This window comes from Hyla sarda, chromosome 11 (assembly GCF_029499605.1).
Source record: "Hyla sarda isolate aHylSar1 chromosome 11, aHylSar1.hap1, whole genome shotgun sequence".
NCBI lineage: Eukaryota > Metazoa > Chordata > Amphibia > Anura > Hylidae > Hyla > Hyla sarda.
In genome coordinates this window covers 5002357-5064927 of record NC_079199.1, presented here as the reverse complement: position 1 = coordinate 5064927, position 62571 = coordinate 5002357, and the positions used below count along the sequence as shown (strand labels likewise).

General features: G+C 45.7%; 1 protein-coding gene across 1 annotated transcript; it reads left to right on the top strand.

Annotated features, from left to right (window-relative positions):
• The first annotated feature begins 18292 nt into the window (after nucleotides 1-18292).
• Nucleotides 18293-58979, top strand: RPS6KA5 (ribosomal protein S6 kinase A5). The gene is made up of 16 exons (XM_056546130.1): nucleotides 18293-18376; nucleotides 28456-28674; nucleotides 30588-30703; nucleotides 35061-35168; nucleotides 37315-37398; nucleotides 38476-38579; nucleotides 41705-41855; nucleotides 43020-43181; nucleotides 45816-45941; nucleotides 48071-48204; nucleotides 50664-50757; nucleotides 51430-51600; nucleotides 52540-52731; nucleotides 53011-53170; nucleotides 54135-54298; nucleotides 57578-58979. The coding sequence occupies exons 2-16, from the start codon at nucleotides 28518-28520 to the stop codon at nucleotides 57809-57811; spliced, it is 2157 nt and encodes a 718-aa protein (XP_056402105.1). The 5' UTR covers nucleotides 18293-18376; nucleotides 28456-28517; the 3' UTR covers nucleotides 57812-58979.
• The last annotated feature ends 3592 nt before the right edge of the window (nucleotides 58980-62571 follow it).

Sequence of the window (62571 nt, the reverse complement as noted above, 5' to 3'; positions counted from 1 at the left end):
TACTCCTGACCCCCCTGCACAGTACTCCTGACCCCCCCTGCCACAGTACTCCTGACACCTCCTTAATGCACAGTACTCTGACACCTCTCTGACCTTCCTCATGCATAGTACTCCTGACATTCCCCAGACATCACTCCTGCACAATACTTGCTCAGTATAAGGGCCTCATTCTGTTCTCTCTGCTGCTGATCTCTTTCTGACATTTTTCATCGCTGGCCAAGAACATGTCGCGGTGACCTGTACTGTGCACAGTATTACTCCACATCTGCTCTGAGCCTGGGAGTTACCTGCTCCACCATGCACAGTACTACTGCCTTGTGCTCCCTCGTGTCGCCGTGCACAGTACGGCTGCTCCCTCGTGTCGCCGTGCACAGTACGGCTGCTCCCTCGTGTCGCCCGTGCACAGTACGGCCTGCTCCCTCGAGTCGCCGTGCACAGTACGGCTGCTCCCTCGTGTCGCCGTGCACAGTACGGCTGCTCCCTCGTGTCGCCGTGCACAGTACGGCTGCTCCCTCGCTGTCGCCGTGCACAGTACGGCTGCCTCCCCATTCGTGTCGCCGTGCACAGTACGGCTGCTCCCTCGTGTCGCCGTGCACAGTACGGCTGCTCCCTCGTGTCGCCGTGCACAGTACGGCTGCTCCCTCGTGTCGCCGTGCACAGTACGGCTGCTCCCTCGTGTCGCCGTGCACAGTACGGCTGCTCCCTCGTGTCGCCGTGCACAGTACGGCTGCTCCCTCGTGTCGCCGTGCACAGTACGGCTGCTCCCTCGTGTCGCCGTGCACAGTACGGCTGCTCCCTCGTGTCGCCGTGCACAGTACGGCTGCTCCCTCGTGTCGCCGTGCACAGTACGGCTGCTCCCTCGTGTCGCCGTGCACAGTACGGCTGCTCCCTCGTGTCGCCGTGCACAGTACGGCTGCTCCCTCGTGTCGCCCGTGCACAGTACGGCTGCTCCCTCGTGTCGCCGTGCACAGTACGGCTGCTCCCTCGTGTCGCCGTGCACAGTACGGCTGCTCCCCTCGTGTCGCCGTGCACAGTACGGCTGCTCCCTCGTGTCGCCGTGCACAGTACGGCTGCTCCCTCGTGTCGCCGTGCACAGTACGGCTGCTCCCTCGTGTCGCCGTGCACAGTACGGCTGCTCCCTCGTGTCGCCGTGCACAGTACGGCTGCTCCCTCGTGTCGCCGTGCACAGTACGGCTGCTCCCTCGTGTCGCCGTGCACAGTACGGCTGCTCCCTCGTGTCGCCGTGCACAGTACGGCTGCTCCCTCGTGTCGCCGTGCACAGTACGGCTGCTCCCTCGTGTCGCCGTGCACAGTACGGCTGCTCCCTCGTGTCGCCGTGCACAGTACGGCTGCTCCCTCGTGTCGCCGTGCACAGTACGGCTGCTCCCTCGTGTCGCCGTGCACAGTACGGCTGCTCCCTCGTGTCGCCGTGCACAGTACGGCTGCTCCCTCGTGTCGCCGTGCACAGTACGGCTGCTCCCTCGTGTCGCCGTGCACAGTACGGCTGCTCCCTCGTGTCGCCGTGCACAGTACGGCTGCTCCCTCGTGTCGCCGTGCACAGTACGGCTGCTCCCTCGTGTCGCCGTGCACAGTACGGCTGCTCCCTCGTGTCGCCGTGCACAGTACGGCTGCTCCCTCGTGTCGCCGTGCACAGTACGGCTGCTCCCTCCCTACAGTTCTGCTCTTTATGAATAAAGCTGGAGTTCGGGTATTGTTCATTGTATTTTTGGAGCATTACAGCCTGATTGGTTGAGAGGTGTCATGTGGTCACATCTGTGTACCTACATGGATCCTCTAGGTCAGTTGTCTCCTAACTGTGGACATAAAACTACATGTGATAAAAACTACAACTCCCAGCATGCCTTTATAGCCAAAAGTTGGAAGTTGTAGTTTTGCAACAGCTGGAGGCACCCTGGTTGGAAAAAACTTGAACCAAAACAGTTATACTGTGCATGAGGGAGTACTGTGTGCAAGATACCGGTCATACTGTGCATGAGGGAGTACTGTGTACAAGATACCAGCCATACTGTGCATGAGGGAGTACTGTGTACAAGATACCAGCCATACTGTGCATGAGGGAGTACTGTGTACAAGATACCAGCCATACTGTGCATGAGGGAGTACTGTGTACAAGATACCAGCCATACTGTGCATGAGGGAGTACTGTGTACAAGATACCAGCCATACTGTGCATGAGGGAGTACTGTGTACAATATACCAGCCATACTGTGCATGAGGGAGTACTGTGTACAAGATACCAGCCATACTGTGCATGAGGGAGTACTGTGTACAAGATACCAGCCATACTGTGCATGAGGGAGTACTGTGTACAAGATACCAGCCATACAGTGCATGAGGGAGTACTGTGTACAAGATACCGGCCATACTGTGCATGAGGGAGTACTGTGTACAAGATACCGGCCATACTGTGCATGAGGGAGTACTGTGTGCAAGATACCGGTCATACTGTGCATGAGGGAGTACTGTGTACAAGATACCGGCCATACTGTGCATGAGGGAGTACAGTGTACAAGATACCGGCCATACTGTGCGTGAGGGAGTACTGTGTACAAGATACCAGCCATACTGTGCATGAGGGAGTACTGTGTACAAGATACCAGCCATACTGTGCATGAGGGAGTACTGTGTACAAGATACCAGCCATACTGTGCATGAGGGAGTACAGTGTACAAGATACCAGCCATACTGTGCATGAGGGAGTACTGTGTACAAGATACCGGCCATACTGTGCATGAGGGAGTACTGTGTACAAGATACCGGCCATACTGTGCATGAGGGAGTACAGTGTACAAGATACCGGCCATACTGTGCATGAGGGAGTACTGTGTACAATATACCGGCCATACTGTGCATGAGGGAGTACTGTGTACAATATACCAGCCATACTGTGCATGAGGGAGTACTGTGTACAAGATACCAGCCATAATGTGCGTGAGGGAGTACTGTGTACAAGATACCCGCCATAATGTGCGTGAGGGAGTACTGTGTACAAGATACCAGCCATACTGTGCGTGAGGGAGTACTGTGTACAAGATACCAGCCATACAGTGCATGAGGGAGTACTGTGTACAAGATACCAGCCATACTGTGCTTGAGGGAGTACTGTGTACAAGATACCGGCCATACTGTGCATGAGGGAGTACTGTGTACAAGATACCAGCCATACAGTGCATGAGGGAGTACTGTGTACAAGATACCAGCCATACTGTGCTTGAGGGAGTAACTGTGTACAAGATACCGGCCATACTGTGCATGAGGGAGTACTGTGTACAAGATACCAGCCATACTGTGCGTGCGTGAGGGAGTACTGTGTACAAGATACCAGCCATACTGTGCGTGCGTGAGGGAGTACTGTGTACAAGATACCGGCCATACTGTGCATAAGGGAGTACTGTGTACAAGATACCAGCCATACTGTGCATGAGGGAGTACTGTGTACAAGATACCAGCCATACTGTGCGTGCGTGAGGGAGTACTGTGTACAAGATACCGGCCATAATGTGCGTGAGGGAGTACTGTGCACAAGATACCAGCCATACTGTGCGTGAGGGAGTACTGTGTACAAGACACCAGCCATACTGTGCATGAGGGAGTACTGTGTACAAGATACCAGCCATACTGTGCATGAGGGAGTACTGTGTACAAGATACCAGCCATACTGTGCGTGAGGGAGTACTGTGCACAAGATACCAGCCATACTGTGTGTGAGGGAGTACTGTGTACAAGATACCGGCCATACTGTGCATGAGGGAGTACTGTGTACAAGATACCAGCCGTACTGTGCACAAGATACCAGCCATACAGTGCATGAGGGAGCACTGTGTACAAGATACCAGCCATACTGTGCGTGAGGGAGTACTGTGTACAAGATACCAGCCATACTGTGCATGAGGGAGTACTGTGTACAAGATACCAGCCATACTGTGCATGAGGGAGTACTGTGTACAAGATACCAGCCATACTGTGCATGAGGGAGTACTGTGTACAAGATACCAGCCATACTGTGCATGAGGGAGTACTGTGTACAAGATACCAGCCATACTGTGCGTGAGGGAGTACTGTGTACAAGATACCAGCCATACTGTGCATGAGGGAGTACTGTGTACAAGATACCAGCCATACTGTGCATGAGGAAGTACTGTGTACAATATACCAGCCATACAGTGCATGAGGGAGTACTGTGTACAATATACCAGCCATACAGTGCATGAGGGAGTACTGTGTACAAGATACCAGCCATACTGTGCATGAGGGAGTACTGTGTACAAGATACCAGCCATACAGTGCATGAGGGAGTACTGTGTACAAGATACCAGCCATACTGTGCATGAGGGAGTACTGTGTACAAGATACCAGCCATACTGTGCATGAGGGAGTACTGTGTACAAGATACCAGCCATACTGTGCATGAAGGGAGTACTGTGTACAAGACACCGGCCATACTGTGCATGAGGGAGTACTGTGTACAAGATACCAGCCATACTGTGCATGAGGGAGTACTGTGTACAAGATACCAGCCATACTGTGCATGAGGGAGTACTGTGTACAAGATACCAGCCATACTGTGCATGAGGGAGTACTTGAGGTATTTAAGAGCCTGATGGGTTAGTAGTGTTGCAACTGCTGGAGAACCATTGGTTGAGGGAACCCCGCTTTGAGGTGTTTCAGTTCATGATGGGAGTTGTAGTAATGCAACAGATGGAGAACCACAGTTTGGGGAACCCCACGCAGAGCATGATGGGAGTTGTCCTTATTAAACACATAGATCAGAGTGTCTCTCAAAGGTGTCTCGTGGTATGATGGGAGTTGTAGTTTTGCAACAGCTGTGGACCCCGCAGTCTTGGAAACATTGCTGTAAGGTATCTCAGGACGTAATAGGAGATGTAGTTCTGCAACAGCTGGAGAGACTCAGGAAGGGGAACACTGCATCATAGGATCAGAAAACCAGATCTATGAATGTCAGTGTGAACAGATCCTTACCTTCACCGAAACATTGTTACAGATTTATCCAAAGCAGAGGTTTACAAACAATAAAGCAATAAAGAGTAACAAATATATATTCAGAGCTATCTATATACCCTTCAGGTACTTCTACAGTTGATCAACCCCCCCAATTGCGCTGCGGGGGCCCGATCAACCCCACTAGACCACCAGGGAGCATTTACATGTCTTTTTAGGCACCGCTGTCAGCGTCGATTTAAAGGGTTAGTAGCCGGCCGCGGCAATCGTCACATGCCGGCTATTAGTGGCTGGGGGCGGCCAGGTATGGAGCGGGCTCGGGTCACAAGACCCCTCCATACACCCTGAGCACCACTGGGTTGCCTTTCCAGCCCTGCTTGCCCGAAGCAAGACTAAATGTAATAGAAATTCACCTGCCCGGCGCCCGGATCTGCACATCCACATCCCTGATAGAGAGAGAGATTTTATTTTTTAATGTAACGTTGCAATCCCCCGGTGTGTTCTGCCGTCGTGTTGCATGGAGTCTGCGGAGGTCCTCGCTGCTCCAATGTCCATATGTGTTTCGCCGCGGAGTTAACGGAAGATGAAAGCGCCATTTGTTGTCTAAACAGGATCTGTTTTCCTTTTCGAGTGTGCGAGCGTCTCTGTGACTGTCTGTTCTTCTGGAGCGTTTCCAGCGCCTCACTCGGTACTGTACAGCGAACACATTGACGGCAGGCGCGCCAGTGTGTGTGCCTATACGTCCCATCTCCCCATCTGTTCATTGTTTTATCCTCGCACCTAGATTAGTCTTCCTCCAACCTGAGGCTCTCAAACTGATGCAAAAAAAAAACTACAACTCCCAGCAGGCCCTGACAGCCGAAGGCTGTCAGGGCATGCTGGGAGTTGTAGTTTTGCAACAGCTAAGAAGGCACAGGTTGAGTTACACTGATCTATGTCGATGGTTTCTACCTCTTTACCCTATTGTTGTATCAGTGAACATTGTGGACCCCCCCCCCCCCCCTGTACCCCCAATATCATTGCCTGCACTGCCAGGATCCATGGTGTGGATGATGAATATGTATGGTGCTTATAAATAGGGCTCGTCTGAAGAGGCTTTATATTTAGCCGCCTTTGTTCCGTCTCCTCACAGAAAGTGTTGTTGTTTTTTTTTCGGCACACAATGTTTTGGGAAGGATTAGGAACTTGGAACACTTAGGATTGACATCTGGTGGTCCGAAGCTGAGCGGGGACTGCAGAACTATGAGCGCTGCTCTGCAACATTGATGAATGGCCCAGAGCCTGCCGCTCGTGTCGAGACTTAAAGGGCTATTCCAGGAGACCCTATAGATTGTTGTTGTTTCCTGGGTCCATCGTAGCAAATGCACTGACTTTTCTTTGCAGTCTGTAACATAGAAAAATGGAATGTGTTGGCAGATGAGAACCATTCGGCCCATCTAGTCTGCCCAATATTTTGAATAAAAATGAATGGTCCTTGGTCCAAACTTATATGAAGAATAGCCTTATGCCTATCCCTATCCTATATAAAGGCTAGCCTTATGCCTATCCCTATCCTATATGAAGGCTAGCCTTATGCCTATCCCTATCCTATATGAAGGCTAGCCTTATGCCTATCCCTATCCTCTATGAAGGCTAGCCTTATGCCTGCCCCTAGCCTATATGAAGGCTAGCCTTATGCCTGCCCCTATCCTATATGAAGGCTAGCCTTATGCCTGCCCCTAGCCTATATGAAGGCTAGCCTTATGCCTGTCCTTAGCCTATATGAAGGCTAGCCTTTATGCCTGCCCCTAGCCTATATGAAGGCTAGCCTTATGCCTGCCCCTAGCCTATTTGAAGGCTAGCCTTATGCCTGCCCCTAGCCTATATGAAGGCTAGCCTTATGCCTGCCCCTAGCCTATATGAAGGCTAGCCTTATGCCTGCCCCTAGCCTATTTGAAGGCTAGCCTTATGCCTGTCCTTAGCCTATATGAAGGCTAGACTTATGCCTGTCCCTAGCCTATATGAAGGCTAGCCTTATGCCTGTCCCTAGCCTATATGAAGGCTAGCCTTATGCCTGTCCCTAGCCTATATGAAGGCTAGCCTTATGCCTGTCCTTAGCCTATATGAAGGCTAGCCTTATGCCTGCCCCTAGCCTATATGAAGGCTAGCCTTATGCCTGCCCCTAGCCTATATGAAGGCTAGCCTTATGCCTGCCCCTAGCCTATATGAAGGCTAGCCTTATGCCTGCCCCTAGCCTATATGAAGGCTAGCCTTATGCCTGCCCCTAGCCTATATGAAGGCTAGCCTTATGCCTGCCCCTAGCCTATATGAAGGATAGCCTTATGCCTGCCCCTAGCCTATATGAAGGATAGCCTTATGCCTATCTCTATTTTTTAATGAAGGTTAGGCTAATATTCCTGTAGATAACTGTCAGGCCCAAGGCCTGATTATTAAAATCCTGTATGTTTATTATAATTATAACTGTGTAATGTATTATCCAAGCCATGGGTGAGAGGTCATTCAGACTGTGGGCTTGTGTATTGCATTTTATTGGAGGTCTGGCTGTTTGTTTACATCTCCTTTGAAGTCAAAGGCTTTTTTGAAGTTATGCACTCTGGTCCCATCCTATAATCAAACAGATAAGGGGCCAGGAAGAGAGAAGACCCCCCCCCCCCCCCCCCCTGGTGGGATCAGAGGGGAGGGGGGAATGGAGTCTCCCTTCCAAAAAGGCAGATATATAATATTTAACAATGCTAGACTCGGGGTGTTCAATGCTGTGCAACAAGCTGACAAGACCATCCTAAGAACAGCTGGAACTCACTCTCATGGACTGATACCATCATGCTGTAAGAACTTCATCTTTTGTTTTCTGAACTTGTCTTGCTAAACTCTTTTATATATTTGTGTACCTGTATGTCATTTGTTTCTGTATTTTTATATAATCAGCACTGTGATACCTTTTATCAGATTAAATGTTTAATTAATCAGCTCTGGTCTTTGATCTCTAAATATATGAGCTCACCTTTCTGAAGGCAGCTCTGGTAAAACACGTTTATCTAAGGGTTAATTTGGTGACTTGCTCGGACTAGTATTGGATACCCAGAGGTCTGGCGGCTTTAACCCTTGCCCCATCACACTCTCTCTAATGTCTTGGCTGGACCGATAGGGTGTGATCGTGACAATAACAAAAATAAATAATCTTATATTGGGAGCACATTGTGAGGGGGCTTTGCCAACTGTTTACACTGGTGTGGTGTTGTGCCGCGGTCGTTGCGCCGTGTCTGTCGGGTGGTGCCGCCCAGAGCCTGGGACTGATTGGGCAGCATTGGGGCTGCTCTGCCGCCGGGCCGTTTTCTTTATGGGTACTGATGTTGCGATGATGGTGGTCGCCACTCTGCGCTATGCTATTTTATGTTTTGAGACCTGGTACACACAGGTGGCTGTGAAATCTTGTCCTGTAGAAATGTTCTTCTTTCCAGGGGGAAGACTTGTACAGACCTGATGTGTAGCCATTGTTCACATCTGCATTGTGGTTTATAATGGAAACCACGTCGTAGTGCCTGGTCCATTGTGCCAGTTGAACCTTCTTATCGTGGGGTCTGTCAGATACCGTCTCGGTTTCTTTCTCTCGCATATTGACATTTTATGTTCTAGGATCTGCAGTGGGGGCTGCAGTTGTGGATACAGCGTTAGTTACATTTTATCGGCACCGATACATCTTATCAGGCTGAGGATTGTCTAGACTGGATACATTTGTAACCAACCCAAAGATGTAAGAAGTATTAGATTTCTATACTGGGGTTTAAAGAGGTTTTCTTGGCATTAACATTTATTCTTTATTAGTAGCTAGGGCAGTGTTACCCAACCAGTGTGCCTCCAGCTGTTGCAAAACTACAACTCCCAGCAGCAATCTACTGCAATACATTCTCATAGAGTAAATGGAGTGTGACAACTTTATTCACAAAGGAGAGTTCGGGACCCCCATTCTTATTATCATGGGGGACCCTGTCTACTTATTCCTGATCCTGTAGATAGGGAATTAATGCTCATTTTGAACTAACTCGGTGTTTACCAACAGGTGTTCCTCCCTCTGTTGCAAAACTACAACTCCCAGCATGCCCAGACAACATCTATATAACCTATATAACAATGTTTTCCAACCAGTGTGCCTACACCTGTGGCAAAACTACAACTCCCAGCATGCCCTGACAGCCTTTATATAAGTATTGCCCAAATACTGTTCCTGCAAAACGACAACTTTGGCATGTTGGGAGTTGCACCAATGTGCTGCCAGCTGCTGCAATACTACAACTCCCACGGCTGTCCGGGCATGCTGGGTGTTGTAGTTTTGCAACAGCTGGGGGCACCCTGATTGGAAAACACTGGACTTAACTATTCAATGACCGTAAGCAGTGATCTTGAGCTTTTATTGTAAATAAAACATGTGGTTATTCAGGAATGACACTTATTGTTTTCTCCCTCCAATACTATTCTGGGACAAGTCCCAACACATTGCAATAGAAGCGCCTAAAAACCATAATGTACTTGCTGTTCCAATAGGAATGGCGGCCTGTTCTTACCCCCCTGACCATACATTTCCCTGTGTTGTTGCTTTTCATGTCTGTGTGTGCTCATCTGTCATTCCCTTAAAGGGGTAGTCCAGTGGTGAAAAACGTATCCTAAGGAAAAGGGATAAGTTTCAGATCGTGGGGGTTCCAACCGCTGAAGCCCCCCGCAATTTCCTGTACGGGGCCCCGGCTCGCTGGCCAGATAGCATGTGTTGACCACCGCACGAAGTGGCGGCCGACGCGCCCCCTCAATACATCGCTATGGCAGAGCCGGAGATTGCTGAACGCAGCGCTCTGGCTCTGCCATAGACTTGTATTGAGGGGGCTTGTCAGCCGCCGCTTCGTGCGGTGGTCAACACATGCTATCTGGCCAGCGAGCCGGGGCCCCATACAGAGAGTTTGCGGGGGAAGTTGGAACCCCCGCGATCTGAAACTTATCCCCTATCCTTAGGTTAAGGGATAAGTTTTCCACCATGGAATATCTCCTTTTAAAGGAGTACTCTGGTGCAGACTACTGCTCTGTCCTGCCTGGGCTGCAAAAAAATGAAAATAAACCATCACTCACCTTCCTGGGTTCCCGCGGAGCGCCACTACAGCTGATCGGTCCTCCGGACCATCTTCTTCATACTTCCATGTGAACGAAGTGTCACATGGCGCTCAGCCTATTATGGGCAGAGGCAGAACATCGCGGCGGACGGCGATAGGCTGAGCACCATGTGACGCTTCGTTCACACGGAAGTATGAAGAACATGGACCGGAGGACCGATCAGCTGTAGTGGCGCTCCGCGGGAACCCAGGAAGGTGAGTGATGGTTTATTTTCTTTTCATTTTTTTTTTTTTTTTTTTTTTTTTTGTGCAGGACGGAGCAGGAGTAGTCTGCACCAGAGTACCCCTTTAACCTGGCACCTGATAGTCTGGAAGTTTTACTAATCCAACAAGAGTAATCCGATTCTATAGCAGCATTAATGTGATCACCATCTTTGCTGCCCAGTGCAGATGCTCAGGTCGAGATGGTGAATGAACAGGAAAATTCTGAGCTCATGTATAACCTAGATTTCATCTTTCCTGATTTTAGAGACTGATAATGAAACCTGTTATTTATTTCCTTATCTATTTGATTTAATTATTTGTTGTACCTTGTTATGGGGGCATCCATCCTGCCTGAACAGTTTTTAACAGCATTTAGTGATATGCTTTACAGCATGACCCATGGACCTGTCCCATTCAAATGAATTGGAAACATTACTGGGCATACTCTGTGACCTTTTCAGAGGTCATTCTATAAGGTGGGGGGTGCTGATCAGAAGGGTATTACCACCGTATAAAGTGATAACACGTCACTTGGATAAGGTTGAGGGTCCACCCCCCACCCCAACAGAGTTATAGTTTTGCAACACCTGGAGGTCCACAGTTTGGAGACCACTGCTCTATAGTTACACCCCAATGTGCATTATTATATCTGCCACATAAAGGAGCAGTTGTATTTGCAAAACTACAATTCCCAGCATTATGACTGACTGGGCATGATGGGAGTTGTAGTTTTACAACATCTGAAGAGCCGCAATGTGGAGACCACTGTTCTAATTCAACCAAAAATGCAAAGTCCAAAAAATTTAAAATATAGACTTGCTACATCTGGCAAGGCGCAGGTTGGGGATACCTGATACACTGTATATACACAGAGCATCGCCCTTGCAGGAGGCTTTCAGGGTATGCTGGGTGTTGTAGTTTTGCAGAACCTCATGAGCCACAGGTTACCCTTCATATTGGCTATATACAGTACATGGAAAGTCAGAAGGATGTCAGAGCATGCTGGGAGTTGTAGTCTTGCAACATCTGGAGACCACTGCTCTAAATCAATGCAAAACCAAAATGTGCAAAAGTAAAAAAAAAAATTTATGTAGTTTTGCAAAACCTGGCGAGCCACAGGTTGGGGACCCCTAATACAGAGTACTGTATATACAGAGAGTAGCCCTTGCAGAAGGTTGTCAGGACATGCTGGGAGTTGTAGTTTTGCATCGTCCTTGCAGGCTGTCCGAACATGAGTGTATCCATTTTGCATCAGCAGGTGATCTCCAGGTTAGTGACCCCTAATACAGAGTATATACGCAGTGTGTTGCCCTTGCCGAAGGCTTTCATGATATGCTGGGAGTTGTAGTTTAGCATTATTTGGAAAGTTGCAGGTTGTAGATCTAGACCAGCGTTTCTCAACCAGGGTGCCTCCTGCTGTTGCAAAACTACAACTCCCAGCATGCCCAGACAGCCTTCGGCTGTCTGGGCATGCTGGAAGTTGTAGTTTTGCAACAGCTGGAGGCACCCTGGTTGAGAAACGCTGATCTAGACTAAGTAAAAAGTCTCTCTTGCAGAAAACAGTCAGCGCTTGAATTGATTTGTAACTTAGCATCAGCGGCCGAGCCACAGGTTGTGGACCCCTCGTATAGACTATACATAGAGGGTCTCTCATGCAGATGGCTGTCAGGACATGATGGGTGTAGTAGTTTTGCATCAGCGGCCGAGCCACAGGTTGTGGACCCCTCATATAGACGATATAGATAGATATAGATATAGATATATATAGAATCTCCCATGCAGAAGGCTGTCAGGACATGATGGGAGTTGTGGTTTTCCAGCACTTGGATAGCCGCAGGTTGTTGGCCCCTCATATAGATTTTATACATAAAGGGTCTTTCTTGCAGATCGCTGTCAGGACATGATGGGAGTAGTCAGGACATGATGGGAGTAGCGGCTTTGCATCAGCTGGAGATGTACAGGTTGTGGACCCCTTGTATACAGTATATACTCCCGGCCTCTCTTGCAGCAGATACAGATCTGTTCTATGGACTGAAGCTTCTTTTTTTTAAAATCTAATCTGCTGTTTATCTGCCGGCAAAGCCCCGAGCCAAGATTGAGCATATACAGGAATTAATCCAGCAGATGTCCCCGGAAAACCGAAGCGACAATTCTCATCATCGCCTGTAAACCTCAGTCCTGAGGGGTGGGGGGCATCGTGAATAGGAGGAGGTGGGCAACGCAGGTAATCTGTGCCATGCTGGGACCTGCAGTTCCTCCCCCGTAGATCTTTTTCTTGAATTGCACCAAGGTTTATGTCGGCACTTAGCTCAGCAGGAAGGCACAGAGTGATGTTTTACCAGATGGAGAGGAAGTTTTTATTCAAAAAGGATTTTGATTGAGAACAAATAAAAAAAGGCAAGAAGAGGAAACATAAGCGGGTGGCAGGAGCCCCGGGATCGTCTTCAATGTACAACAGTGAAAGCTTCTCATCCTCCTCCGTCACTTCGGAGGCCGTGTAGGCGACGGAGTAAATTATCGAGATGTTTTGAGGCTCTCGGCATAAGGAAATATTCAGCGCAATGCACAAGAGAGGAGACGTCCGCACCAATGGTCTTCATGGCAAATCTGTCATTATGAAGTGATGTTTAATCATATAAAACCGCAGAGACAGGAGGAGCGGAGTCACTGGGGGTAGAGGAGCCCCACAGGTGTCAGGGACCCCCGCAGCCCTCTGTGTGTGTGTGCGCACACACACATACTACACACTACACACACTACACACACACTACACATACAGAATAGCTCTGGTGTATAACACCAGCAGAATAGTGAGAACAGCTCTGGGGTATAATACAGGATATAACTCAGGATCAGTACAGGATAAGTAATGTATGTACACAGTGACCTCACCAGCAGAATAGTGAGTACAGCTCTGGAGTATAATACAGGATATAACTCAGGATCAGTACAGGATAAGTAATGTAATGTATGTACACAGTGATCTCACCAGCAGAATAGTGAGTACAGCTCTGGGATATAATACAGGATATAACTCAGGATCAGTACAGGATAAGTAATGTAATGTATGTACACAGTGACCTCACCAGCAGAATAGTGAGTACAGCTCTGGAGTATAATACAGGATATAACTCAGGATCAGTACAGGATAAGTAATGTAAAGTATGTACACAGTGATCTCACCAGCAGAATAGTGAGTACAGCTCTGCAGTATAATACAGGATATAACTCAGGATCAGTACAGGATAAGTAATGTAATGTAAGTACACAGTGACCTCACCAGCAGAATAGTGAGTACAGCTCTGGAGTATAATACAGGATATAACTCAGGATCAGTACAGGATAAGTAATGTATGTACACAGTGACCTCACCAGCAGAATAGTGAGTACAGCTCTGGAGTATAATACAGGATATAACTCAGGATCAGTACTGGATAAGTAATGTATGTACACAGTGACCCCACCAGCAGAATAGTGAGTGCAGCTCTGGCGTTTAACACTGGATATAACTGTATATAAAATGACTGATGTGAATGGTCCTTACCTGGGCTCGGAGGTCCCGTCGCTCTTAGCACACACAATGTTTCTCTGCCGCCTCTACTCATAGCTTGGACATCATCTTTTATATTAATAGGATTGTTGATCATTTTCTGTTATGGCTTTTTTTCCCCTGAATGCTTCACAACTAAGGTGTGGGAAGCCTTTGTGGTAATCCTGATAATTTCTAATGATAGCAGATGGGAAATGGTCAAATGGAGTAAAATACAGCGTATCCCTAACAGAACTGGACGATGGAAGAACGTTGTCTGGTCGGAGGAGTCTCCATCCAGCTGTGACACCAGATGGGTCCGAATTTGGTGTAAACAACATAAAGCCTGGATCCCTCCGGCCTTGTATCAGCGCGTCAGGCTGTGGGGGTATAATGGTTTTGGGAGGGGGGGGGGGGGGGGACAGGACATTTTCTGGGCACTTTGGGCTTCTTAATAAAAATTGATCCTGGTATAAACCCCACAGCCTTAATATTGTTACTGACCATGTCCGTCCCTTAATGACCACAGTGGATCCATCTTCTGATGATACTTCCAGCAGGATAATGCCCCAGGTCACATGACATCATCTCATACAGGACAATGAGGTCACATGACTCCAATGGCCTCCTCAGTCACCAGATCTCATCCAATAGATCACCTCCACAGTCACCAGATCACATCCTGTAGATCACCTCCACAGTCACCAGATCTCATCCAATAGATCACCTCCACAGTCACCAGATCTCATCCAATAGATCACCTCCACAGTCACCAGATCTCATCCTATTGATCACCTCCACAGTCACCACATCTCACCAAATAGATCACCTCCACAGTCACCAGATCTCATCCAATAGATCACCTCCACAGTCACCAGATCTCATCCTATAGATCACCTCCACAGTCACCAGATCTCATCCAATAGATCACCTCCACAGTCACCAGATCTCATCCAAGAGATCAATTCCAGTCACCAGATCTCATCCAATAGATCACCTCCACAGTCACCAGATCTCACCCTATAGATCACCTCCACAGTCACCAGATCTCACCAAATAGATCACCTCCACAGTCACCAGATCTCATCCAATAGATCACCTCCACAGTCACCAGATCTCACCCTATAGATCACCTCTGGTTGGGAAACCCTGCCAATTATACTAGAAATACAGGGCCCATACCAATACTGTACTCCATATATAGAGATGCTTGGTACGTAGTAGTTCTATTTACCATATATACTGTATATAGTGGTTAGTACTTGTATGTAGCATATATCTTTAGTATTAGTAATCTGTGGCGGGTTGACGTTCCTCTGACATATTTAGGACAATGCCCTTATGGTCAGTAAGGTGCCCAAGCCTCTTAAGCTGCAGCTTTGGCATCATTCTTCTCGCCCGTCTGTATCTTGTAACCAGTTCACACAAGTTTCCTGTAAATAATTCGGCCAATGTGATTTCTGCCTCCAAAATGAAGTAAAATCCAATGCAGCCAGGAAGATCTGCTCACATAGCTGAAGGATTGTTACAATGTATCAGTGCAGACAATCCTCTGTGAGCTATAAACAGCAGCGCTTATCGCTCTCTGGTCCTGGACCTTAGGGGGATCGCAGTCACCTACTGTAGGGGGCGGGTGTGCGCCGGTCAGCCAATGGAGCTGTCATGTAACACATTCCAAGCCAAAACACAAAATACGGCACTACACCGCCATCATGGAGTCCGGGGACATCGGTGAAAGATTGGTGCAACTGGTCTACACTGATACATTGTAACAGACTTCAGCTGTAGAAATCTTAACAATGGAAGAAAAACAAGGCTGTAAAACAGAAGGGGCTGGGAGTTATTAGGTGACTATTGGGGTACACGTTCAGGTCATATGTGACTATTGGGGTACACGTTCAGAGCATAGGTGACTATATGGGTACACGTTCAGGTCATAGGTGACTATTGGGGTACACGTTCAGGTCATAGGTGACTATTGGGGTACACGTTCAGGTTATAGGTGACTATTGGGGTACACGTTCAGGTCATAGGTGACTATTGGGGTACACGTTCAGGTCATAGGTGACTATTGGGGTACACGTTCAGGTCATAGGTGACTATTGGGGTACACGTTCAGGTCATAGGTGACTATTGAAGTACGCGTTCAGGTCATAGGTGACTATTGGGGTACGCGTTCAGGTTATAGGTGACTATTGGGGTACGCGTTCAGGTCATAGGTGACTATTGGGGTACGCGTTCAGGTTATAGGTGACTATTGGGGTACAGGTTCAGGTCATAGGTGACTATTGGGGTACACGTTCAGGTCATAGGTGACTATTGGGGTACACGTTCTGGTTATAGGTGACTAGTGGGGTACAGGTTCAGGTTATAGGTGACTATTGGGGTACACGTTCTGGTTATAGGTGACTATTGGGGTACAGGTTCAGGTTATAGGTGACTATTGGGGTACACGTTCAGGTTATAGGTGACTGTTGGGGTACACGTTCAGGTCATAGGTGACTATTGGGGTACACGTTCAGGTTATAGGTGACTATTGGGGTACACGTTCAGGTTATAGGTGACTATTGGGGTACATGATCAGGTCATAGGTGACTATTGGGGTACGCGTTCAGGTCATAGGTGACTATTGGGGTACGCGTTCAGGTTATAGGTGACTATTGGGGTACAGGTTCAGGTCATAGGTGACTATTGGGGTACACGTTCAGGTTATAGGTGACTATTGGGGTACACGTTCTGGTTATAGGTGACTAGTGGGGTACAGGTTCAGGTTATAGGTGACTATTGGGGTACACGTTCTGGTTATAGGTGACTGTTGGGGTACACGTTCATGGCATGCTGGGAGTTGTAGTTTTGCAACAGCTGGGGGCCCCCTGGTTGAGAAGCACTGATATAGGGAATTGTGCTGCCGGTGGATATTGTAAGTGTAGGGGAAGCTTCAGTGCTCGGCCTCCATTTTTAGAGTGTTAGGGTACGTTCACACGCAAGGATTTTTTTAGCGGGTTTTCCGCTGCGTATTTGAAAGTGGGCGGGCTGTTCTCAGCTGTCCGCAGCAGATTTTCCGCGGCGGAATTTACTCTGTTGAAAATCCGCCACAGTTCCTACTGACTTCAATGGGGCTTGCAGCGGATTTTCCGCAGTGTACATTCCGTCGCGGAAAATCGGCTGTGGACAGCTGAGAACAGCCCGCCCACTTTCAAATACGCAGCGGAAAACCCGCTAAAAAATCTGCGCGTGTGAACATACCCTTAGGGTGCGTTCACACGTGCGTATTTTCTGCTGAAGATCTGCTGCAGGTTTGCTTCAGCAGATTTTGTTGCCCATTGGAGTCAATGGGCAGCAAAATCTGCATCAGCTCTGCAGTAAAAATAATAATTTCTACTACACTTATTGTTTTTTGCTTGTTCTAAAAGTCAGAGGAAAACAAAACAACACAAAAACACAAACCTTTTAACCCTTGAGTTGCTGAGGTTTTGTGATGCACACATTTTTTACCTTTTACCTGTGTTGGTGTGGTCAATAACTGAATTAAAAAACTGCTATGATTTTCTTTAAAGGGGTACTCCCCCGGAATTTTTTTTTTTTTTAAATCAACTGGTGCCAGAAAGTTAAACAAACTTCTAACTTACTTCTATTTAAAAATCTTAATCCTTCCAGTACTTATCAGCTGCTGTATGCTCCACAGGAAGTTCTTTTCTTTTTGAATTTCCTTTCTCTCTAACCACAGTGCTCTCTGCTGACACCTCTGTCCATATCAGGAACTGTCCAGAGCAGGATAGGTTTGCTCTGGGAATTTGCTCCTACTCTGGACAGTTCCTAAAATGGACAGAGGTGTCAGCAGAGAGCACTGTGGTCAGACAGAAAATAAATTCAAAAAGGAAAGAACTTTTTCCGGAACATATAGCAGCTGATAAGTACTGGAAGGATTAAGATTTTTAAGTAGAAGTAATTTACAAATCTGTTTAACTTTCTGGCACCATTTGATTTAAAAAAAAAAAAAAAAGTTTTCCAGTGGAGTACCCCTTTAAGCGCGTGTGTTTTAAAAATAAATAAATAAATAAATGCACTGCGTGAACCCAGGTTTATGTCTCTGCTTGTTAATGCTTTTAAGATTTTTGCATCTATCAGTTCTTGTTTTTTTTCCCTCCGTATAATTATATCCCTTTATTAGCGTGCGCTCTGTTCCCATCCTGGTGACTCAGGCTCTTTACACTTCAGTAATAGGTTTTTACGTTAATTAATCTGGCGATGATTGAATGCGATCAATCCGTGTGATTAGATGTGAGCCGGGAGCCTCGGCCGGCCGTATTCTGGCTTTTTCACGATCGATAATGAGAGATAAAGATAAAATACGACGGCTCCGAAGCCTCGTTCATTAACTCGGCCCCGTTATGTCTGATGAATTTCTTCTCATCGCCTTTTTTTCTTTCCCCTACAGCAAATTTGACGGGACACGCGGAGAAGGTGGGGATTGAGAATTTCGAGCTCCTGAAGGTCCTGGGCACAGGAGGTGAGGTCACTTTTAAGAATATCCATTCGGTGTGATGTAGGGATTGTAGCGTTTTATTTTATTTTGCAGGTTGCGATTTTGTTTGCAATTTTAAGTTTTTTGTAAAACTGTGACCTGTGATCACACGGTTATGGCCATTTTACCACGTTGTGTTTTGTGGATCCATAACAGAGTTTTGTTGAGTTATGTGTGTGCAAATATATATATATTTACATATATATATATATACAAAAAAAGAGGATTGCAACAGCACACATAGCGCACTTTTTGATCAAAACGTGTCCCCCATCCACCACGGGGAGGTGGCCTCATTTAGGATGGGACCCTAGCACAAATATCCACTCGCCTCTGCTGGGCATATAGCCTCTGACTGGGTGACATGCTGGATCCATTTAAAACTCCACCTGTGAAAAAAGGGGGAGGGGTGCACAGCTAAAGAGGGTGCCATTTCCCCCTGAGTTGTACATACAAGCAAAAAGAGGTCCCAACCTAAATGAGGCCACTTCCCCGTGGTGGATGGGGGACACGTTTTGATCAAAAAGTGCGCTAAGAGCCTAAATTTTTTGACCAATGTGTGCTGCTGCAATCCTCTTTTCTTGTATACTCTGTATCTGCCATAGAAGTGTGCACCCGTGTATTAGGCTGTTGTGCTGGCTATCTTTCTTTTTGCTTGTATATATATATATATCAGGGGTGTGGAAAATTAATAAAAAACTACTTGTCCACGGGACTAAAACGAACCAAAATCTACTTGTCCCTCATGACGATCCACTTGCCCGGACCAATTTTCGCTTTTACACTCTGATTTTTTCCTCCTCGCCCTATATTAGCCATTACTACCTACTATAATGATACCTTTTAATTTTTCAATAACATATTCTCCGAACCAAATATATATATAAATAAATCGGTGAACTGAAATTGAAATAGTAAAAGATACATTTTCCAATTTGGTGGTTTTCTTTTCTACGCCATTTACCTTGTGGTTGAGATAACATGTTATTTTGATACTTTAGGCCGCCTGATTACAGTAAGACCAGATTTGTATCGTTTCCGTCATGTTTTACTAATTAAAAAAAATTCAGAACTTTTTTGAATTTTTTTAATTTCCATTTTTTGACCCCTGTAGCTTTTTATTTTTTCGCATACCAGGCTGTATTAGGGCTCATTTTTTGCGCCATAATCAGTTTTTTGTATCGGTACCATTTTGGTATTGATCTGACTTTATAATCACTTTTTAACTTTTTTTTCTGGGATATTTTAAAAATTGCAATTCTGTGGTTTGGTATTTTTTTTTACATTTACGTAATTTACCGTATGGGATACATAATGTTATATTTTAATAGTTCGTACAATTACGCACGCAGCGATGCTAAATGTGTTTATTTTTATTATGTTTACATGTTTTCATTTTGGAAAATGGGGTGATTTGAACTTTTAACATGGAAGGGGTTAATGTGTGTCTTTTAAACTTTTATTAAAACTTTTTTGTTTTGTTTTACACTTTATTAGACTTTTAGGAAGAATCATTAGATTCCTCATACAGATCAGTAGAGTTCTATTGAACTCCATTCATCTGTGTGCTCTGCGCTCCATTGATAGAGCCTGGTCCAGCCAGGATCTATCAATGACAGAGCAATGGGACAGCAGGGAACAGGGGTAAGCCCTCCGGCTACCTCTCATGATCGCGCTTTGGGGGGGGGGGGGGGGTTGGGCGATCCACTCCACTAGCCCACCAGAGAGCATTCACAGATCCCTTAAGACGCTGCTGTCAGCTTTGACAGCGGCGATCTAAAGGGTTAATAGCCAGCCGCAGCGATTGCCGCATGCTGGCTATTAGCGGCGGCCCCCGGCTACTGAGAAGAGCCGGGGGCTGCAGAGTATGGAGCGGGAGGGAGCCTTCTCCATACAGACTGCTGAGCACCACCGCGTTTATCAGGTCCGGCACTGCCGGGCTAAGGGCCAGAAAAATTCACCTGCCCGGCACCCGGAACTACATGTCCCGGGCGTCGGGCGATAAGAATTCCACATCCCTTTGTATGTATATATATATATATAAGTAGAAAAGCGCAGCACTCCTCCAATATAGTGAAAAAATTGTCTATTTATTTAAGGGATATTAAGGGAAATGAGTATTCTCCATTAGAGCTCCATATGTACGGAGGGGTAAAGCCATTTTCAGATAATGATCCCTCGTACACATGTATGCTCAGTTTGGCCATGTGTGTGTGTATTCTGAATTGTTGGGGGTGGGGAGCTGCTGCCAGACACCTCTGTCCCCTTTAGACTCCCCTGTATATGGCTTATCGAAAAACAACAGGATCAGGCACTTTACACTCATACATCACTGACCCTTCTCTGCCCCTGCTATAAGGAAGTTCCCATACACTTTAGGCCAATGTTTTCCAACCACGGTGCCTCCAGCTGTTGCAAAACTGCAACTTCCAGCATACCTGGACAGCCAATCTCAGGTCTCTGATCCCTTTAACCCCTTAACGACCACGGATGTAAATGTACGTCCTGGTGTGGCAGTAATTACATCGGAGCGGTGCTTGCGTCATACTCTGCAGGTCCCAGCTGCTATCAGCAGGCGGGGACCCGCCGGTAATGGCGGACATCCGCGATCACGTGGATGTCCGCCACTAACCCCTCAGATGCCGTGATCAATACAGATCACGGCATCTGCGGCAATGTGCATGTTAAAATAGATGATTGGATCGCCCGCAGCGCTGCCGAGGGGATCCGGTCATATGTATTTTCGGACAGGGGTCCCCTCTCCAGGCTCCAGTCGTCTCCTGGGGTCTTCTGCTCTGGTCTGAGATCGAGCAGACCAGAGCAGAAGATCACCGATAATACTGATCAGTGCTATACCCTATGCATAGCACTGAACAGTATTAGCAATCAACGTATTACTATTGATATTCCCCTATGGGGAAATAAAAAGTGTAAAAAAATAAATAAAAAATAAATAAAAAAAAAAAGTGAAAAATCCCCTCCCCTAATAAAAATGAAAATGGTACCTTTTTCCCATTTTACCCCCCAAAAGCGTAATTTTTCTTTAATAAACATATTTGGTATCGCCACGTGCATAAATGTCCGAACTATCAAAATATAATGTTAATGATTCTGTACGGTGAACGGCGTTAATGTAAAAAAATAAAAAAAATAAAAAAGTCCAAAAATGCTGCTTTTTTTGTCACATCTTATTCAAAAATGTTTTTATAAAAAGTGATCTATAAGTTTTATATATGCAAATATGGTAAAAGTACAGATGACGGCACAAAAAAGGAGCCCTCATACCGCCCTATATACGGAAAAATGAAAAAGTTATAGGTGATCAAAATAGGGCGATTTATTTAAATTTCCTCCCTAAAAAAATAATTATTGGGTTTGCGGTACATTTTTCGGTAAAATGAGAGGTTTCATTACAAAGTACAATTGTTCACACAAAAAACAAGCCCTTATATGGGTCTGTAGATGGAAATATAAAAGAGTTATGGATTTTAGAAGGCGAGGAGGAAAAAAAACGAAAACGCAAAAATAAAATTGGCCTGGTCCTTAAGGGGTTAATAAGCAATGCACAGAATATAGATCTAAGTCCCCCGCCCCGGCTCCTATCCTGACATTTCCTTGTAGTTCACACCTCCATATAATGAGTTCTCTGTGTGGGCGACACGTTCAATTGTTCAACGCTGAATGTTAATCTATAAACAATGACTTTCTAAGCCCAATCTATCAAACCGAACATCGGCTTTATGGATGTGCACGAATAATGGGAAATTCTGAAACTTTCTAATAAACTCTTCTGGGAATGTACTAAGTAAATGTGATTAATGTGACCCAAAAGAAAATACATCACATTTACAAATATATTTTCCAAGGAAAGCAGAAATAGCATTGTGTACTTTGTGGTAGAGGTTTTTTTGGGGGGCAAGTGTGGGATGGAGCTGGTGACAGGGTACTATGGTAAAATTCATCTCGCCCTACTCGACTCTACCTATTACACCCTCTTACTTTGCCCCCACACACGAACCTGACTTTCCCTAGTGCCTGGATGCTCTGACCTCCCTACGTGTTTCTTCAACCTGTAACAGTGGATTCCTCAGGGGACTAAATCTATTGGGTTTAAATTAGAAAAATAACCCACAGATCAGATATAAATATCTTAGGTTGTTTACAAATAGAAGATGAATGCTAATTCGAAATAAAATGCGTCAGATATGCACACACAATACACAGCATGCTGGGTGTTGTAGTTTCTGCAAGAGCTGGAGGCACACTGGTTTGAAAACACTGACCTAAGTCTGCAAACTGCAAACTTTCCGATGTTCCAAAACTACAACTCCCAGCATGCTCGGACAGCCAAAGGCAAGTGTTTCCCCAACCAGGGCCCCTCCAGCTGTTGCCAAACTACCATTACCAGCATCCCCAGACAGCCATAGGGCAGTATTTCCCAACAAGGGTGCCTCCAGCTGTTGCAAAACTACAACTCCCAGCATGCCCGGACAGCCAAAGGCCAGTGTTTCCTTAACCAGGGTCCCTCCAGCTGTTGCAAAACTACCATAACCAGCATTCCAGGTCAGCCGTAGGGCAGTATTTCCCAACCAGAGTGCCTCCAGCTGTTGCAAAACTACAACTCCAGCATGCCCGGACAGCCAACGGCTGTCCGGGCATGCTGTGAGTTGTAGTTTTGCAACAGCTGGAGGCACACAGGTTTTGGAAACACTGGTCTCACATCACACATGCAGTTTTTGGCGTAGCTTTTGATGCATTGATTTGTAGATTCAAATATATGGGAATAACTTCTGTTTCAGGGTGCCTCCAGCTGTTGCAAAACTACAACTCCCAGCATGTCCGGACTGCTTTTCGCTGTCTGGGCATGCTGGAAGTTGTAGTTTTGCAAAAGCTGAAGTAATCCTGGTTTTAAAACACTCTCATACCCAAATCCCAAATCTCTCCCTTGTTAACCTCTTAAAGGGGTTATGCAGGAAAAAACTTTTTTATATATCTCAACTGGCTCCAGAAAGTTAAACAGATTTGCAAATTACTTCTATTAAAAAATCTTAATCCTTTCAGTACTTATGAGCTTCTGAAGTTAAGGTTGTTCTTTTCTGTCTAAGTGCTCTCTGATGACACGTGTCTCGGGAACTGCTCAGTTTAGAAGAGGTTTGCTATGGGGATTTGCTTCTAAACTGGACAGTTCTTGAAATGGACAGCAGATGTCAGCAGAGAGCACTGTGCTCGTGATGTCAGCAGAGAGCTCTGTGTTCCAAAAAGAAAATAATTTCCTTTGTAGTATTCAGCAGCTAATAAGTACTGAAAGGATTAAGATTTTTTGATAGAAGTAATTTACAAATCTGTTTAACTTTCTGGAATCAGTTGATATATAAAAAAAACGTTTTTTTCCTGGATAACCCCTTTAAGGATGCAAAACTACAACTCCCAACATGTCCGGACACCTCACCAGCGCTCTACCTCAGTGGGGGCTGTGCGACAATTGTATGAAAAGTCGCACGGACGTTAATACAATTGTCGCATGGAGCGATACATCTGGAGGCGCCCTGGTTGGGAAACACTGGAGTAGGGAGCAATGTCTGCACTATGAGGACCTGTACGGCTCCTGTAAAGTCTATATATATATATACAGTGGTCCCTCAACATATGATATTAATTGGTTCCAGGAGAACCATCATATGTTGAAACCATCATATGTCGAGTACATATGTCTATGTAAAAATGGTAATTGGTTCTGGGGCCTCGGAACCATTGTATGTTGAATACATATCTCTATGGGAAACTGCTAATTGGTTCTGGGATGACTATTGTATGTGGAGTGTATGGGGAGTGTTTAACAAACCAGGGTGCCTCCAGCTGTTGCACAACTACAACTCCCAGCATGCATGTACAGCCATTGACTGTCTGGGCATGCTGGGAGTTATAGTTTTGCAACAGCTGAAGGCTCACTGATAGGGAAACATTGATATATGGGGTGTATAGTGTGTACATGTATTGTATGTGATGTGTGACATCGCATACAGTACTGTACAGTTCTTTAAATACCTTCAGGGGGGGGGGCAGAATGTCCTCCATTACCATCCTGCCGACTACAGCTCTATAGGAAAGGAAGGGGAGGGCAGCCAGCAGCTCATTGGATGCCTGCAGCAAGATGCTGCAGGCTATTGGCTATGGCTGCACTGGGGGGCGGGGCTTACACAGAGCTCGCAGTGGAAGCCTGTATGAGTTAGCAGGACAGCATGTGAGTAACAGGAGGCAGAACGGGGCACACGGGGACATTATACAACTATCTGTCAGATGGTGAAGTTGTCAGCGCTGTCAGATAGCTGTTTGTACGATGGCCCCGACACACAGCAGCATCATATGTCGAGGCTGCCTTCAACATACGATGGGCTCTGAGAGGCCATCATATGTTGAAATGATCATATGTCGGGGCCATGATAAGTCGGGGGGGTCACTGTATATATATATATATATATATATAGTCACCCATGACAGCAGGATCAGGCTGCAAACCTCGCATTATATATATATAACACAATACTAGGTGTGTCATTGTGGCCTCACAGTTATACGGTGTTACTCAACCCGCCGCGTAGGAAGTCCTGCCTGAGCCGCCAGCAGATTGTCTTGTCATGGACGTCTCTTACTTCATCTCTTTGTGGCTTTTTTGCAGATTTTCTCCACCTAAAAAATAAAAAAAATAAAAAAAAAAAATGTAAAAAATTAAAATAAAAATCTCTGCACAAAGATAAACATTGCATTGGGTTTTATCCCTGGAACGTTCTGCCATATTGGGGGGTGTGGTTGGAATAGATTGGGGTGAGGTCTCGTTTTGGACCCCCCCCTTTATTATCCTAAATGGAGAGCGGCTGCAAAGGGGTACTCCGGTGGAAAACTTTTTTTTTTTTTATCAACTGGTGCCAGAAAGTTAAACAGATTTGTAAATTACTTCTATTAAAAAATCCTAATCCTTCCAGTACTTTTTAGCTGCTGAATACTACAAAGGAAATTCTTTTCTTTTTGGAACACAGAGCTCTCTGCTGACATCACTAGCACAGTGCTCACTGTTGACACCTCTGTCCATTTTAGGAACTTTCCAGAGCAGCATATGTTTGCTATGGGGATTTTCTCCTACTCTGGACAGTCCTTGAAATGGACAGCAGAGGTCAGCAGAGAGCACTGTGGTCATGATGTCAGCAGAAAGCTCTGTGTTCCAAAAAGAAAAGAATTTCCTTTGTAGTATTCAGCACCTAATAAGTACTGGAAGGATTAAGATTTTTTTTATAGAAGTCATTTACAAATCTGTTTAACTTTCTGGCACCAGTAGATTTCCACCGGAGTACCCCTTTAATCCGGGAGTACCCAGTCATTTCAATGGGTGTTCCAGTGAAACCATTTTTTTTTCATATCAACTGGCTCCAGAAAGTTAAACAGATTTGTAAATTTTATTAAAAACTTTTAATCCTTCCAGTACTTATCAGCTGTTGATGTTGAGTTGTTCTTTTCTGTCTGACAACATTGCTCTCTGCTGACACCTCTGTCTGTATCAGGAACTGTCCAGAGCAGGAGCAAATCCCCATAGTAAACCTCTCCTGTTCTGGACAGTTCCTGAGAAAGACAGAGGTGTCATCAGAGAGCACTGTGGTCAGACAGAAAAGAACAACTCAACATCAGCAGCTGATAAGTACTGGAAGAATTAAGATTTTTTTAATAGAAGTAATTTACTAATCTTTAATTTACTAACTTTCCTGGGCCAGTTGATATGGAAAAAAACTTTTTCACTGGAGTACCCCTTTAATATCTCATTTCCCTACCTTCCAGTTGATTCCTTGACTGATAACAGCAGGAAGATTTAGGGCATGTTCACATGGCGGAATGTATGCGCCGCTTTTTGAAAAAGAAATTCCGCATGGACATTCCTGCACGGTGCAAATCCTGATTTAGGCATCCGCAGAATGATTAGACATGTCTGTTCTTTTTGCGGATTTTACTTGGAAATGCATTGCTGTCTATGTGATGCCGCATTCCCCAGCAGTCCTAACGCCCGCCGGAATGTGCGGAATGTCAGCGCATGTTTTCCATGTGGACATTCCGCACATTTTACTCCATTTGAACACGGCCTTACAAACAGCAATGTGACTCTCCAGCTGTTGCAAGACTACAACTCCCACCATTTCCTGACAGCCATAATATTGCTTTATGTCAGTGGTCCCCAGCCTGTGTCTCTCTAGTGTTGCACTATAGTTGTGATCCTTAAAGGGGACCTTTCATCAAAAAAACTTTTGATATATTATAGATTAATGTATGCAGAATAACTTTCGATTAGCATGTTATTAAAAAATATGCTTCTTTCTCTTTAATTTTCCACTTTAAAAAAAAGAGCACTAGGGGTCTCCCTACCAGTCCTCTTTTTATAGATTTCAGACTCATGCTTGAGTCCTAAATCTCAGACTGCAGCCGGGACACAGACAAGCTCAGCGCTGCTCCCTGCCAGGGAGCAGTGCTGAGCTTGTCTGTGTCCTGGCTGCTTTTTTAATGACATGCGATTGGAAAGTTATTCTGCATACAGTAATCTATAATATATCAAAAGTTTTTTTGATGAAAGGTACTCTTTAGGCTGCAGCACAGCAGCGGTTGTGAAATCACTACTCCCATCATGACCTGATATTGCTTTATGGCAGTGTTTCCCAACCAGCGCTTGTAAACTGGAACTGGAATTATTCCCTTACAGCCATAATGTTGCTTAATGGTAGTATTGCCTAATCTGTGGCACTCTAGCTGTTACGTAACTACAACTCCCAACATGCCCAGAGAGCTTTAATATTGCTCTATAGCAGTGTTCTCCAACCTGTGCCCCTCCAGCTGTTGCAAAACAACAACTCCCATCATGCCATCAGAGCTAAAGTATGGCTCTATAGCGGTGTTCTCCAACCTGTGCCCCACCAGCTTTTACAAAACAACAACTCCCATCATGCCAACAGAGCTAAAGTATGGCTCTATAGCGGTGTTCTCCAACCTGCGCTCTTTCAGTTTTTGCAGATCTACCATCATGCCCTGACAACTATAATATTGCTTTGTGGTTGTGTTCCTCATCTTTTTAACTGTTGCAAAACTACAACTCCCATCATGCCCTGACAGCCATAATATTGCTCTCTGGTTGTGTTCCCCAACAGGAGGCTTTTTAACTTTTGCAAAGCTATGACACTGATGGGAGTTGTACTTTTGCAGCAGCTTGAAATCCACAGGTTGGAGGTCGCTGCCATAAAGCAATATTCTAGTTGTCAGGGCATGCTGGGAGTTGTAGTTTAGTAATAGTTAGAAAGCCACAGATTGGGGAACATAACCACAGAGCAATGTTATAGCTGTCAGGGCACAATGGGGGTTGTAGTTTTGTATCAGCTCCAATGGCACAGGTTGGAGAACACTGTAATGGAGTAATATTATAGCTCTCTTAGCATGGTGGGAGTTGTAGTTTAGCATCAGCTGTAGAGACACAGGTTGGAGAAAAATTCTATAGAGCAATATTATAGCTCTCTTGGCATGATGGGAGTTGTAGTTTTGTATCATCTGGAGAGACACAGGTTGGAGAAAAATTCTATAGAGTAATATTGAAGCTGTCTTGACATGATGGGAGTCGTGATTTTGTATCAGCTGTAGAGACAGGTTTTCAGAAAAATTCTTTAAATTAATATTAAAGCTGTCTTGACATGATGGGAGTTGTAGTTTTGCATTGCTGGAGAGACACAGGTTGGAGAAAAGTTCTTTAGAGTAATATTAAAGCTCTCTTAGCATGGTGGGAGTTGTAGTTTTGTATCAGCTGTAGAGACAGGTTGGAGAAAAATTCTATAGAGTAATATTAAAGCTCTCTTGGCATGATGGGAGTTGTAGTTTTGCATCAGCTGGAGAGACACAGGTTGGAGAACAGTAACAAAGAGGCTGTGTACTTGGCTGTTCAGCAGAGATATTCTAGAAGGAGTTGACACAGAATTCTATAACTTTTGTGATAAAACATAAAGTGACACCCCGCCTCCCTCCCTCTTCTCCCTTTTACTTCTTTGTAGCTTATGGAAAAGTTTTCCTGGTACGGAAAATCAGCGGCCATGACTCCGGGAAGCTTTACGCCATGAAAGTCTTAAAGAAGGCCACGATAATCCAGAAAGCCAAGACGGCGGAGCACACGCGGACCGAACGCCAGGTGCTGGAGCACATCCGCCAGTCCCCGTTCCTTGTAACACTGCATTACGCTTTCCAGACGGACACAAAACTTCATCTCATTTTGGGTAGGAATTCTTTACTTTCTATGCATTTCCATCATGAATAATGTAGGAACTATTTTAAGGCAGTGTTTCCCAACCAGGGTGCCTCCAGCTGTTGCATAACTACAACTCCCAGCATGCCCGGACAGCCAACGGCTGTCTGGGCATGCTGGGAGTTGTAGTTTTGAAACATATGGAGGTTCACTTAGGTCAGTGTTTCCCAACCAGGGTGCCTCCAGCTGTTGCTGGGAGTTGTAGTTTTGCAACATATGGAGATTCACTTAGGTCAGTGTTTCCCAACCAGGGTGCATCCAGCTGTTGCATTACTACAACTCCCAGCATGCCCGCTCAGCCAACGGCTGTCCGGGCATGCTGGGAGTTTTAGTTTTGCAACATATGGAGGTACACTTAGGTGAGTGTTTCCCAACCAGGGTGCCTCCAGCTGTTGCTGGGAGTTGTAGTTTTGCAACATATGGAGGTTCACTTAGGTGAGTGTTTCCCAACCAGTGTGCCTCCAGCTGTTGCTGGGAGTTGTAGTTTTGCAACATATGGAGGTTCACTTAGGTAAGTGTTTCCCAACCAGGGTGCCTCCAGCTGTTGCTGGGAGTTGTAGTTTTGCAACATATGGAGGTTCACTTAGGTAAGTGTTTCCCAACCAGGGTGCCTCCAGCTGTTGCTAAACTACAACTCCCAGCATGCCAGGATAGCATGATAGCATGGATAGCCAGGATAGCATGATAGCAGGATAGCATGGAGAACTATTAGTCCCTGTTTCATTGATAATCATAAATTCATAAATTTCCAAGAGGTTCATTTACTTTTCCCCCCCTGCATTGTGGATGTTTACTCGTTGACCTCAGTAAAAACATAATAGATTATACTGTCTGTGTTATTAGGTTAGTTATGAATTATTAGGCCACGTTTTATTAGTTATCATAGGGTTCATTTACTTTTTAGGCACTGTGGATGTTTAGACAGCAGTAATCCAATGCAAAAACAGTCAAAATGCAGTAAAAATTCAAAATGTGAACATAGTCTAAATACTTTAAAGGACAACTGCAGCGCAATATACACTTATCCCCTAACTACAAGATAGGGGATAAGTGTTTGATTGCGGGGGTCCGACCGCTCGGACCCCCCAAGATCTCCCTAACGGGGCGCCGCCATTAGCGCTCATAGTGAGCGCTAAGGCGCTTAGCGTCGACCTAGAGGTCGACGGTGATGCTCCGTCTTCTCCCCGTCCCCATATAGTTCTATGGGGACATGGGAATGCATGAACGCTGCCTCCCCGCCTCTCCCATAGAGATGCATGGAGGAGGCGGGCCGGCCGCAACGTCATGCTGCGGCTGGCACGCCCCCTGCACGGGAGAGCTGCGGCCCCATACAGGAGATCGTGGGGGGTCCCAGCGGTCGGACCCCCGTGATCAAACACATCCCCTATCTTGTAGATAGGGGATAAGTGTATATTGTGCTGCAGTTGTCCTTTAAATCTCCATAAAACACCTCAATTGTGATTATAGGTGAATTCATTTTTTTCTTCATGATGATATTTCTCTAAAAAACAAAAAAATGCACTTTGAGTAAGAAAATGCATCAAAACTTCACCTGGCGTAAACTGACCCCAACCCACTTATGAGTGTAATCAGTCAGGTGATCTGCAGCACCAGCAGCCTAAATAAATGACAGTTGCAGTAATCAGACTCCACACCCTCTTTCTTCAAAGCCAGAGGATGCATGGGAAAATGTAGGCAGCATTAGGAAATCATTTCATTGATTGATTTGCAATCGGTATGACTGAAAACCCCCATGCCTGCCACGTCAGCTAAAACAGGTAATCACAAGGCTTACACAAGAACCTCTCCGTCATTCTCTTATAATAACTTATGCAGCACTATATAGAATAATTTGCGCAACTGTTTTCATGTTTTCCTTTTCAGATTACATTAATGGAGGAGAACTTTTTACTCACTTATCCCAGCGGGAAAAATTCACGGAGAGTGAAGTACGAATCTATATCGGGGAGATCGTCCTGGCCCTTGAGCACCTGCACAAGGTTTGCTTTGCTACTTTTCTGTGTTTGGGGTTTTATGGGGCCTGTAGGAGGCGAAGGAAGGAATCGCTAGGCATCAGTGATTGGCTGAACGCTGCCGAGGCCTCGTAATGCAGGCACTTAAAGGGGTACTCGGGTGGAAAATGTTATTTATTTATTTTTTAAATCAACTGGTGCCAGAAAGTTAAACAGATTTGTAAATCCTTCCAGTACTTATTAGCTGCTGAATACTACAGAGGAAATTATTTTCTTTTTGGAACACAAAGCTCTCTGCTGACATCATAAGCACAGTGCTCTCTGCTGACGTCTCTGTCCATTTTAGGAACTGTCCAGATCAGCATATGTTTGCTATGGGGATTTTCTCCTACTCTGGACCGTTCTTAAAATAGACAGAGATGTCAGCAGAGAGCACTGTGGACGTGATGTCAGCAGAGAGCTCTGTGTTCCAAAAAGAAAATAATTTCCTCTGTAATATTCAGCAGCTAATATGTACTGGAAGGATTAAGATTTTTTTTAATAGAAGTAATTTACAAATCTGTTTAACTCTCTGGCACCAGTTGATTTACCACCGGAGTTCCCCTTTAAATTTAGCATTTTACCTACATTTAAAGGAGATCTGCATCCCTAGACCCTTATCCCCTATCTTCAGGATAGGGGACAAGTGTCTGATCGTGGGGGGTCAGAATGCTGGGACCCCCGCGATCTCTTGTACGAGACACGCCCCCTCTATGTATCTCTGTGGGAAAGGCGGAGATGCAGCGTATGTGCATCCCCTCTCACATAGAGCTGTATGGAAGGGGCGTGTCGTCGACCTCAGTGAGGTCAACGACACATGCATTAGCCGCGCAGAGCCGCGGCAGTGTCTGGTCCCCTTGCGGGGGATGGCGGGGTCCCAGCGGTCGGACCCTCCGCGATCAGACACTTATCCCCTATCCGCATGATAGGGGATAAGTGTCTAAGACTGCAGTACTCCTTTAAAGGGGTACTCCGCCCCTAGACATCTTATCCCCTATCCAAAGGATAGGGGATAAGTGTTCTGATTGCGGAGGTCCTTCAGCTGGGACCCTTGCGATCTCTGTGCAGCACTCAGCTTTCGTTTAAAACTCTTAGTGCGGGTGGCGAGGGTCGTGACGTCACAGCCACGCCCCTTGTGACGTCATGCCACTCCCTCTCAATGCAAGTCTATGGGAGGGGGCGTGGCTGTCGCCACGCCCCCTCCCATAGACTTGCATTGAGGGGGTGTGACCTTGATGTCACGACCCCTGCCGCCCACTCCAAGCAGAATGTTATGAACGCTCGGGCAGCGGAGTACCCCTGTAAGAAATGTATCTAAATCCAACAGTTCTGCACCTGTCGTGGGGCCGGGTAGCAGAGTCGTTCAGTGTATCGGCCCTGGGTGGAGCAGAACGGCTCCATATCTTTCCTGCCGCAGCCTTTGACACAGTTACACACAAAAGCCGGATTGTGGCCGCCCGCAGAAGGCGACGTTTATATTTGCATTGATGTAGTCAGGTCAGAGAGTTGATATCATGAGGGTTTTTGGATGGCAGGAGCAGCAGAGGGGATTGCCGGGGGTTTTGGGACCCCTCTCCCCCTCTCTGTACATTTCTATCTCCTAGTGGTTTCCCCTTGTTGCTCATGAAATTTCAAGGAAAAACAAAGTGAAGGCTCAATGAATACTAAACTTGGTGCAGCGCTGCCATTTTTGTTTTTACAGCTGCAGGGTGCAGAACAGTGTGAATCCAGAATCGGAAACACTAAAGGGGATTCCAATAAATCATGGAAAAATTATGCCACATCTTTGCAATACAGTTCCTGTTTCAGGTTTTTGATAAAAAAAAAAAAAAAAAAACGGATTCCTTAAAACCAAACTAAACTGTATCAAAACGTGTGTACAAATTTTAATCGTATACGGTTTGAAAAATGATGTCCGGTTGCAGCCGTTTTTTAAGAAAAAAAAACGTATACGTTTTTAACTTTTCAATCCATTAAGAATAAAGTTTTACTTGTTTGATTGAAATTCCAAGAAAAAAAAACTGTGCAAAGTCAAAAACCGTATGGTGAAAACCGGATGGAACCGTACGCACATACAGTTCTGTACGGTTCCCATTGACTCCCATGTTAAAAAAAAAAAAAAACTTGTACGTTTCAATAGTTTTTCACCTGGACCAAAAACCATGGTAGGCTGCATTCACACCACGTTTTTGCAATACAGTTCCTGTATACATTTTCAATGTGAAAACCGTACGGAACCGTATTGAAAACCGTATGTATTGACTCTCCATTGAAAACCATATGCCAAAAGATGCATCAGGTTGAGGAATTAACAGGGTACCTCCAGCTGTTGCAAAACTACAACTTCCAGCATGCCCAGACAGCCTACACTACCCTATCTAGAGAGGGTCCTTATATTACAGCAGTGTTTCCCAACCATGGCGCCTCCAGCTGTTGCAAAACTACAACTCCCAGAATGCCCACACAGGCTGTGGCTCGCAGGGCATGCTGGAAGTTGTAGTTGTTCAACAGCAGGACACACGCTGGTTGGGAAACACTGATCCAAAGACTAAAAACCAGTAGATCAGTGTTTACCAACCAGGGTGTCTCCAGCTGTTTTAAAACTACAATTCCCAGCATGCCCTGACAGCCTACACTACCCTTATCTAGAGAGGGTCCTTATATTACAGCAGTGTTTCCCAACCAGGGTGCCTCCAGCTGTTGCAAAACTACAACTCCCAGCATGCCTGGACAGCTACACTACCCTATCTAGAGAGGGTCCTTATATTATAGCAGTGTTTCCCAACCAGGGTGCCTCCAGCTGTTGCAAAATTACAACTCCCAGCATGCCTGGACAGCCTACACTACCCTATCTAGAGAGGGTCCTTATATTACAGCAGTGTTTCCCAACCAGGGTGCCTCCAGCTGTTGCAAAACTACAACTCCCAGCATGCCCGGACAGCCTACACTACCCTATCTAGAGAGGGTCCTTATATTACAGCAGTGTTTCCCAACCAGGGTGCCTCCAGCTGTTGCAAAACTACAACTCCCAGCATGCCTGGACAGCTACACTACCCTATCTAGAGAGGGTCCTTATATTATAGCAGTGTTTCCCAACCAGGGTGCCTCCAGCTGTTGCAAAACTACAACTCCCAGCATGCCTGGACAGCCTACACTACCCTATCTAGAGAGGGTCCTTATATTACAGCAGTGTTTCCCAACCAGGGTGCCTCCAGCTGTTGCAAAACTACAACTCCCAGCATGCCCGGACAGCCTACACTACCCTATCTAGAGAGGGTCCTTATATTACAGCAGTGTTTCCCAACCAGGGTGCCTCCAGCTGTTGCAAAACTACAACTCCCAGCATGCCTGGACAGCCTACACTACCCTATCTAGAGAGAGTCCTTATATTACATCAGTGTATTCCAACCAGGGTGCCTCCAGCTGTTGCAAAACTACAATTCCCAGCATGCCCAGACAGCGTACACTACCCTATCTAGAGAGGGTCCTTATATTACAGCAGTGTTTCCCAACCAGGGTGCCTCCAGCTGTTGCAAAACTACAACTCCCAGCATGCCTGGACAGCCTACACCACCCTATCTAGAGAGGGTCCTTATATTATAGCAGTGTTTCCCAACCAGGGTGCCTCCAGCTGTTGCAAAACTACAACTCCCAGCATGCCTGGACAGCCTACACTACCCTATCTAGAGAGGGTCCTTATATTACAGCAGTGTTTCCCAACCAGGGTGCCTCCAGCTGTTGCAAAACTACAACTCCCAGCATGCCTGGACAGCCTACACTACCCTATCTAGAGAGAGTCCTTATATTACATCAGTGTATTCCAACCAGGGTGCCTCCAGCTGTTGCAAAACTACAATTCCCAGCATGCCCAGACAGCGTACACTACCCTATCTAGAGAGGGTCCTTATATTACAGCAGTGTTTCCCAACCAGGGTGCCTCCAGCTGTTGCAAAACTACAACTCCCAGCATGCCCGGACAGCCTTTGGCTGTCCGGGCATGCTGGGAGTTGTAGTTTTGCAACAGCTGGAGGCACGCTGGTTGGGAAACGCTGGTCTGGACAATCCTGTGTGAGTTACTGTGAACAGACTAAACTCCATTTTGACCCCTTGTGACCATCCGGACGGAGGAGATCATGCGCTAATCCTCGCAGAGGTTTTCTCGGCCTCATAAATTGAAGACGTTGCATTTGAAGGTTTTTTTTTTTTTTTTTTGTTCCTGGAGGATTTATTGCTGTTTATATGTCGGATGCCTGAATTATCCGCAGCTTCTCCCCTTCGTCTCTGCACGATCTCCCGCTGTAAACATTTAATTCACAGGAAACTCCTTTACTTCTTCTCTCTGCAGCTGGGGATCATTTATCGGGATATCAAACTGGAAAATATCCTCCTGGACTCCAGCGGCCACGTGGTGCTCACCGACTTCGGGCTCAGTAAGGAGTTTCTGTCGGACGAAGTAAGTGACGCGCTCGGTCCTTTTAAAGGGGTATTCCAGTAAGAAACATTTTTTTTTCATATCAACTGGCTTCAGAAAGTTAAACAGATTTGTAAATTACTTCTATCCAGTACTTATCAGCTGCTGAAGTTGAGTTGTTCCTTCCAGTCTGAGCACAGTGCTCTCTGCTGACACCTCTGTCCGTCTAAGGAACTGTCCCGAGGACGGGAGCAAATCCTCAGAGCAAACCTCTCCTACTCTGGACAGTTCCTGAGACAGACAGAGGTGTCAGCAGAGAGCACTGTTGTCAGACAGAAAAGAACAACTCAGCTTCTGCAGCTGATAAGAACTGGAAGGATTAAAGGGATACTCCACTGGAAAACATTTATTCTTTTAAATCAACTGGTGCCAGAAAGTTAAACAGATTTGAAAATTACTTCTATTAAAAAATCTTAATCCTTTCAGTACTTTTCAGCTGCTGTATGCTCGACGGGAGGTTCTTTTCTTTTAGAATTTCCTTTCTGTCTGACCGCAGTGTTCTCTGCTAACACCTCTGTCCATTTTAAGAACTGTCCAGAGTAGGAGAAAATCCCCATAGCAAACATATGCTGCTCTGGACAGTTCCTAAAATGGACAGAGTTGTCAGCAGAGAGCACTGTGGTCAGACTGGAATGAACAACACAACTTCCTGTGGAACATACAGCAGCTGATAAGTACTGGAAGGGTTAAGATTTTTTAATAGAAGTAATTTACAAATATTTTTAACTTTCTGGCACCAGTTGATTTAAAAAAAATCAGTCGGACCCCCCAATCAGCTACTTAAGTTAAGTAGTGACGTTATTCCCAATGTTTCGGTCCACTTAGGACAGTGATGTCCAAACTGTGGCCCTCCAGATTTTACAAAACTACAACTCCCAGCATGCCCAGACAGCAAACTGCTGTCTAGGCATGCTGGAGGCATGCTGGGAATTGTAGTTTTGAAACATCTGGAGGACCACAGTTTGGACATCTCTGACTTAGGACCTCTGGGCATGCTGGCAGTTATAATTTTGCAACATTTGGAGGGCCACAGTTTGGAGACCACTGCTTTAGATATCCACAACCTGTCGCTCTCCAGCTGCTGCAAAACTCCAACCGTAATCTACCTGCGCAAAAAGCTGCCATGCTATAAGAGGGGAGAGGGAGCAAAAGTGGGTAAGAGAAGACATAAAAAAAATACTGTAATGTGATTAATGAAGGTCACATACAAGCCTAATGTAAACCCACTGGAAATTAGCAGTGCTGAGCTTGTCTGTGTCCCGGCTGCAGTATGAGATTTAGGACTCCAGCATGAATCTGAAATCTATAAAAAAAAGGCTTGTGGCCAGGACTGGTAGGGAGACCTCTAGTGGAAAATGAAATAGTAAGAAGCATATTTTTTAATAACATACAATTGGAAAGTTATTCTGCATACATTAAAGGGGTATTCCAGGAAAAAAAACTTTTTTATATATATCAACTGGCTCCAGAAAGTTAAACAGATTTGTAAATTACTTCTATTAAAAAATCTTAATCCTTTCAGTACTTATGAGCTTCTGAAGTTAAGGTTGTTCTTTTTCTGTCTAAGTGCTCTCTGATGACACGTGTCTCGGGAACCGCCCAGTTTAGAAGAGGTTTGCTATGGGGATTTGCTTCTAAACTGGGCGTTTCCCGAGACAGGTGCCATCAGAGAGGATTTAGACAGAAAAGAACAACCTTAACTTCAGAAGCTCATAAGTACTGAAAGGATTAAGATTTTTTAATAGAAGTAATTTACAAATCTGTTTAACTTTCTGGAGCCAGTTGATATATATAAAAAGTTTTTTCCTGGAATACCCCAGCCGTTGGCTGTCCGGGCATGCTGGGAGTTGAAGTTTTGCAACATCTGGAGGGCCACCTGTTTGAGATCCCTGCTATACTGTGAATTGTTACTGATTACAATGGATACTGTTACTATACGGTATTATAGATGGCTGCGCCGCATATATGAGTGTTAGGGTATAATACTAGGGCAACCACGTTCTAATACTGAGATAAAGAGTTACATGTAGTTCATTTTACACCACTACGCCTGGCGCCCTCTGATACGTGTTCTCCGTGTCTGTATTTCTTTCATTTTAGATCAAATGAACCATTTCTTTACTTTTAGAATGAAAGAACCTATTCCTTCTGTGGGACGATCGAATATATGGCGCCAGAGATCGTCAGAGGCGGAGATTCTGGACATGACAAGGTACTGAGAGATGTCACCGCTGATCTCTAGTGATGGGTAGGCTGTATTCTCAGTGATGTCACCGCTGATCTTTAGTGATGGATAGGCTGTATTCTCAGTGATGTCACCGCTGATCTCTAGTGATGGATAGGCTGTATTCTCAGTGATGTCACCGCTGATCTCTAGTGATGGATAGGCTGTATTCTCAGTGATGTCACCGCTGATCTCTAGTGATGGATAGGCTGTATTCTCAGTGATGTCACCGCTGATCTCTAGTGATGGATAGGCTGTATTCTCAGTGATGTCACCGCTGATCTCTAGTGATGGATAGGCTGTATTCTCAGTGATGTCACCGCTGATCTCTAGTGATGGATAGGCTGTATTCTCAGTGATGTCACCGCTGATCTCTAGTGAATGGATAGGTTGTATTCTCAGTGATGTCACTGCTGATCTCTAGTGATGGATAGGCTGTATTCTCAGTGATGTCACCGCTGATCTCTAGTGATGGATAGGCTGTATTCTCAGTGATGTCACCGCTGATCTCTAGTGATGGATAGGCTGTATTCTCAGTGATGTCACCGCTGATCTCTAGTGATGGATAGGCTGTATTCTCAGTGATGTCACCGCTGATCTCTAGTGATGGATAGGCTGTATTCTCAGTGATGTCACCGCTGATCTCTAGTGATGGATAGGCTGTATTCTCAGTGATGTCACCGCTGATCTCTAGTGATGGATAGGATGTATTCTCAGTGATGTCACCGCTGATCTCTAGTGATGGATAGGCTGTATTCTCAGTGATGTCACCGCTGATCTCTAGTGATGGATAGGCTGTATTCTCAGTGATGTCACCGCTGATCTCTAGTGATGGATAGGCTGTATTCTCAGTGATGTCACCGCTGATCTCTAGTGATGGATAGGCTGTATTCTCAGTGATGTCACCGCTGATCTCTAGTGATGGATAGGATGGATTCTCAGTGATGTCACCTTTTTAAACTTTTTTAAATTTATTTATTAATGAATTTTTATAAATTTAAAAACATTTCTTGCATGATTCTGGCTTTGGATATTAAGTCTCACGTCAATCCCGTTGTGTTTCAGGCTGTGGACTGGTGGAGTTTGGGGGTCCTGATGTATGAGCTGCTGACGGGAGCTTCACCCTTCACTGTAGACGGAGAGAAAAATTCACAAGCCGAAATTTCTAAGTATGTCCTGCAGTAAATATCCCGAACGTTAAAGGTTTGGCCTCTTCTTTTATCATTGTAACTTAGTCCACACATCAGGATATACCTCCTGTGTCACCGTCCTCACTAACATAACACTCCTCTCCTGAAATACTCTGTGCTGCTGGTGACATGTACCTCTCAGCTTATGACCTCCCACAAGATCTGCACCCTTGTCTCCTGAAACACTCTGCGCTGCTGAATACGATTCTTCTCCCACTATTTAACTCTTTAGTCTTCCCACCACCTCAGCACACCTTTCTCCTGAAATACTTTGTGCTGCTTTTATATGTATGTATATGTGTGTGTGTGTGTGTGTATGTATATATATATATATATGTGTGTGTATACAGTGGGGCAAAAAAGTATTTAGTCAGCCACCAATTGTGCAAGTTCTTCTGCTTAAAAAGATGAGAGGCTGTAATTTTCGTAATAGGTTATAATGAGAGACAGAATGAGTAAAAAAAAAACATAAAATCACATTTTCTGATTTTTAAAGAATTTATTAGCAAATGATGGTGGATGATAAGTATTCTGTCTCTCACAGACCTGTTACTTCTTCTGTAAGAGTCTCCTCTGTCCTCCACTCGTTACCTGTATTAATGGATCCTGTATTAATGAACTTGTTATCAATATAAAAGACACCTGTCCACAACCTCAAACAGTCACACTCCAAACTTCACTATGGCCAAGACCAAAGAGCTGTCGAAGGACACCAGAAATAAAATTGTAGACCTGCACCAGGCTGGGAAGACTGAATCTGCAATAGGCAAGCAGCTTGGTGTGAAGAAATCAACTGTGGGAGCAATTATTAGAAAATGGAAGACATACAAGACCACTGATAATCTCCCTCCATCTGGGGCTCCACACAAGATCTCACCCCGTTGTGTCAAAATTATCACAAGAACGGTGAGCAAAAATCCCAGAACCACATGGGGGGACCTAGTGAATGACCTGCTGGGACCAAAGCTGGGACCAAAGTAACAAAGGCTACAATCAGTAACACACTACACCGCCAGGGACTCAAATCATGCAGTGCCAGGCGTGCCCCCTGCTTAAGCCAGTACATACCCGGGCCAGTCTGAAGTTTGCTAGAGAGCATTTGGATGATCCAGAAGAGGATTGGGAGGATGTCATATGGTCAGATGAAACTAAAGTAGAACTTTTTGGTAAAAACTCAACTTGTCGTGTTTGGAGGAGAAAGAATGCTGAGTTGCATTCAAAGAACACCATAACTACTGTGAAGCATGGGGGTGGAAACATCATGCTTTGGGACTGTTTTTCTGTAAAGGGACCAGAACGGCTGATCCGTGTAAAGGAAAGAATGAATGGGGCCATGTATCATGAGATTCTGAGTGAAAACCTCCTTCCATCAGCAAGGACATTGAAGATGAAACATCTTTCAGCATGACAATGATCCCAAACACATCACCCAGGCAAGAAAGGAGGGGCTTCCTAAGAAGCATTTCAAGGTCCTGGAGTGGCCTAGCCAGTCTCCAGATCTCAACCCCCTGGAGGCAGTTGAAAGTCCATGTTGCCCAGCGACAGCCCCAAAACATCACTGCTCTAGAGGAGATCTGCATGGAGGAATGGGCCAAAATACCAGCAAGAGTGTGTGAGAACCTTGTGAAGACAGAAAACATGTGACCTCTGTCATTGCCAACAAAGGGGATATAACAAAGTATTGAGATGAACTTTTCTTATTGACCAAATACTTATTTTCCACCATAATTTGCGGATAAATTCTTTAATAATCAGACAATGTGATTTTATGGATTTTTTCTCATTCTGTCTCTCATAGTTGAGGTTATAACCGATGATGATAATTACAGCCTCTCATCTTTAGAAAGGGGAGAACGTGTACAATTGGGGGCTCACTAAATACTTTTTACCCACTGTGTATATATATTTCCTCCCCCCCTGTCTGAACAGTCATATCACTTCTGTAAAATCTTTATAAAGTAAGTAGGTACTCTCTCTTTTTTTTTTTTTTTTTCAAGAATAGATTTTTATTGGGTTTTACAATACAAATTTCCGGGTATATTCGAAGGAAAAACAAACATAAACAATAGAGTGTAAACAAACAACAGGCGTATATATATAACATAATATCTAATATATAACAAAACACTGTCCATAGCCTGCGAAAAAAAAGAATGTCATAGAAGGCTTTATACATACTAATCAGTGTGCTAATGAGCCAGTTATATAGGAGTCGGGTGTCAGGTACAGAAGGTCATGGATTAGGCTGGGGGGGGGGGGGGAATGGGGAAGGTTCGGGGGGGGGGATAGTGTCTGGATATATGGGGTGAGGAGAGGGATAGAGGAGGGGGGAGGGGAGGGAGGAGGCTGAGAGGAAGGTCAAGGCACGTGAGAATGTCGAGAGGATAACCAAGAGGACCATTTGAGTGCGAAAGTATGATAGGAGGCATTGCCTAGGGGGATTATCTTCTCATAAGAGCATGTGAGATTAATAGCTGCCACCACATCTAAGATCGTAGGGACCCTAGAAGATTTCCATTCCCTCACCAACATTGTTTTGGCTGCTGCACACATAATGCATAGGAGACCTCTAGTCTTATGGTGGAATTGATCTATACCCATCAAAAGGAGCACTTGTTGAGGCGACCAGCCATCATAATCCGGGATGACTCTCTCCTGGCACTCCGCCCCTAGACATCTTATCCCCTATCCAAAGTGTAGGGGATAAGATATCTGATCGCAGGGGATCCCCGCGATTTTGGCTACGGCACCCCAGACATCTGGTACACAGAGTGAACCTCGCTCCGTGCCGGATGACTAGCCATGCGGGGCGGAGGCTCGTGACGTCACAGCAGCGCCCCCTTAATGCAAGTCTTATCGTCACACCCCCTCCCATAGACTTGCATTGACGCATGACATCACAAGCCTCTGGCGCTGCACCTGACGCTCTATATGAACACCGGATGTAGCAGGGAGATCCGCCACTGGGGCCCCCTGCGATCAGACATCTTATCCCCTATCTTTTGGATAGGGGATAAGATGTCTAGGGGCGGAGTACCCCTAATAATGGACTCTGTTGTGTGAGGCTCAGATACAGATGTGGATTGGGTGTTTTTTTTATATAGGAGGATATTAAAAAGCGACCCACCTTATCCTCAAGAGATGAGCGAGACCGTGAAAGATCTCATTAGAAGTCTGTTGATGAAAGATCCTAAAAAGCGTCTCGGCTGCGGTCCAGCGGGCTCAGATGAAATAAAGAAACATCCTTTCTTCCAGGTGAGTCATGTATTTAATATGCGGTATCTATACACTGATCCCTCAAGTTACAATGGCCTCAGGTTACAACATGTACAATGGTCTTCCCTGAATCATTGCAACATGAAACCATAATTTAACATACAATTCTGAGTGCGGATCAGCGGCTTGTGACCAATCAGAGTGGGCATTCCACTAGAAGGACCCCGCTATTAGTGACGTGCATGCACTGATTTTTGTAAGATCGCCTCCCTATAGTTATCCACAAAAAGTTCCATCAGGCATCTCCGCCAAACCCCCTTTCTTTCTTATTGCTTATGGGGACAATAATGGACCTATAAATAGGAAATATAACCATTGCACACCCAGAAAAAAACACCAGTTGATAAGCAATATCTAAATATAGAATCAATATCTTTATTGGTATCAATATCCTAAAATTGGCGTAATTGGTGCTCCGTAAAAGATAAAGACAAGAAATAGCCAGGAGAACACTACAAATCACTATTGGGGAGAGTTATCAAAACCTGTGCAGAGGAAGAGTGGTGCAGTTGCCCATAGCAACCAATCAGATTGCTTCTTTCATTTTCCACAGGCCTCTTTAGAGGCCTGTGGAAAATGAAAGAAGCAATCTGATTGGTTGCTATGGGCAACTGCACCACTCTTCCTCTGCACAGGTTTTGATAAATCTTCCCCTATATAATCTACAATATGTAAAAGTTTATTTTATTTTAAAATCTCATCTGCATACAGTAGAAGTGGACCTGTGGTTAAAGGGGTATTCTGGCCTTAGACATCTTATCCCCTATCCAAAGGATATATACATAAGGTATAAAATGTCTGATTGTGGGGGTCCCGCCGCTGGGACCCTTCCCCACGGTCTCCTTGCAGCCCCCGGCATTCTATGTCTGGCGCTGCTCCAGAAATGGAGACATGATGTCACGCCACGCCCCCCTCGGGACATCACGCCACGCCCCCTCATGATGTAATGTCCATAGACATGAATAGAGGGGGTTTGGCGTGACGCCACTAGGCTGCGTCACTAGGCCCCAGGACAGGGAGGGGTTAAAATCCACATCAAACCTGCAGCAATAAAAGACAATCCACACCAACATCCGCACAACATTTGCTCCAGAAATAGTCCACAGTAAATTCTTACGCTTGTCGCCATTTTGTACATTTTAGATTCTGAATTGGGAGGATTTAGAAGAAAAGAAAGTCCTTGCGCCCTTTAAACCGGTCATCAAGGACGAGCTGGACGTGGGGAACTTTGCAGAAGAGTTTACAGATATGGATCCCACGTACTCTCCTGCCGCTCTCCCCATGAACGCCGACCGGATATTTCAGGTAACTATGGCTCGGGCACTTGGGGTCTTCTTGACCCGGGCACATGGGGGTCCTCTTGGCCGGGGCACATGGGGGTCCTCTTGGCCAGGGCACATGGGGTCCTCTTGGCCGGGGCACATGGGGGTCCTCTTGGCCGGGGCACATGGGGGTCCTCTTGGCCGGGGCACATGGGGGTCCTCTTGGCCAGGGCACATGGGGTCCTCTTGGCCGGGGCACATGGGGGTCCTCTTGGCCGGGGCACATGGGGGTCCTCTTGGCCGGGGCACATGGGGGTCCTCTTGGCCAGGGCACATGGGGTCCTCTTGGCCGGGGCACATGGGGGTCCTCTTGGCCGGGGCACATGGGGGTCCTCTTGGCCGGGGCACATGGGGGTCCTCTTGGCCGGGGCACATGGGGGTCCTCTTGGCCGGGGCACATGGGGGTCCTCTTGGCCGGGGTACATGGGGGTCCTCTTGGCCGGGGCACATGGGGGTCCTCTTGGCCGGGGCACATGGGGTCCTCTTGGCCGGGGCACATGGGGGTCCTCTTGGCAGGGGCACATGGGGGTCCTCTTGGCCGGGGCACATGGGGGTCCTCTTGGCCGGGGCACATGGGGGTCCTCTTGGCCGGGGCACATTGGGTCCTCTTGGCCGGGGCACATGGGGGGGATCTCCTCCTGACCCTCTAATCCTCTCATTGCACAATGTGCTTGTCTGTGTCACAGATTGTGGCTGTAGAACAAGACGCTTTACACCCCGGAGATTAATATAATTGTGTATATATCAAATAGTCATCAGAAGAATTATATAAGTAAAGTCTTTATTAGATAATCATATTAGGATCTTACAATGTAAAGCTGCCGAGCTCGTCCGGTTAATCTCGTATCACTTCAGTGGGCGCTCCCATAATACGAGATACATTGTCCTGTCTGCAGTGGTGCTGTGGCTGAAGGATAGTAGAGGGGCCACAACCTTATTGTTCCTGAGATTGTTGGGGGACACCACAATTGGTCCTTAACCCATCAGACAATGCACAATCTTCTATGTCAGCGCTTCCCAACCTGTGGCTCTCCACCTGTACAAAACTACAATTCCCAGCATGCCCAGGTTGGGGAACACTGCTCTATGTATCGTAAAGTGACCTCACCAGCAGAATAGTGAGTACAGCTCTGCAGTATAGTACATGATATAACTCAGGATCAGTACAGGATAAGTAATGTAATGTATGTACACAGTGACCCCACCAGCAGAATAGTGAGTACAGCTCTGGAGTATAATACAGGATATAACTCAGGATCAGTACAGGATAAGTAATGTAATGTATGTACACAGTGACCTCACCAGCAGAATAGTGAGTACAGCTCTGGGGTATAATACAGGATATAACTCAGGATCAGTACAGGATAAGTAATGGAATGTATGTACACAGTGACCTCACCAGCAGAATAGTGAGTACAGCTCTGGAGTATAATACAGGATATAACTCAGGATCAGTACAGGATAAGTAATGTAATGTATGTACACAGTGACCCCTCCAGCAGAATAGTGAGTACAGCTCTGGAGTATAATACAGGATATATCTCAGGATCAGTACAGGATAAGTAATGTAATGTATGTACACAGTGACCTCACCAGCAGAATAGTGAGTACAGCTCTGGAGTATAATACAGGATATAACTCAGGATAAGCACAGGATCAGTAATGTATGTACACAGTGATCTCACCAGCAGAATAGTGAGTACAGCTCTGGAGTATAATACAGGATATAACTCAGGATCAGTACAGGATAAGTAATGTAATGTATGTACACAGTGATCTCACCAGCAGAATAGTGAGTACAGCTCTGGAGTATAATACAGGATATAACTCAGGATCAGTACAGGATAAGTAATGTAATGTATGTACACAGTGATCTCACCAGCAGAATAGTGAGTACAGCTCTGGAGTATAATACAGGATATAACTCAGGATCAGTACAGGATCAGTAATGTAATGTATGTACACAGTGACCTCACCAGCAGAATAGTGAGTACAGCTCTGGAGTATAATACAGGATATAACTCAGGATCAGTACAGGATAAGTAATGTAATGTATGTACACAGTGACCCCTCCAGCAGAATAGTGAGTACAGCTCTGGAGTATAATGCAGGATATACTTCAGTACAGTTGAGGCATCATGTCTTGGACATCCTGGTATGAGAACATGACGTTTCCCTCGGTCACAATAGCTGAGGTGCCTTATTGCTCTGTATTTCTGCAGCTTTTGGCATCTCTGTAGATATGTGAATGTTTGCACAAGTGCACGAGCAGCTGCAGTGTATTTTTATCCTTTTTATTTATACCCTCTGTGCCATGTTTACATGTGATGATTACAGTGGCTGCAGCGTTTCTCCCCCCCCCCCCCCATACATACACATCATTAATCTACAGATGATTACAGGTCATAGATGTCATTGTTCTTGTATCTGCAGGGTTACTCCCCCCCCCCCCCCCCGTACATACACATCATTAATCTACAGATGATTACAGGTCATAGATGTCATTGTTCTTGTATCTGCAGGGTTACCCCCCCCCCCCCCCCCCCCCCCCATACATACACATCATTAATCTATAGATGATTACAGGTCATAGATGTCATTGTTCTTGTATCTGCAGGGTTACTCCTTTGTTGCTCCATCCATCCTATTCAAGCCCAACGCTGCCATTGCAGACACTGTCCAGTATCACCTGGGGACGGAGCGTCCAGGGGTCACAAACATCGCGAGGAGCGCCATGATGAAGGTATGGAGGTCATTCCTTTATAATACATGCCTCAGCTGCTGCAGAACCTGACAGTAGTGGAGACTTAAGTCTCTGATGGCATCAGTCAGGGTCTGCAGCTGATGCTGTGTTCTTTGCAGTCTGCTCTGTCGGGGTCTCAGTGTTTTCCCGGTGTCCAGCCTCCTCGTTACCAATGGAAACCAAACTCCTTCCCAGATTTTCCCCTTTAAAACAATCAATGGATCTTCATAATCTTAACTCTTTAGTGTATCAGCCATGTAAATGTGGCCTGTGGGGACGTCCTGGACTGGTGTAACTAGTACTTCTGTCCTAGCCTCCTGAATGGTAAATCCACCAAGTCACACGGGGACACTGTGCAGAGCATGACTAGACTGAAGTCTTGGATAGCAACGTGACTGCCCCTGCAAAAATCACCCAGCTTTCCTGGAGGCAAATAACAGTGATGGCTGCTCTTTAATTCTCTCATCTATCCTCCACATGGCCTCTGTCTTCCTAATTCAGCAGCTCTCTCCTCTGTCTCCTCTGTCTCTCTCTTCTCTGTCTCTCTCTTCTGTCTCTCTCCTCTGTCTCTCTCCTCTCTCTCTCTCTCTCTCATGTCTCTCCCCTCTCTCTCTCCTCTGTCTCTCTCCTCTCCCCTCTGTCTCTCTCCTCTGTCTCTCTCTCCTCTGTCTCTCTCTCCTCTGTCTCTCTCTCCTCTGTCTCTCTCCTGTCTCTCTCTCTCCTCTGTCTCTCTCCTCTGTCTCTCTCCTCTGTCTCCCTCCTCTCTTTCTCTCCTCTGTCTCTCTCTCTCCTCTGTCTCTCTCTCTCCTCTGTCTCTCTCTCTCCTCTGTCTCTCTCTCTCCTCTGTCTCTCTCTCTCCTCTGTCTCTCTCTCTCTCTCCTCTGTCTCTCTCTCTCTCCTCTGTCTCTCTTTCTCTCCTCTGTCTCTCTCCTCTGTCTCTCTTTCTCTCCTCTGTCTCTCTCCTCTCTTTCTCCTTTGTCTTTCTCCTCTGTCTCTCTCCTCTCTCTCTCTCTCTCTCTCTCTCTCTCTCTCTCTCTCTCTCTCTCTCTCTCTCTCTCCTCTGTCTCTCTCTCTCTCCTCTGTCTCTCTCTCTCTCCTCTGTCTCTTTCTCTCCTCTGTCTCTTTCTCTCCTCTGTCTCTCTCCTCTCTCTCCTCTTTCTCCTCTGTCTTTCTCCTCTGTCTCTCTCCTCTCTCTCCTCTCTTTCTCCTCTGTCTTTCTCCTCTGTCTCTCTCCTCTCTTTCTCCTCTGTCTCTCTCCTCTTTCTCTCTCCTCTGTCTCTCTCCTCTCTTTCTCCTCTGTCTCTCTCCTCTCTCTCTCCTCTGTCTCTCTCCCCTCTGTCTCTCTCCTCTCTTTCTCCTCTGTCTCTCTCCTCTGTCTCTCTCCTCTCTCTCCTCTCTTTCTCCTCTGTCTCTCTCCTCTGTCTCTCTCCTCTCTTTCTCCTCTGTCTCTCTCCTCTGTCTCTCTCTCATCTGTCTCTTTCTCTCCTCTCTCTCTCTCCTCTTTCTCCTCTTTCTCTCTTTTCTGTCTCTCTCCTCTCTTTCTCCTCTGTCTCTCTCCTCTGTCTCTCTCTCATCTGTCTCTTTCTCTCCTCTCTCTCTCTCCTCTTTCTCCTCTTTCTCTCTTTTCTGTCTCTCTCCTCTCTTTCTCCTCTGTCTCTCTCCTCTGTCTCTCTCTCATCTGTCTCTTTCTCTCCTCTCTCTCTCTCCTCTTTCTCCTCTTTCTCTCTTTTCTGTCTCTCTCCTCTCTTTCTCCTCTGTCTCTCTCCTCTGTCTCTCTCCTCTCTCTCCTCTCTTTCTCCTCTGTCTCTCTCCTCTGTCTCTCTCCTCTCTTTCTCCTCTGTCTCTCTCCTCTGTCTCTCTCTCATCTGTCTCTTTCTCTCCTCTCTCTCTCTCTCTCCTCTTTCTCTCTTTTCTGTCTCTCTCCTCTCTTTCTCCTCTGTCTCTCCCCTCTGTCTCTCTCCTCTCTTTCTCCTCTGTCTTTCTCCTCTGTCTCTCTCCTCTGTCTCTCTCCTCTGCTCCTCTTCCCTCACATCTCGTTCTTTTCTGTCTGTCTCTAATAACCTTCCTATATAGTCGTCTTCTCCCTGTAAAGTGATAACATGTGACCGGCTGCCATTCATTACCTGCAGGACTCTCCCTTTTATCATCACTACGAGCTCGATCTGAAGGAGAAGCCTTTGGGCGAGGGCAGCTTCTCCATCTGTCGGAAATGTTTGCACAAGAAAACCAACCAGGAGTATGCGGTGAAAATAATCAGTAAACGGTACGTGACCCCAATGACCTAGGTGACCGAGGGACATGATTATGGTACAGACAGCCGGGGGGAGACCCCATACAGGACTGTAATGGGTTATATACAAGCTGGAAGGGTGGGAGATGTTCTACATAAAACAGCAGAATAGTGAGTACAGCTCTGGGGTATAATACACGATATAACTCAGGATCAGTACAGGATAAGTAATGTAATATATGTACACAGTGACCTCACCAGCAGAATAGTGAGTACAGCCCTGGAGTATAATACAGGATATAACTCAGGATCAGTACAGGATAAGTAATGTAATGTATGTACACAGTGACCTCACCAGCAGAATAGTGAGTACAGCTCTGGAGTATAATACAGGATATAACTCAGGATCAGTACAGGATAAGTAATGTAATGTATGTACACAGTGACCTCACCAGCAGAATAGTGAGTACAGCTCTGGAGTATAATACAGGATATAACTCAGGATCAGTACAGGATAAGTAATGTAATATATGTACACAGTGACCTCACCAGCAGAATAGTGAGTACAGCTCTGGGATATAATACAGGATATAACTCAGGATCAGTACAGGATAAGTAATGTAATATATGTACACAGTGACCTCACCAGCAGAATAGTGAGTACAGCCCTGGAGTATAATACAGGATATAGCTCAGGATCAGTACAGGATAAGTAATGTAATATATGTACACAGTGACCTCACCAGCAGAATAGTGAGTACAGCTCGGAGTATAATACAGGATATAACTCAGGATCAGTACAGGATAAGTAATGTAATGTATGTACACAGTGATCTCACCAGCAGAATAGTGAGTACAGCTCTGGGGTATAATACAGGATATAAGTCAGGATCAGTACAGGATCAGTAATGTAATGTATGTACACAGTGATCTCACCAGCAGAATAGTGAGTACAGCTCTGGAGTATAATACAGGATATAACTCAGGATCAGTACAGGATAAGTAATGTAATGTATGTACACAGTGACCTCACCAGCAGAATAGTGAGTACAGCTCTGGAGTATAATACAGGATATAACTCAGGATCAGTACAGGATAAGTAATGTAATGTATGTACCCAGTGACCTCACCAGCAGAATAGTGAGTGCAGCTCTGGAGTATAATACAGGATATAACTCAGGATCAGTACAGGATAAGTAATGTAATGTATGTACACAGTGACCTCACCAGCAGAATAGTGAGTGCAGCTCTGGAGTATAATACAGGATATAACTCAGGATCAGTACAGGATAAGTAATGTAATGTATGTACACAGTGACCTCACCAGCAGAATAGTGAGTACAGCTCTGGAGTATAATACAGGATATAACTCAGGATCAGTACAGGATAAGTAATGTAATGTATGTACACAGTGACCTCACCAGCAGAATAGTGAGTACAGCTCTGGAGTATAATACAGGATATAACTCAGGATCAGTACAGGATATGTAATGTAATGTATATACACAGTGACCTCACCAGCAGAATAGTGAGTGCAGCTCTGGAGTATAATACAGGATATAACTCAGGATCAGTATAGGATAAGTAATGTAATGTATGTACACAGTGATCTCACCAGCAGAATAGTGAGTACAGCTCTGGAGTATAATACAGGATATAACTCAGGATCAGTACAGGATAAGTAATGTAATGTATGTACACAGTGACCTCACCAGCAGAATAGTGAGTACAGCTCTGGAGTATAATACAGGATATAACTCAGGATCAGTACAGGATAAGTAATGTAATGTATGTACACAGTGACCTCACCAGCAGAATAGTGAGTACAGCTCTGGAGTATAATACAGGATATAACTCAGGATCAGTACAGGATATGGAATGTAATGTATATACACAGTGACCTCACCAGCAGAATAGTGAGTGCAGCTCTGGAGTATAATACAGGATATAACTCAGGATCAGTATAGGATAAGTAATGTAATGTATGTACACAGTGATCTCACCAGCAGAATAGTGAGTACAGCTCTGGAGTATAATACAGGATATAACTCAGGATCAGTACAGGATAAGTAATGTAATGTATGTACACAGTGATCTCACCAGCAGAATAGTGAGTACAGCTCTGGAGTATAATACAGGATATAACTCAGGATCAGTACAGGATAAGTAATGTATGTACACAGTGACCTCACCAGCAGAATAGTGAGTGCAGCTCTGGAGTATAATACAGGATATAACTCAGGATCAGTACAGGATAAGTAATGTAATGTATGTGCGCAGTGACCTCACCAGCAGAATAGTGAGTACAGCTCTGGAGTATAATACAGGATATAACTCAGGATCAGTACAGGATAAGTAATGTAATGTAATGTATGTACACAGTGACCTCACCAGCAGAATAGTGAGTACAGCTGTAACATAGTTATTGGAGTTGACTGTACTTTATTGAATGTGTATTAAAACATTTGCTCCTATGTCTTCTATATATTTAGAATGGAGAGTAATACCCAAAAAGAAATTGCAGCAATGAAGTTGTGTGAAGGTCACCCAAATATAGTGAAGTTACATGACGTTCACCACGACCAGGTAAGGACATCTTCCCGAAAAACATATTGCTTCAGTAGTCGTATGAAAGCCTCTGCTGTGGGAGTATTAGGCTCGGTCCACACTACGGAATTTTTGGGCAGAATTTCTGCCGGAGATCGAGCCGTCCACACGGACTGCATTGCCGTCCCCTTAGATGGCAATGCATTTCTGGGTGGATCTTTTGGGAGATCTGCTCAGAAATGCATTGACATCTATGGGGACAGCAATGTAGTCCACACGGTCCTAGTGCTGCCGGCGGAAATTCCACAGTGTGAACCCAGTGTAAACATTATGGGGGAGATTTATCAAAACCTGTGCAGAGGAAACGTTGCCCAGTTGCCCATAGCAACCAATCAGATCGCTTCTTTCATTTTTCACAGGCCTTTTCAAAAATGAAAGAAGCAATCTGATTGGTTGCTATGGGCAACTGGACAACTTTTCCTCTGGACAGGTTTTGGTAAATCTCCCCCTATGTATATAAAAAAAGTTACAGAAATGACCATTCAAAACGTAAAAACTTAATTTACCAATGGCTGATAAGAGGGAGCGATACATTGTGTTCTGTCCCGCAGTCGTCATAGGTTCTCATCATACAGTACATAGACATTAGGTCGTCCATATTGGTCTGTGCAGGTTTTCTCACCTCTTCTCTTCGCACGTTTTTTTTCTTAGCTTCACACGTTTCTCGTGATGGAATTATTGAAAGGTGGAGAATTATTTGAGCGTATAAAGAAGAAGAAAACATTCAGCGAGGCTGAAGCCAGCCACATAATGCGCAAACTAGTGTCCGCTGTCAGCCATATGCACGACGTTGGGGTTGTACACCGGGACCTGAAGCCAGAGGTACTGTTATATGGGAAAATAGCACAGATTGGGACACAGTCATCTATTGGACAGTTATCCCCATCCTTTGGCTTTCTGCTGGCTGTCTGAGCATGATGGGAGTTGTAGTTTGAAACAGCCGGAGAGAAATGCAGAATGGGAAAGCTTGCGTTAGGACAGTAATCCCCAACCAGAGTGCCTCCAGCTGTTGCAAAACTACAACCTCCAGAATGCCCGGACAGCCGTTGGCTGGTAGTTTTGCAACAACTTCAGAAACACAGTTTGAGGAGAGAGTAGCACAGTAGAGAAACACTGTTTTAAAATCAGTGGTCTCCAAACTGCGGTCCTCCAGCTGTTGCAAAACTACGCCTCCCAGCATGCAGGGAGTTGTAGTTTTGCAACAGCTGGAGCACCCTGGTTAGAACATAAAGAAAAACTCCCGCTGTTGCAAAACTACAACTCCCAGCATTCCCTGACAGGTTATAACCTATTTATCTATTGGTTATTTAAAGGAGAAGTATCATGAAGAAAACTTATCCCTTATACCAAGGATAGGGGATAAGTTTTAGATCAGGGGGGTCTGAACGCTGGGGCCCCCACGATCTCCTGTTTGGAGCCCTGGTTCTCCTCCCAGCGGTGCATCACAACCCCCACCTGAAGCGGGGGGCCGCCACGCCCCCTCCATATAGCTCTATGGGAGAGCCGTTCGGCAATATTTGGTTCTCCCATAAAGCTATATAGATGGGTCATGGTGGCTGAATCGGGCGGGGACCGCTGTAAAGGAGAGCCGGGGCTCCAAAGAGGAGATCGCGGGGGGGCCCCAGTGCTCGGTCCCCCGGCAATCTAAAACTTAACCTTTGGATATGGGATACGTTTTTTTTTCCATGATACTTCACTTTTAATATTTTCATAATGTTTCTTTAACCTTTCTTTGTTTTGTTTTGTTTATTTTGCCTGCAGAATTTCCTGTTCACAGATGAAAGTGATAATTCTGAATTAAAAATCATTGATTTTGGCTTCGCACGGTTAAAACCACCCGATAACCAGCCCCTTAAGACCCCCTGCTTTACCCTGCATTACGCCGCGCCCGAACTTTTGAACGCAAGTGGCTACGATGAGTCATGTGACCTCTGGAGTCTGGGGGTCATCTTAGTAAGTTGATTTATTTATTATTTATCTTTTTTGTGGATGGAGATCTTCTCATATGGGGTGAAGTTTCGCCCCATTTTTGCACTATACAAGGTTTTTTATCGTTTGCGTGCGCACCATAATCATACACTTAGCGCATCAACGGAGAAAACCAAACACGAGCAGCAGGTTTAGCTTTTCGCAAAAATTTGCATTAATAATAATTCTATGTGTATAGAAAATTCTCTGTAAATCAGCAGTTCACCTTAGATTATATTGATAACCCGGTCTTCTTCTTCGCAGTATACAATGCTGTCGGGTCAGGTGCCGTTCCAGTGTCACGAGAAGACCCTGATGTGCGCCAGCGCCGAAGACATCATGAAGAAAATTAAGCAGGGCGACTTCTCTTTCGAAGGAGAAAGCTGGAGAAACGTTTCTCAGGAGGCAAAGGATTTAATACAAGGTAAAAAAGAAATCTGGCTACTTTGTCAAATATAAAATCCAGACCAGGAAATGCGTTTATCGGGAAACTGCTACTTTTGTTGAAATGGTCACCGCTCCTTCAGCTCGTTTTGCATAAATCAGTGGTACAAGCAAATGTAAGAAACATTGTTTAATATATCTTAGTGGAGAAAATGCCTCTTTCTTTACCCATCAGGCTTCTCCCCCCTCCTCCTGAACTTAAAGGAGTAATGCTGTAAAAAATAACTTATCCCCTATCCACGGGGATAAGTTATTGATCACGGGGGGTGGGAAGTCCGACCGATGGAACGCCCCGCGATCTCCTAAACAGGGCCACGGCAGTCTACCAGAAGTGGCCGCCCCGACCCCCACAGAAAGCCGCGGCCGACATGCCCCATCCATGTATCTCTATAGGATACATGGAGAGGGCGTGTTGACCACCGCTCTTTGTACGGGTCGACACGCTCCCTTCCAGCAAACTGCTGGGGCCCTTTCAGGAGATCACTTGGGGGGGGGGGGGGGGGGGGGTCTTAGCGGTCATGACCCCTGCGATTTATAACTTATCCCCTATCATTTGGATAGGGGATAAGTTATCTTTCACTACACTACTCATTTAACATTCGTTAAAAAACTGCTCAAATCCATCTTCAAAAACATGCCATGAGATAAGATCACTGAGGGATCAGGTTACAGCTGCTGATTATTACTAAGTCTATTGAGAAAATGAGGTGGAAGAAGCTGAAGAGAGACACACAGAAGATGCTCTATATTGTAGTTCAGCAGCAGCATCAACTAGGGAGCCTCCAGCTGTTGCACAACTACAACTCCAAGCATGCCCGGACAGCCAAAGGCTGTCCGGGCATGCTGGGAGTTGTAGTTTTGCAACAGCTGCAGGCACTCTGATTAGGAAACAATGGTGTTAGAGTGCTTAACATGGTTTTCCTTTTTTCCCCTTATCTTTTCAGGGCTTCTTACAGTCGATCCCAATAAAAGAATCAAGATGTCTACCCTGAGGTATAATGAATGGCTTCAGAATGGCAGCCAGTTATCTTCGAACCCTCTTATGACCCCCGACATCCTGGGCTCAGCCGGAGCGTCGGTGCACACTCACGTCAAAGCCACATTTCATGTAAGATCTTGTCTGAGGTATACAAAGGAAACGGAGATTCTAAATAGGAGAATATTTGTGACACTGGGGGGGGAGATTTATCAAAAGTTGTGCAAGGGGAAAAAAGTGGAGCAGTTGCCCATAGCAACCAATGAGAATGCTTCTTTAATTTCCAAAAAGGCCTCTAAAAAAATAATAAAAGAAGTGATCTGATTGGTTGCTATGGGCAACTGCTCCACTTTTTCCTCTACACAGGTTTTGATAAATTCACCTAAATGACCCTTATGATTCCAATCATTGAACATATTTTGCAGTTTTTGCCACTTAAGGACGCAGCGATTTTTCATTTTTGCTCTTTATTAGTTTTTTTCTTCTTCGCCTTCTAAGAGCCAGAACGCTTTCAATTTTCAACCTATAGACCCATGTGGGGACTTGTTTTTTGTGCCACCAATTGTACTTTGTAAAGACGTCACTCACTTTTATCACAAAATCTACAATGAAACAAAAAGAAAGACATTTTTGTGGGGCAAAATTGGAAAAAAAGGGCCACATTGATAAAGTGCTTCTGTTTTTACGCAGTGCACTTTTTGGTAAAAATTACACGTTATCTTTATTTTTTAGGTCCAGACGTTTACGACCATACCCAACTTATATAGGTTCTGTTTTATTTTACTACTTGTATGAAAATTAGTATGTTTAAAATATTCCTTTTCCGACCCCTACAACACATATTTTTCCGTATACAGGACTATATGATTATATATCATTTTTTGCGCCATAATCTTTTGTTTCTATCGGTACCATTTTTGTTTCGATGGGACTTTTTGATCGCTTTTTATTACATTTTTTTCTGACAAATGAATTGACGAAAAATAGGCATTTCTGGACTTTGGTATTTTATGCCATTTACGCCATTGACCGTGCTGTTTTATTAAAGGGGTACTCCGGTGGAAAACTTTTTTTTGTTTTTTAAATCAACTGATGCCAGAAAGTTAAACAGATTTGTACATTACTTCTATTAAAAAAAATCTTAATCCTCCCAGTACTTATTAGCGGCTGTATACTTCAGAGGAAATTCTTTTCTTTTTGGATTTCTTTTCTGTCACAACCACAGTGCTCTCTGCTGACATCTCTGTCCATGTCAGGAACTGTCCAGAGCAGAAGAAAATCCCCATATCCCCATATGCTGCTCTGGACAGTTCCTAAAATGGACAGAGGTGTCAGCAGAGAACACTGTCGCCGTGACAGAAAAGAAATCCAAAAAGAAAAGAATTTCCTCTGTAGTATACAGCCGCTAATAAGTACTGGAAGGATTAAGAATTTTTTAATAGAAGTAATCTACAAATCTGTTGAACTTTGTGGTATCAGTTGATTTAAAGAAAAAAAAAAAAAAAAAGGTTTTCCACCGGAGTACCTCTTTAATGTTATATTTTAACCCCTTAAGGACAATGGACTGTACTCCTACGCCCCCGTTTCCGAGTCCTTAAGGACCGAGGACGTATGAGTACGTCCTGTCCATTCCCGGCGCCCCGCCGCTAGCCGGAGGTGAGCCGGTGCCCGATACCTGCTGATATCGTTCAGCAGGCATCGCGGCATATCGCCCAGGGGAATCATGATGGCCCCCCCCCCATGTCGGCGATGGCCGCAGATCGCTGAACAATTCAGTCCAGCGATCTGCGGCGGATTCCGGGTCAATCGGGTCGCCAGTGACCCGGAATTACAGGCTGATCGGGGCCGTCTCCATGCAACAATTGTGTTAACGTCCGTGCGACTTTTAATACAATTGTCGCACAGCCCCCACTGAGGTAGAGCGCTTGTGAGGAGTTTTCTGCGTGCGCCAAATTTATCAATGATCGTGCGACTTTTCATAAATTTGGCGCACGATGTCTAAAAATTCTGCGACTTTTCGGTTAAAAAAGCAGGTACGTCAGTACGTTTTTTTTTATAAATTCCCCTAAAAGTTAGCTCAGCTACTCATCACGCTTTATATATACATTGTACGTCCTGCGGCCTTAAGAGGTTAAAAGCCAAAAGCTGTCCGGGCATGCTGGGAGTTGTAGTTTTGCATCCTTAAGAGGTTAACAAGTTAGAGATTTGGGATTTGGGTATGAGAGTGTTTTCCAATCAGTATTACTCCAACTTTTGCAAAACTACAACTTCCAGCATGCCCAGACAGCCAAAAGCAGTCCGGACATGCTGGGAGTTGTAGTTTTGCAACAGCTGAAACAGAAGTTTTCCCATATATTTGAATCTACAAATCAATGCATCAAAAGCTATGCCAAAAACTGCATGTGTGATGTGAGACCAGTGTTTCCAAAACCTGTGTGCCTCCAGCTGTTGCAAAACTACAACTCCCAGCATGTCTAGACAGCCGTTGGCTGTCCGGGCATGCTGGGAGTTGTAGTTTTGCAACAGCTGGAGGCACCCTGGTTGGGAAATACAGCCCTACGGCTGTCCGGGGATGCTGGGAGTTGTAGTCTTGCAACAGCTGGAGGAACCCTGGTTGGGGAAACACTGGCCTTTGGTTGTCTAGGCATGCTGGGAGTTGTAGTTTTGCAACAGCTGGAGGCACCCTGAAACAGAAATTCTTCCCATATATTTGAATCTACAATGCATCAAAAGCTACGCCAAAAACTGCATGTGTGATTTGAGACCAGGGTTTCCAAAACCTGTGTGCCTCCAGCTGTTGCAAAACTACAACTCCCAGCATGCCCGGACAGCCAAAGGCCAGTGTTTTCCTAACCAGGGTCCCTCCAGCTGTTGCAAGACTTTAATTACCAGCATTCCTGGACAGCCAAAGGCCAGTGTTTTCCCAACCAGGGTCCCTCCAGCTGTTGCAAGACTACCATTACCAGCATTCCCGGACAGCCGTAGGGCAGTATTTCCCAACCAGGGTGCCTCCAGCTGTTGCAAAACTACAACTCTCAGCATGCACAGACAGCCAACAGCTGGAGGCACCCTGGTTGTGGAAATACTGCCCTACAGCTGTCCGGGAATGCTGGTGATGGTAGTCTTGCAACAGCTGGAGGGATCCTGGTTGTGGAAACACTGGCCTTTGGCTGTCCAGGCATGCTGGACGTTGTAGTTTTGCAACAGCTGGAGGCACCCTGGTTGGAAAACACTGGGGTATGAAGACATGTACAGTATAGAAAGTAGGGGTCAGTATGTTTTGGCCCAGTTATATTTTCCTTTGCAGCTTGCGCTGTGAGTGGAGCAGCAGAGTCTGGTTTGTTGCCTGTGTTGCTCTGCAGGCTCCGGCTTGTCCTAAAGCTGCTGAACTAGTTTTGTCTCACCCCACAGGCCTTCAACAAGTACAAGCGGGAAGGTTTCCTCCTCCAGAACGTGGACAAGGCCCCTCTGGCCAAGCGCAGGAAGATGAAAAAGACCAGCACCAGCACGGAGACGCGGAGCAGCTCCAGCGAGAGCTCGCACTCCTCACACTCCCACGGTAAAACCTCCCCGACAAAGAGCGCGCAGCCGGCCGGCCACAGCGACAGCAATAACCCCGACACTATCTTCCAGTTTACGGACTAAAGACGTGAAACCAGGACGACGCGGCGGGTGCCGTGCCACAGGACGCCACTCGTGGGCTTTGCAAGCAATTAGCCATTTTCTTTGTAAAAGAACCATATGGTGCTGCAAGGGCTTCTGGGAGTCGGGGGGATGAGAACTTTAGCATGCGACCCCCCTTTTCCCCTTTTTCTCCTGCTCAGGAGTGAGAGGAGTTTTTAAGATCACGCAAAAAAAAAAAAAGGGCTGCTGCGGACAATCGCATATCTCGCCTTAATTAACCCCTTGGCTGCTGGGAAGGCCCCCGTTTATCACGATTTATAAGGTTCGACCTACCTGCCGGGAAGGAGCGGGTCACCCAGGGTGAGGGTGGCCTTTTATTTGCGTATATGATACAGCAGGCCTATGCAACCTTTTTTTGGCTCTCCAGCAGCAACTAGGGCATGCTGAGACTTGTGGTTCGATGTCCGATCTGGTAATCCCCCCCCCCCCCCAATCCACCTTTAGAAATGTTAGCACTTTGTTCTGTGATAGGTGGCTCTGTCTTTAACCCTTTGCACTCGGCCTCTCATAGTCCTTCATTTCAAGTAGAGCCCGGAGAGTAGACAGCAGGCACGTCGCGCTCGCTCTTCTGCTGTATTTTTTTTATTTTATTTTATGGAGATTTTAACGAGAATGCACACGGACGCAGTTCAGAGGTGTCAGCCCGCAAAGGGATCATTTAAAAAACAAACAAACATTGCTTTTGTGAACTTTCAAGTGAACTTTTGCGCTCTGTTTTAGAACTTGAAGTAGCAGACGCGAGGAATTGCGAAATGTTTTAGAGGTTTCTTGAGATCCGTTTTTACTCTTAGGAGCGTTTTCCACTGTGAGTTTACTGCACTAGATATACGGAAGATCTTATTGTGGGGGTCCAGGACGGCGCCTCATCCTGCCTCTTTTTTATACACGGCTCAAAAAACTAAAGGGAACACTAAACAACACAATGTAACTCCAAGTCACTGACACTTGTGTGAGATCCCACTGTCCACTCAGGAAGAACACTGATTGACAATCAATTTCACATGGAACAGACAACACGTGGAAATTATAGGCAATTAGCAAGACACCCACAATAAAGGAGTGTGTCTGCAGGTGGTGACCACAGACCACTTCTCAGTTCCTATGCTTCCTAGCTGATGTTTTGGTCACTTTTGAATGCTGGCGGTGCTTTCACTCTAGTGGTAGCATGAGACGGAGTCTACAACCCACACAAGTGGCTCAGGTAGTGCAGCTCATCCAGGATGGCACATCAATGCGGGCTGTGGCAAGAAGGTTTGCTGTGTCTGTCAGCGTAGTGTCCAGAGCATGGAGGCGCTACCAGGAGACAGGCCAGTACATCAGGAGACATGGAGGAGGCCATAGGAGGGCAACAACCCAGCAGCAGGACCACTACCTCTGCCTTTGTGCAAAGAGGAGCAGGAGGAGCACTGCCAGAGCCCTGCAAAATGACCTCCAGCAGGACACAAATGTGCATGTGTCCACTCAAACGGTCAGAAACAGACTCCATGAGGGGGGTATGAGGGCCCGACGTCCACAGGTGGGGGTTGTGCTTACAGCCAAACATTGTGCAGGACATTTAGCATTTGCCAGAGAACACCAAGATTGGCAAATTCCCACTGGCGCCCTGTGCTCTTCACAGATGAAAGCAGGTTCACACTGAGCACAGTTGGCGGACGCTTTAGTCCAGGTCTGGGAGGACATCCCTCAGGAGACCATCCTCCACCTCATCAGGAGCATGCCCAGGCGTTGTAGGGAGGTCATACGGGCACGTGGAGGCCACACACACTACTGAGCCTCATTGGGACTTGTATTAAGGACATTACATAAAGTTGGATCGGCCTGTAGTGGGGTTTTCCACTGTGATTTTGAGGGTGACTCCATATCCAGACCTCCAGGGGTTAATGATTTCCATTGATAATTTTTGGTGATTTTGTTGTCACATTCAACTATGTAAAGAGGAAAGGATTTCCTACGATTAGTCCATTCAGATCTACGATGTGTTATCTTAGTGTTCCCATTATTTTTTTGAGCAGTGTACAATAAATCAGACTTGAAGCTTTTGTACTGTAGCGGGTGAGGACCCCGGAGCGTCAGCGATTCGTATACGGCGAGCGCTCGGCTCGTGTCCTACCATCCCCCTGTTTTGTGCATTTTGTCTCATCTGTATCATGTTTTATGCAATAGAAAACTTTTTTAGTCCACAACTTTAGCGTAGCGACTCCTCGTCCTTTCTGTGAGTCCTGAGTTTTTCGTATCCCCCAGTCTTAGTCGTTTTTTCGGAAAACGCCATTTTATAAATGATACTGGAGGCTCTGCCTTTTGCGCTGTTTATTGTCGTTTATAGTCGGATCTTGGATTTGTTACGTTTTACAAGAAGGGAATGAAATTTTACATAATGGCACTTAAGACTTTTATTCTGCTCCAGCTGGCGAGGTCTTAGTTTACGGCATTGCCGCCATTATTGGAACGGGCATGAATGGACAATTTTGGGGGGCGACTTTACTATTTCCAGCTGTTCTCCCGATGGAACATTCAGGTCATGTGACTGGGCACGCAGGGTTCCTCTTACAGCTGTGTATGATTTCTAAAATGTTAGGAGAAACCCTTAAAGGGCCAGCATCTAGTTTTCTGCAAGTAAAGCTTAATCACTGCAAGATCTGCAAATTTCTAATATTCTTTGTGCTTCAGTCCTTCCTCAGATTTAATATATCTGCTTGCTGTCAGTGAATGTAAAGTTTTATTATTATTTCCCCCCCCCCACCCAAACTACTGCTGATCTCTCTTATGCATGATGATACATTGTAACAAACAGCAACTGCGTGAGCAAGAAAAGATCAGGATGGATAATGTTTTCGTTCACTGACGGCAAACGGGATCCCGAATAGGATAAAGAATTAATACACAGAGTGTAAGAAAACTGCAGAACTTTTCACTATGCAAAGCAGAATTTATTTATAAACTTTCAGAATTTATTCATAAACTAAGAGTCATGGGGGCGGTCCCTGTCAGCTTCTCCCCGCCCCACCAGACTTGATTGATAGATCACTTTTTGTTTGGAGATCTATTGGACGGGGCGGAGAGAGAAGCTACTGTGGACAGCTCCAATGGTATTGACAGTAAGTGATAACAGGTTCCCTTTAAGATTAGGTGTCCCCTATAACATAAAGCATGTTGGTAGAATGGGAATAATACATTGGGCTCCCATACGGCAGAGTTTCCCAACCCGCGTAGCTCCAGCTGTTGCAAAACTACAACTCCCAGCATGCCAAATCAAATCAATCAGAAACATGAAATATCAGCTCACTGAGGGATCAGGTTACAGTTGCCCTTTGAAGTGCTGGAAATTGTAGTTCTGCAACAGTCAGGTACTATGTAAAACAGTGTTTTACAACTTGGGTACCTCCAGCTGTTGCAAAACTTCAACTCCCAGCATGACCGGACAGCCTTTGGCTGTCCGGACATGCTGGGAGTTGTAGTTTTGCACCAGCTGGAGGCACACTGGTTGAGAAACACTGCTCAACAGTGTGAGAATACTGCAAAACTAGAAGTCCCAGCATGCCCGGACAGTCGTTGGCTGTCCGGGCATGCTGGGAGTTGTAGTTTTGCAACAGCTGGATGCACCCTGGTTGGTAAACACTGCTTTAGACCCCACATACCCTGACTGCTTTAGACCCCACATACCCTGACCATTCAGCTCTCCTCCATTGACCATGCATGTATAGTACTAGTAACTGTCAGTATGTGCACTGCTTCCTTTACCCTACAGGGGGCGTTTTAGATTAAAACTCCACTTAGAGGACCTGGAGCCCCCTTTATCCCGTTGACGGTTTCTACAGGAAATCCATGTGCAATTTGTAACTTGTCGCATTTTTATACAGTCGTGTACAGCGAGAGAATATAAAAGAAGATGAGAGGAAATCTACGGAACTCTCAGCAAAAGAATAATATATTTTTATAGCGCAAAACTTGTAGTTGGGAGAAGGTAAGTATGTAAATGATATATATTTATTATTGCAGAATTATAGCCTCCAACCAAATTGTTCAAAACGTCTCGGGACTTGCTTAACCCCTTAAGGACATGCGGCGTAAATGTACAGTGCTGCAGAGAATAACTTCACACACAGCGCCATACATTCACGGTACGGCTATGAAGTGATTGCGGGAGCTCTCCGATAATGGTGGACATCAGCTGATGGCCGCCATTAACCCGATAGGTGCCATGATCCATGCTGATCACGGCAGGGAAAATGGACGTGACGGTAGGCTCATCGGACCCCCACAATGCAATTGCGGGAGTCCGATGAACGCAAATGGAGGTTTGTTTAGAACGATGGGTTCCCGCAGCGGGGTTTGTGACATCACGCCACGCCCCCTCCATTCATGTCTATGGGAGGGGGCGTGACTGCGGTGACTTCAGACATCGAGACCCGCTGGAATCGAGACTTATTAGCCAGGGAAGCTGGTGGCGTTGCGCTTCACTCCCCGAGAGATCTGCACTGTTCTCTGTTTAGGCTTTTATCCTAGTCTGCGATTGGTCAGCGATTTCTGTCTAAAGGGACATTTTGGACGCCCATTCGGTCTGTGGAGACACTGAGTCGCCTGCTGCTTTGCTTCTGAGGAACTAGACATCCGTCGGCAGTGCAGAACAGGTTGGGGCAGGTGTCTCGGAGCCGCATTGACTTTGCTGTGTGACCTGTTTGTCCTGTTTCGCCCTCGGGCCCTGCAGGTGGTCAGACGGGTGT

Coding starts and splice junctions, on each gene's coding strand:
- RPS6KA5 (XM_056546130.1), top strand. CDS start 28,518: ATGAAAGTCTTAAAGAAGGCCACGATAATCCAGAAAGCCAAGACGGCG. Junction 43,182..45,815: donor ACGCCGACCGGATATTTCAG/GTAACTATGGCT, acceptor TTGTATCTGCAG/GGTTACTCCTTTGTTGCTCC. Junction 51,601..52,539: donor ACCGGGACCTGAAGCCAGAG/GTACTGTTATAT, acceptor TTTTGCCTGCAG/AATTTCCTGTTCACAGATGA.